A 72,089-nucleotide genomic window follows, 5' to 3' on the forward strand; every position below is an offset into this window, starting at 1 on the left:
TTGGGTTTAATTCGGGTACCAAAGATCTCCCAGACGCATCCTACTTAGGGGGGAAATGACAGTATTATGTACTTACAAGTCTCTATGCAGAGGATCATAATCAGTTTATCATGTCTCATCCTAACATGTTTCCGTAAGACCATGATTCTTCTTAGTCTCGTCTCACAGAAAGAGGCTGGCTCCAATTCTGGAATGCCTTGTTCTACTCACATCTTTATGACAGACCTCTTTAGGGGTAGAAGTGCTGACCTTGCATTTGGCAGCCAACCTGTAACCCACTCCCCCAACAGGGCTCCATCCTTATGTTCAGGTGTGTCCATTTTAAAGGCCTCTGTGCGATGACCTTTGTCTTCTCATGAACAAAGTTTGTCTTTTCACTTGCTTTGATGCACAGTTTTTATATCACTTTATTTCTAACATTTTTAATGTAAATTTGTTCACTTTTTCTGCTTTTTAAGCTTAATTTATTTTTCTCTTTTCTTCCCATTTGTTGAATGATTTGAGTTTCTTTATTTGATGTCCTATTCCCACTCATGTTTCACTTGCTAATTGGGAAATTACACCATTTTTTCCTCTAATATGTTAGCATTTACCTGACCCGCTTCCTGCCTCCAGAATATTTACCCTTTTTCTAAATGAGCAAAATATAAAGTTGATCGGGATTTTCCGTCCCCCCTCGAATAAAAAAGAAACCCCAAATGCTTTCTGTCTGATCTCTCCCCTCCTCGAAATCTCTTGTCGCCCAGGATCGCGGTTCTCTCTTAATTATTCCCACCTCACATATTAGTCACATTATTATTGCTGCAAAGAGTTACTATCTGTTTAGCTTGTCCAGCCCTTGACCATCCACCCCTCCACCCCACCCCCACTGCCCACTGCCCTGTCTTAAATCCCAGGCCTTGCCTCTGGGGCTATTTTTCCCTCCCACCACACAACCTTCAGAAGTTGCTTTAAAAAATGCCTGGAGACTCAAAGCCCAAAGGTAGCCAACTGAACACCCCTTGCTGAGGGGCGTGGGGAGGAGATGAAGCAGGCAGGGTGCAGGGTAGCAATGATGAAACCTATAACTTTCCTCTAGTTCTTAAATACTTCCTCACCCCCCCCCCCCACTATCATGATCCCAATACTACCTTGCAAATCTGGCTAGACCAGAGGATGTACATTGGTATAGATAGCAACTGGAAACACAGGGAATCCAGGACAGATGACTCCTCCAGAACCAGTGATGAGAGCGGTGATGCCTGGAGGGTGGAGAGAATGTGGGGTAGAAAGGGGGGATTGATTACAGGAATCTACAGATAGCCTCATCCCTGGGGAAGGGACAGCAGAAAAGAGGGCGGGAGGAGACGTCAGACAGCGTAATATATGACAAAATAATAAAAATATATGAATGATGAAGGGTTCATGAGGTAGGGGGAGTGGGGAGGCAGGGGAAAATGACCAGCAGATATTAAGGGCTCAAGTAGAAGGCAAATGTTTTGAGAATGATGGTGGCAACAAATGTACATATGTTTTTGACACAGTGGATGGATGTGATAAGAATTGTATGAGCCCCCCAATAAAATGATTTTTTAAATGCTTTGAGAATGATGATGGCAGCAAATGTACAAATGTGCGTGACACAATGGATGGATGGATGGATGGATTGTGATAAGAGTTGTACGAGCCCCCAGTAAGATGATTAAAAAAAAAAGTTGCTTTCACAAAAATGTGTCCGTATGTGTGCCCTCACCACCACATCATAACATTAGTGCATGCTCTTCCCAGACCGCCCTTAAAATACGCGTTTCAACATCACTCTGTCGGCGTTCTCCACGCCCCGAACCGTCCGGGTACTGTTTACTGGCTTCCACTCTCGCCGCAGCGCTAAGTGTGCGTCCTTTGTGGCAGACTAACTTCTCTGCCTCTGAGGCTAGCTTTCACTTCTGGGTAACTTTCTCTCGTCAGCTCGGTCATGCTTTAGAAATGCTCTGATAGAAAACTAACGTATCCAGATTTTTTCTCATTATTTTAACTAGGAGAAATTGCTCTGTGCAACTAGTCACTCATACTGCCAAAAATGAAAAGAAGTTCTCTTTGTTTCTTAGCCCACTGCCTCTGATTGGGTCCTTGTTTGCACCACTCCACCAGAAGGACTTGTGCGAAGCTCTCCTAATGACCAGATGCAATGGACTCAACCTACTTCTTGGGCAACCTCTGCCACCATTGGCCATGCCTGCTTCCTCTTCTCCGTTATCCTCTGAATTAACATTATCTTCTGGAGTTCCTTCAAGGCCTCTGGGCCCTCAATCTCATTGACTAGCAACCTTGTACTCGCTGCCCTCCATTTCTGGATATGCTTAATATCTTCCTTTGGAACTCCAAACCCTCTCCTTCTCCACTCTGCTCTAGGGACTAACCTGTACCTCTTGGGTCTCTAGGGACTAACCTGTACCTCAACTGGAAGCAACCATTGTTCATGACTGTGTTTACAGACCCAATCATCTAGCCCTTCATTCGTTGGGGTTAGTCAATAGGAAAAGCTATCAGGAAATTAGAGGCAGGAGGAACGGGAGGTCGGAACATGTATTTTCTGATCCTCCTCTCCCCAGATCTTATAGCAGACCTTCCATTCAGCTTCTGAATGTAGACCTTCCATTCAGCTTCTCTCTCTCTCTCTCTCTCTTCTGGAAAATACAACTACTACTAACTTGTCTCTCCAACCACATTGTCCTTTTACTTTATTTAGTCTCAGGTGACCATATTCAGTCATTAACTGGAGAAGTGTACATGGAAAAACCCAAAAGCTCATAAAATTTAGCTCATTAACTCCTCTCATCACTTCCCACTCCAACCCAATCAAACAAACTTGTAAGTCTCTGATCCCCTGATGGTGTTGAGTAACACCACCTCAGTGGCTCAACCTGGAAGTCACAGTGTTTATCCTCAATTTTTCTTCCTCACACCTCTCCCCCTTCCAAATGATAACCGAGTCTAATCTCATTCTACTGTGGAAATATCTCGACTCCATTCTTTTGACTCCGTCCTCTCCACCACTGCCTTAGGTGAAGGCCCTATCCCTTCCCTTCGAAATCATCTCTCAGCAAGTTTCCCTGCCTAATCCTGGGGTAAAGCCAGTCTTTGTCACACTCCCAGAATCAACTCATTACAATGAAAGTCTGACAGTTTCACTCACCTCTCCATGACACAAAGTCCTTTCTAACCTATTCCCTATCTTCTTTTCCACTCCCTTTTCTCATCACCACCCCCCAAAGGCCCTCCTCAACATCCTTTTGTCTGGAACTCCCCACCTCCAGCCCCCAACCCTTCATAACCCCACACCCTCCCCTTTATACCTTCTCCTTTAAGATTCAACTCACAAGACCGTTTCTTTGGAATGTATTTCCCAATGGTCTTTGATTCAATCATCTGACCCTCTTCCCCTTGGTCTCTTGCACATGCCTCCAGCAGCACATTTGTAGTACTTACCATAGGAATTAACTTGAGTGTCTGTCTCAACCAAAAAGCTGGGGAATCCTTGAGATTAGAGACCATGCCTTCCTCAGCCTCATCTTCTCAATGTTATCACTATGACCTTCACGTCATAGGCCCTAGACAGGCCCACTCTTTTGTTTAAGCGTTCCGTGCATTAAGCCAACCAGATTGTCCCCAGTCCAGCACCCACTGTAGCATGTGAATCCCCTCTCCTCAGCCCGGCCCTCACACTTTCCCTAGACTTCCCTTGACACCAGAAGTAAATATTACTTGTGTCCATCCCTGAACTAGTTCTAAGTCACTCAGGGGTTCCCAGCATTAAACAACCAAAGTATTTTGAAGAATCTGAATGTTTTGAAAAAAAACATTAGCCATACTTTTGTAATAAACCAACCCCATAAGTAACAGCCTCTCTCCCTCAAACATCGTTCTATCACATTAAATAAATCTAAGAGCCCTTCTAAAATATGGGAACATTTCCTTCTTCAAAAAGGTTAATTCTTTTTTTTAAATCATTTTAATTGGGGCTCATACAGCTCTTCTCATAATGCATACATGCATCCCCTGTGTCAAGCACATTTGTACATTTGTTGCCATCATCATTTTCAAAACATTTTCTTTCTACTTGAGCTCTTGGTATAGGTTCCTCATTTTTCCACTCCCTCCCGAACTCTCCCTCCCTCCCTCACAAACCCCTGATAACTTATGAATCATTATTTTTTTCATGCCTTACACTGACCGACGTCTCCCTTCACCTACTTTTCTGCTGCCCGTCCCCCAGGGAGGAGGTTATATATAGGTCATTGTGATCAGTTCCCCCACTCTCCCCAACCTTACCTTTACTCTCCTGGTATCGCTACTCTCATTAATTAGTCCTGGAGAGTTTATCTGTCCTGGATTCCGTGTGTTTCCAGCTCTTATCTGTACCAGTGTACATCTTCTGGTCTCTAACCCGATTTTTAAGGTAGAGATGGGGTTATGATAGTAGAGGGCTGGCAGGAAGGAAGCATTAAAGAACTAGAAGGAAGTTGTATGTTTCATCAGTGCTATACTGAACCCTGGCTGGCTCATCTCTTCCTTGTGACCCTTCTATAAGGTGATGTCCAATTGTCTACAGTTGGGCTTTGGGTCTCCACTCTGCACTCCCCTTCATTCACATTGATATGGTTTTTTAGTTCTTGGTTTTTGATGCCTGATACCTGATCCCATTAACACCTCATGATCACACAGGCTGATGTGCTGATCACACAGGCTGGTGTGCTTCTTCCATGTGGGCTCTGTTGCATCTCAGCTAGATGGTCCCTTGTTTGTCTTCAAACCTTTAAGACCCCAGATGCTATATCTTTTGATAGCCACCAGGCACCATCAACTTTCTTTACCACATTTGCTATGCACCCATTTTGTCTTCAGTGAGTGAGTGTATTGGGAAGGTGAGCTCACAGAATGCCAGGTTATTAGAACAAAGTGTGCTTGCATTGAGGGAGTACTTGAGTAGAGGCCCAAGTCTGTCTGCTACCTTGATACTTAACATATAAATATATGCACATAGATCTATTTTCCTATGGTTATATATAAATATATTTACATATGTACATGCCTATATTTAGACCTCTATAAATGCCCTTTGCCTCCCAATTCTTTCCTCTAATTCCTTTTACTTTCCTCTTGTCCCACTATCATGTTCAGCCTTCATTTGTATTTTAGTAATTCCACTCAGTTACTTGATCAAACCCTACCAGGAAATCTATGCCCTCCTCAACAATGATTTTAGATCACTTGTTGTTCCCTTGCCCCTGGGTTTGTTAACAGCCACTTCCTTTCTCCCACTACCCCCCTCTCCTGTGGCCACCCCCCGCCCAAATCATTGATCCCATCATTTTCTCCCCTGGATTGTTTATCCCACCTATCTTATCAGGCATGCAGAGACAATAAGAAGCACAAAAAAATTCTTCTTTAAGTCTGTTCACAAGGGGTGGAGTCAGTTAGACCAGCCCCCTGGTGGGTATGGTTTCTAACAGAGTAAAGATATTCTAGCAGAGAATATTTTGCCCTACCTTTAATCACCTGACTTAATTATTGGAATAAGCTAAGTTCATTATCTGGCTAGAAGGATAGACATTTTACTACATTGAGATTATATTGTCTTACTTTTAAATGACTTTATAAACAAGTGACTACACTCTGAAGAAGCCATTTTAAAATACATTTCTTATACCAAAGATTCATTTTAAAAGACATCTCCCAACATTCAATCATCCTCAGGTTAAATAAAATATCCACAATGGCAAATATTAGAGAAACACAAAACAGAATTCTTTGAAAAGTGCATAATAAGAATTTCTTCCTGTTGGAATCTGTGTCAACAAAATTCCTGGCCCACCGCTCTCTGTATGGGTGATCAATGAAGTCAACTCACGAGCAATCACTTCATGACACGACTCCACCTGACCATCATGAGTGCCACATTCTTACATTGCTCTGAAAGTGGAAGGTTCTGTCTTTGCCTCGTCCCTGCTCTTCTTCAGCACCCACAAGGGGTCATGCTCTTTTATAGGGAACAGCCCTGCCTTTGTTCTCCTCATCCCCTGGTTACAGAAGAAAAAAAATCAACAAACAAACAATTAAATAGGCCAAAAACCTATTAGGTGCCATAGCATTGGTTTCCAACCATAGCGAGCTTATGCACAACAGAACAAAACACTGCCCGGGCCTCTGCCATCCTCATGATTATTCTTATGCTTGAGCCCTTTGTTGCAGCCACTGGGTCGATCTATCTCACTGAGGGCCTTCCACTCTTTGGCTGCCCCTCTACTTTACCTAACATGGCATTCTTCCCCAGGAACTGGCACTCCTGACAACATGTCCAAGTGCATGACACCAAGTCTCACCCTCCTTGCCTCTAAAGGGCACTCCGAAGGTACTTCTTCCAATACAGATTGGTTTGTCCTTTTAGTGGTCCATGGTGCTTTCAATTGGTCTTCTACAACACCACAGTTCAAATGCATCCAGTCTTCTTTGGTCTTCTTTCTTCAATGTCCAACTTTTAAACGCATAGGAGGCAATGGAGAATACCATAGATTGGGTCAGGCACACCTTAATCCTTAAAGTAACATCCTTACTTTTCAAGACTTTAAAGAGGTCTTGTGCAGCATATTTACCTAATGCAAGTCATATTTTGATCTCTTGACTGCTGCTTCCATGAGCATTGATTGTAGATCCAAGCAAAACAAAGTCTTTGACAATTTCGATCTTTTCTCCATTTATCATGATGTTACCTTTTGGTCCAGTTGTGAGGATTTTGGTCTTCTTTACAGTGAGTCATTATCCACACTGGAGGCTGCAATCATTGATCTTCATCAGCAAGTGCTTCAAATCCTCCTCACTTTCAGCAGGTAAGATTCTGTCATCTGCATATCGCAAATTGTTAATAAGCCTTCCTCCAGTTCTGATGCCACATTTTTTCATATAAGCCAGCTTCTCTGATTTTTGCTCAGCATTCAAATTGAATAAATATGGTGAGAGGATTCAACCCTGCCACACACCTTTCGTGATTTTAAAGTGAAGTGTTCTGGAATTCTCATTCTTCTCAAAGCTATCCATACTTTGTTATGATCCACACAGTCGAATGCCTTGGCATAGCCAATAAAACACAAGTAAACATCTTTCTGGTAGTCTCTACCTTGAGCCAAGATCCATCTAACATCAGCAATGATATCTCTTATTCCATGTCCTCTTCTGTCCTGCTTCAACCTATATTGGATAATCTTAAGCATAATTATACTTGTATGTGGTAACAATCATATTGTTTCATAATCTGAGAAGTCTATTGGACCATCTTTCTTTGGAAAAAGTACAAATATGGATGTCTTCCAGAGATTTGACCAAGTAGCTGACCTCCAAATTCACTGGTATAGACAAGTAAGTGTTTCCAGTACTTCATCAGCTTGTTGAAATATTTTATTTGGTATTCCATTAATTCCTGGAATCTTGTTTCTGGCTAATGCTTTCAGTGCAACGTGAACTTCTTCCCTGAGCTCCATTGGTTCTTGTTCATAGGCTACCTCCTGACATGGTGGACTGTTGACTAGTTTTTTCAGTACAGTGACTGTGGATTCTTTCCCTCCTCTTTTGATGCTTCCTGCATCATTTCACATTTTTCCCAGGTTAAGTTATTCTAGGTGAATTCTTCCCTTTGGCTTTCTGATCCTAGGTCCTTGCACATTTCATTAAACTTACTCAGCTCTGTCTTCTTGAGCTGCTCTTTCAAATTTTTTATTCAGCTCTGTGACATCATTACTTCTTCGTTTGCTTTAGCTACTCTATGACTCAGAGCAATTGTCAGCGTCTCTCCTGACATCCACTTGGACCTCTTCTTTCTTTCCTGTCTTTTTAATGACCTTTTGTTGCTTCTTGACGGATGATCTGGATGTCCTCCCACAGCTGATCAGGTCTTCTGCCATCAGTGCTCAAAGAGTCCAATCTGTTCTTGAGAAGTTCTCAAGATTCAAGTGGGATAGACTCAAGGTCATATTTTGGCCCTCGTGAACTTGTTTTAATTGTCTTCAGCCCTATCCTGAACTTACATATGAGCAATGTGTCACTACTACACCCCAGGGTTCCTTCAATAAACAATGGAGAGATGAGTGAATGGGGGGGGGGAGGGAAACAGATGATGAGAACCAATCTAGATCTTAGAAAGAAGACTGTCATTAAAGAAATCCAATTCCTAATTTAGTTTCCTATGTCTGTAAACAATAGGTACTTGATGATCATCATTCTCAGAAAGGTATGAGCCTTATTCCATATTCAACTTTTCTAGGAAAATCCACATTTAAAATTTCTGGCCTCATGGTTCCCATATATGTTGTGTATTTGTCAGGACTCTTGTCATAATTTGAGCATACCCCAACTGATCATTGTAAATATGGCCATCGCTATCGATTTAAGGTGTCAGATGCCTACCTTACTAACAAGACCCTTGAGAATATGATTGCTGATCTCCATCCATCACAAGGTCTGACACCTGACTGTGGTGCAGCGGGTTATCTAATATGGCTCTTCTAGGCATAGTCCTTGTAATCCCACCAAAGACTTGTTACTAATGGGTCTGGGTAAAAGAAGGTGGGGGAAGTTATTCAGGGGATTATATGATCCGATTGTGAGTGACTGTTAACGGCACTCATTGTTACTGTTCTTCTGCTAGGTATAAAATGAGCCATCTCAGAATGAGGAATCAAGAGGGGGCATCTAACTACCAACAAGGAAAAACAGCCAGGAGTGGAGCATGCTATTTGGATTCTGAAACTGAGCCTCCTTGACCCAGGGGTCAGCTGTGACGGCAGAGGAGTGACAGAGGAGCAGCAGGAACCAAGCCAAGGGCCAGAGGATGACAGAGTGGTGGACTTCCCAGCTCACACAGTTGTGAGCCTTTGGTCAGGAGGCTGGCTTGTGGAGCAGGGTGCCTTAAATGGAGGAGCTAGAGTAAGGTAACCTCAGACTGGGCCTTATAATGGAGTGGTGTGCCTTTGGGCAACCTTAAAAGAGCTTGGTAGCATTGCCCAAGCAAGGCTGAGGTGAGGCCAAGATGTTGGCCAGAGAGAAGCCTCCTGATGGGCACAATGGGGAAATTGACTAAACAACTGTAGCCTAAACATTTCCCACCTAAATTGTAGCCTGCTAAGTTTTCTAATAAGCTCCATAGTTATGAGTGTTGTCTGTGAACTCTAGGTAGCCATTGCAATGACTATTTGAACCCAGATAAGAAGCAGAGAGTGCCTCAGGAGGGATAATTGGGATCAGAATTGGTAAAAAGGTGGAAGGCTGTCTGACCTTGGCCTCAGAGGAATTAGCCTTGGGTGATTTTCCTTCCCCCTTGTGTAAACGGAGGAAGTCAGATACCGTGTCCTTGTTGTTATTTTTAACACTGACCCATGAAGCCCACTACCACTGAATAGATTTTGACTCATTGTGATGCTGTATAGGATTTCCCAGACAGTCAATCTCTATGGGAGCTGATAGCCTCATCTTTCTCCCAAGGAGCAGCTATTGGGTTTGAACCACTGCCCTTTTGATGAGCAGCTCAACGCTTGCTGGACATCACCATCAGGGCTCCTTTTACAATGACTGATAAATAAAACCAGAAAACACCTGGGCAAGCAATGCCAAAACTCTGCATTTGAATCTCAGTGGCCTCCCGAAGAGGCAGCCGGTAAACTTCTTTAAATGACAGCAAGGAGTCTTGCTGAAGGTTCTCTAAGAATCTACTCTCTTGCGTTTGATTCATTTAGTCATGCTCCATGGACACACCCCAAACTTCTGTTTGTTCTTGTAACACCCAATAACCCTTTACAAAAAAGAACCTCCATGCACCATCCTGAGACCGCTTCAAAGTTGGGTATTCAAAAACAAAGCGCTAAGGGCTGACCATCAACCGCTTTTGTCAACTAATATACTCTGTGGGTAGACAAGTGAAGGTGGCTGTGTCTTTAGATGTACATGCGGAGTGTTTGAAGAAGAAAAGTATGTAAGCATAACTCCACCCAATCGTATCAGTTACATGTAACGCTTCCTGGTTGCATGGACAGCGCAATGAAGGCAGTTGAATAATGCTTGGAAGGTGGGGCGGGGCTCCAAGCAGGAGGTGGCTAGGGTGAACCAGCATTACAAAACAAGATCTGCTTCAGAGGCAGAGGCTAGAGAACCCTCTGGGAATACGATGAGGCACGCTGGGCAGGAATGTCCAGAGTTGTTTGGGACTGCTGTGTAGTTCAAGGGGCAAGCCTGGAGGTCATTCTTGGCCACCTCCTGACAAGCACAGGACTTTCGATCCGCTCCCTTGAGTTCTCCCAAAGAGTTTCCCGTTGTTACTGTGTTAGCAACCTATAAATTTACACATCAGATAAAATTGTGCCTGCACGGCTTTCAGAAACCATATAAAAGGCTCGACACTTCAGGAAGTCACCTAAAGCCTACGGTGCGGCAGCTACATGGTCCTACCACCTCCCTCCGCTCCATTTTTCACAGAAAAGATTTCCTACCTGTCTGAAGGTCCCTAACATAAACTCTCTGTCATTGACATTATGCCAATTCATAGCAACCCTATAGGACAGGAGAGAACTGTCTCTGTCAGTCCCCTAGACTATAATTCTTTATGAGAGTAGAAAGTCCTGTCTTTCACCCCCCAGAGCTGCTGATGGTCTCAAACTGATAACCAGCCTTGAGGTTAGATGTCCACCTTGTAACCACTAGAGTACCATTAACTCACAAGTCTTTTCTAAGGCCCCGCGCTTCCCCTCCTCTCCCATGACGCCCCACTCCCACCCTCTCCTTACCCTTCTGGAACTAAAGAGTGTGTAACACAGAGAAAGAGAAAAGATCAAGGACCCGCAATCCTCACAGTCCAGGCTTCTGGGAAGACCGAGGCGTTCCTGGGCAACACCTAACAAGCCCCAGTCTTTGCATGATGGGGCCACACCTGTCTCCCCTGGAAGATTTCCCACTACTCTTGTTCTTGCACCCTGTACCAGAACTAACCAGCCCCAGCATGCCTTCCCAACCCATTCCCACTACCCCAACACCACCACACCAGCCAGCCCCACCTTCCGACTTCAGGCAGTACATTTCTCCATCCTTCCTTCTTTACCGGTCACCACATGTTGCCTCCTATCCACTCTCCAAGTTCTAGCTCAAATGTCACATATTCCTTGAAAATGAAAAAAACTCTATTAATTATTAAAACACTTCATTCCAGAAACACACTAATCTCCTTTCGCTTTCACAGCAATCATGTGAAATGGGTGTTACTATAGCCATTTTGGGGGGGGGGGCAAGTTCCAAGAATGTGTATTGACACAGTAAGCCTGTGACTAAGCTGAAATTCAAGGGCATAGCTGTTCCCTAGCCACTGCCTTGTTTATCGTCCAATCCAAAGGCTCGCAGTCAGGACTGCACATTAGCATCACCTGATTCCCATGATCCAGATCATGTCAAAGACTCTCTTGGGATGGAACTTCAATCATAGTATATTTTAACATTCCCTAGGTAATTCGTATGTGCAGCCAGAATTGAGAAGTACTATCCTAATATAATCTAAACTTTAAATCTTCATTTCTTCGGAGGCATGTTTTCCTCCCTCTCAACTCCCATACTATTTTGTTAATACCTTCAACCATTCGTTCCTTCAACAGCTACTCACGGAGTCCCCCTATCACGCGCCAATCACTACACAGAGCTGTGAAATCAACATGAAGCAAGATGGATCCACCCAGCCCTTTTAGAGCTTGTTGCCTAGCAGAGGAACCAATCAATTTAGCCTATTAAAAACAGGGCTATAAAAGCAAAACGTTAAAAATTTCATAAATATATATGAATATCTTTGTGACTTTGGACAAGAAGTAATTTCTTGTGAAACCAAAAGTATAAACTATGAATTTAAAAACTGATCAATGTGGACTCACTTAGGTCATAAACGCTCCTCATTAAGTGACACTATTAAGTAAGGGATAGATGAAACACAAACTGGGGTGTAATATTTGCAATTTATACATCTCAGAAGGAAATCAGTGTTCAAAACAAGGAACACCTACAGATGAATAAGCAAAGTAAAACATAATCCAGCAGAAAAATAAAGTATATGCATTTCATGGAAACGTGATTATAAATACTAGTAAACATTATAAAAGATGCTCAATTTCATTAAAAGCTAGGAAAATGGGAATTAAAACCACACTAAGATATTAGAAAAGATTCTCAGCCTTATTAGAAGCTAGGGAAAAGGGGATTAAAACCACAATAAGTTATTACTTTCCACTAAATAGATCATCAAAACTTTGAAAACCTGACTACCACAAGAGCTTCCAAGATTGTGTGGAAATGAGGATGCTGAGATACTGCTCGTGGGTATATAAATTGGTACTGCAACCTGGTGCAATCAAGTGTAATATATCTATAAGATGCGGAGCAGAAAATGATATGGAACTCTATCGGAGGTGAGGTAGGAAAGTATTCAGGAAAGCCAGAATGTAAGAGTTGAATATTAATTCCTTAACTGGATAACTTAATTATTCCAGGTAGATGTATAAATATGATAATTGGAGGTCAAAAAGAAGAACTTGAAACAACAGCCGGATCCTGTGGACCTAGAAAGTGTGTGAAGGAACCTAGACTCCAAGAGTCATGGGAAACCATTGACGGGGCATCATTTTCATTCATTTGTTCATCCTTTAACATCACTGGTACTTGCCCTGAAGCCAGCCTTACAGCTGTTTTGAAAATACCATCCTGGTGGCAAGATGAAGAATTGGTTGGATGGCCACACAACTAGAAACAGAGGGACCACCGAGGAAGTATGTTCAGAGTTTGTTGTCTAAACTAAGGCAGCAGACATAAATACACAGAGATATGGTGTATTGAGGAAGTAGAAGCACTCTGTAGCATAGTGGGCTATTCATGGAGCTGTTAACCCCGAGGTTGGCAGTTCAATCCTCCTCAGGAGAAAGATGGGACTGTCTGCTTTTATAAAAATGTAAAGACTCAGAAACCCAAGAGGCACTTCTACTCAGTCCTATAGGGCACTAAAAATAAAAAACAACTTAATGACTATTGAGCGAGTGAGTGAGTTGGCTCCTTTGCTTGCTTACTTGTTTGTTTTGAAGACATGGTAACGAATTGGGCATGGGAATAGAGCAGTGAGTGAAAGACGCAATTGGCATTCCCAAATATCTGGATGGAGGGTGAGGACACGCCCTGACTAGGAATTGGAGAGGAGAGGGGGAAGTGGACAATACCTCCGCTGAGAATAGTTAAAGAGTAAATAGAAGAAGATTGTGTGTAAGATTGGGAAGGAGATGGTCAAAGAAAAGCCAGTGTGGTCCGTCAGAACCTAGTGTGCTAGAGTATAATCCAGGCAGGAAAGAAACTGATCCATAAAGTGTAATGTTGCTGAGTAGTCAAACATGTAAGATTATTTTAAGTATCCCACTGGTTGTAGGGACAAGGAGGTCAAGGGCAACATTATTAGGTAAGTTTCAGTGAGCTGGGAAAGGGGGGAAGCAAACTTGCTGAGGGGAGAGGGTCTGGGGAAAGTGAAGGTGTTCTTTTAACAGAAACAAAGGAGTAGGCGGGGGGACGTTGTCCTTAGTGTTGTGTTTTGTTTCAGATAAGCAAGACTGGAGAAATTCTAGTGAGGAATCAGTGAGACTCACTGTGATGCGTCTATTCTAACTCGTGGCGACCCTGTAGGACAGGGTGGAATTGCCCCCCGCCCCCCACCTGTGGGTTTCTGAGACTACACCTTTACGAGAGTCGAAAGCCTCATCTGTCTCCCATGGGGAAGCTAGTAGTTTCAAACTGCTGACCATGTGGTTAACACCCCAACATGTAGCCCACTATGGCACCAGGGCTCCCCGCCTGAGGCGTGAGTGGCGAGTAAAAGACTGAAGAAGAGAGAGAGCCATCTAAACAGCAAGGTTCTTGAGAAGGCGGTTTAGGAGAACCAAAGCTTGTGTGGAAGGAAGAGTTAGGTAGAATCCAGAGCCTCTTCCACTCCCAAAATAAGAGTAAGGACAGGGGTGTGGGGGTACAAGTGGGAAGAACAGTGGAAAATGCTGAGGAGTTCTCAAATGGTTGTGTCTAGATGCATGTTCAAAGAGATGGGGGTCAAGATCCGAGTTGAGTCAGGTATTTCAAAGTCATTGCTGTGGACAGCTGAGTAGGAAAGCTTCGTAGGACTGGTAGGCAGTGCACGAGCCCATGGATGCTGGGGAGCATGGTGCACCCACCCGCGAGGCTAGCTGATGTTCTCCCACCACCCCTAGCGGTCCCAATTGGGATGCAGAGGAAATTGACCTGGGCACATTTTGGCTAACACAGAAACCCAGCTGGATGGGTAAGGAAGGAAAGGCTGCTGGAGGAGGAGCCTGTCCATGGCCGGGAGGGGCTGATAAGGGCACGTAATTTGGTAATCTGAGAATATTGGGGTGACAATGCAGGAAGACTGGAGACTGTGGTTGGAAAAGAGGATGCCTGGGTGATGATTGCAGAAACGGAGTCATTTCAGGACGTGCCTGGCCACAAGAGAGGCAAAAGAGCGTGCTTCAATTCATTATATCAAGAATAGTAAGTCCTCTGAGGAGAGGGACCATGTTCTATTCATCTTCGTACTCCAAGCAGTACTGAACATATCACATGGATGGTAGCTACAGCGTTTGGGGCCTTGGGTGGTGCACATGATTAACCTGCTCAGCTGCTAGCCACGGGGTTGGTGGTTCAAGTCTATTACCCAGAGGCTCCTCAGAAGAAAGCTCTACGTTTCTACTTTGGAAGCATCAGCCATGAAAACGCTGTGGAGCGCAATGCTGTCCTAACCCACACGGAGCCGTCGTGATTTTGAAACGGATGATGTTAACCTGTCAAGGAGGCTAGAAAACTCGGGAGGTTCCTGTGGAGAGAAGTCAAAGGGAGAGCTCTCCTTGGACAAATATCTCAAGGAACCAATGAAACTAACTCCAACCAGATTCTCTACCCCACTGCAGTCCAAGGCTCTTCATGAGTAATTGCTGCCGGTGGAGACATTCCGGTCTTAACCTACACGTGCACACACCCAATGAGTGAGTCCTGTTGGGTGATCACAAAATCTGATTTGGCAGCAGGAGAAATGAGGTCATTCTCATCAGAAAGGGAGGAAAGGAGGAGGTAGCAAGAGAAACTCGCATCTCCTTCTCTGAACTAGCGCTTTCCCGTCCGTGACCTCGGTGGTTGTTGAAAACATCCCCAAATTGAAAGGACCTCTTTCCTCATTTACACATGAGGACATTGGGCCAGGAAGTTGAGCAACTTCCGAGAAATGGTGAAGAGAGCAGAACTGTGTTTGATTCCCATGTTGATCTGAGCTTCCCTTCACATGCCCTAGGCAGCCTTCATGCCGTGACAATTCAGCCTGTTTTTGAGTGCAGGGAGGCAAGAAGACATGGGAGAAATAAAGGTGGGCAGTTGGGGGGCTTCCCTCTAGGGGCTTACAGTCTGTAGGGAAGGATAAGAAACTCCTGCTAACCCGCAAGGAGGCTGTTGACTGGGGAAGAACTCAGTTGAAAGGTTTTTTATGAGATACTGAGGTGATGAATTTATTTTCTTGATTGTATGTTTAGAAGCATTTCTCTACTTTCCCGTCTTTTTAAATCATTTTATTAGTGGCTCTTACAACACTTATCAAAATCCATGCATCTATCCATTGTGTCAGGCACATTTGTACATTTGTTGCCATTATCATTTCAAAACATTTTCTTTCTACTTGAGCCCTTGGTATCAGCTCCTCATCCCCTCCCTCACCCTTGAGAATTTATAAATTATTATTTTTCATGTCTTGCATGGTCTGACGTCTCCCTTCACTCACTTTTCTGTTGTCCATCCCCCAGAGAGGGAGTTATATGTAGATCATTGTGATTGGTTCCCCCTTTCTCTTCCCACCTTTCCCTTACCCTCCTGGTATCACTACACTCATTATTGGTCCTGAGGGGGTTATCTGTCCTGGATTCCCTGTGTTTCCAGATCTTATCTGTACCAGTGTACATGCTCTGGTCTAGCCAGATTTGTAAGGTAAAATTGGGATCATGATAGTTGGAGGGAGGAAACATTAAAAAACAAGAGGAAAGTTGTATGTTTCATTGGTGCTATACTGCACCCTGACTGACTCATCTCCTCCCGGAGACCCTTCTTTAAGGGGATGTCCAATTGTCTACAGATGAGCTTTGGGTCTCCACACTGGACTCCCCCTCATTCACAATGATATGATTTTTTGTTGTACTTTGATTCCTGATACCTGATCCTATCGACACCTTGTGATCACACAGGGTGGTGCGATTCTTCCATGTAGGTTTTGTTGCTTCTCAGCTAGATGGCCGCTTGTTTATCTTCAAGCCTTTAAGACCCCAGATGCTGTATCTTTTTATAGCTGGGCATCATCAGCTTTCTTCACTACCTTTGCTTATACACTCTCTTGGTCTTCAGTGATCATGTCAGGAAGGTGAATCATGAATGCCAGTTTAATAGAACAAAGCATTCTTGCATTGCGGGAGTACTTGAGTAGAGGCCCAATGTCCATCTGCTACTTTAATACCAAACCTATAAATATATGTACATAAATCTATTTCCCCATTGTTATATATCATCAAATAAATATATTTACATATGTACATGCCTTTATTTAGACCTTTATAAATGCCTGAACAGGGCATTTCAGATGAAACTCCAATGTGGAAGTGAGAGAAGGTGAAAGAAGTCAGCAAAGCCAGCTCAGTCTGCTGAGCAGACCACAGGCTTTGACCCTGCCACCCAAAGGCTAAATGAACTAAATGATTCTCAAACACTTTCCAGGGTTTACGTTCTTTGGGGACAACGAATAAAACCTAATGCAGGAATCGGGACTGGCAAGGAGATGACTCATTTCATCAGGCTCCATCAACCTTTTGTAATCAACACCAGTGGTAGAAGTCAAGCCTTCCATGTTTCCCAAATAGATTCTTGGCCAGTGAGCATACACACACACACACACACACACACACACACAAACACCTCAAATTGGGTGTTGGCATGGTAAATGAATGAACAAGTGAATAATTGAAGGCAGTCCAAAAACTATTTCCCCTAACATGTCATAACCTGATGTATCTTTTCAAAAGCCCTCAAGAACTACCTGGGAGAAATTGGTGCACATCTCCCACACAGATGTACAATGAGACATAGAGCAGGGAATTCCCTCCTTTCTGGTTATAGTGTCATCTCCAATCACTTCCCGGAATACTTTATAAAAGGCTCACAAGCCCAGGAGAGCAGGTAGACATCAGCCAAGCCAGGGGAGCTGGGCCTTCGTGGCAGGGACCAGACTTCTCTTGCTGTTCTACAAGGGAACAACACCCCCTTTCAGGATCAGACCACTGTCTGGTTCTGGGAGTTTCTGGGGACCTTGTGCTGCCATCTCAGAAGCTGTACCCAATTTTGAGTACAGACAAGGTCTTCCACTGAGCTGGACATTGCACTTCTGGTGAGTCTCGGCTTTTTCTAAGGAAACCCTTTCCTCTCTGAGACTGCGAGTTTCAAGCAGAAGCCCTGAGCATGATCCCTCCTGGTTTCCTCTTGGTAGCACACCACAGTGCTGAAGGCTTCTTGTCCAGGCATTCTATCCTCAAATGCCAGCATGAGGAGCCAGTGGGGTAGGGTAATAAGGCAGACTAGCAAGTCAGAGGCACTGATGAGGGTTTGCATGGGTGGAGGGGAGGCTGTTTTTCATTTCTTTTTTTTTAATTTTGTTTTGTGAACTAAGTGAAGGCTTACAGAGACGATCATCGGTTTCATGTTCCACCATTCATACAGGTTTTGTTTCCATTCATCCATTGCCATCTGCTCATCCTACTTCCTCACTGGGCTTCCTACTTCCACCTCACCTTCTTTCATATCCCTCTGCATTTTGTTCTGGAGTAAATGCTGCCCTTTGGGTTGCTTCTTCGAATCTGGAGGTGAGTTTGGTTTCCAGGCCTGAAGGCTGACAAGGACCATTGCCTCGGGGGCTCCGCCAGGCTCTGTCCCACCAGTGAGCCTGGTCTCTTTCATGATCATCGGTGTTCTCTCAGTCGGTCCAATCCCTTCTGAATGTGATCCTTGCTGGGACCGTTGGTAGTGGGAGCAGGAGACAGTGGATGTCTTCTGTGGAGGTTGGTGTTTACGTGGTCCATTAGTCCATTAACTAAATGTCTCCCTGTGTCTCCTCATGTCATTCTTCTTTCCTTCTGAAGATGTGAGACCAATAATTGTGGTATAGAAGGGTGCTCCCAAGCTTTTTAAATCCCAGTTGTTACTCACCAAAGTAAGATTTGGAACACTGTCGTGCGAATTATTATTCTACTGGACCTCGGTGTCCTCCTGCCAAGATTATGGTCCTGGTGTCTATGGTGCCGAGTTATAGCTAAGAAATTCTTATAGCTTTTCTCTTGTGTGCTCACCACATTCATAGGTATATTTGCAGCGAAAGTAAGTACATATATTCAAATATACGCTGTCAAGTCTACATATATGTCTTCGTGGATATACGTTCACTCTCCCTCTCTCACTTGCTCAGCCTGTGTGTCTGTTGAAGCATCTACTTGTAGATCACCATTCCTGAAGGACTGGGAATATAGCAGAGTTTATCTCTGCTGCCCTTAACGCTCACACCCACCCAGCTTGTGGAGAGGGGATTGGCATGGAGGAGGTGCAGGGTAGCTGGGTCTCAAAGGATGGGAGTTGATCAGACGACAAAGAGCGGAAGAAAGCTCAGGCAGAAAGAACAGGTGTGCAAACAAGCACAGAAGTTGAAAGAAATTGCATTCAAGCCACTGAATACCATTTGGAAATGCCAATGTGTCAAATAGAGGGGGGAGCAGGGGTGCCAAGTGGGCCTTGTTTGCTGCCCTCAGGAGCTTGCCCATGTCCACAAAGGTAACCCAAGCCTAATGCCAGTGAGTCAAATCCAGCTCCTCGTGACCCTGTGTAATGTTTCCCAGAATGGAGATCGTTATAGGAGCAGGTAGCCCCATTGTTCTCTCACAGGGACACTGTGCACGTAAACCACCCGCCCTGTGGATAGCAGTCCAGCACTCACCAGACAGCGCAACCAGGAGATGGAGATGGACAGCATTAATAGGTTCTGATCCAGGTCTTCATGTCAGCAGTTTCGGTCGTTAGAGAGATCACTGTGACTATAGTGTGGAGAATGAATTCATAAAGGCTTACATTTTAGGAGACCATTTAAATGGCCAAGCGGGAAAGAGATAAAAGCTTGAATGCAGTAACTTTGGAGAAAAATCCAGAGATCCCAGGCATTGAGCTAACGTTCCAGTGTAACCTGTTGGAGAACTGCTGGTGGGTAATGAAGGAATGGGCGGAAGTGGCTGGAAGAAAGCTTGCTGATTCAAAGGCATCTCCAAACAGTTACTGCTTATTGAGCAACAGAGCAGGCTACTGAACGACGCTTGTTCTTTGCTTTAAATACCTTTGTACCATTTTAAACTGTGACAATGAGCTTGCATGGTCTCACAAAGCCTAAGATATACAACGATTCCTCGCTTATCCACTATCTCATGATTCCATTTTGCATTTACAATAGTAAAACGTCTACACTGTAATCATCTTGGTACATTGATGCTGGCAGGCAGTTCACAAACCTCTAAGTGCTAGGAGAAAGGAAGGTGACTATGACGATGAAGGTGGCATGTCATTTTCAGCCGTGATCCTCACTGGTTTGCCAGTTATGCAATGACACGCTTCGGAAGTTAGGAAACAATGCAACTTGGAAGCTCTTTAATTTTGTGATCTGATTTAGCTATCTGCCATTTTTGCATAACCACCTGGTCTGTAGAACCTAGCCATGACAATTGAGGAGTGGGTGTATCTTTCTTAAATCACTACTAAGTCTACCATAGAACTTTTTGCTTGCTAGCAACATCAGGCAGCTTTGATACATCCTTGCTGGGACTATCATACCACACATAACTCCTTGTGAAAACAGATTTTGAAAAACAATTCCTGTACATCACAGCCTCGTTCAGTTGGTATGTTTTCCAGGCCACTAACATCAAAGTGGTGTGAGTCAGAATAGATTCATCAGCAGATGACAGCAGCAATGTCGCGGGGAGGGGGGAGAGGCCAAGTCCAAGGCTGACACATTCTGGGAGGTCTTAACATCTTGATTGGAAAATTGTCTGATTTGTAGAGTACCTCTACACAACCAAACTCTTCTTTCTAAATAATTCTAAAGAGTTGGGTCCCAGGCCTGGTCCAGCACACCCAACCAATACTTCCTGGTCTTGCTGAGCACATCCTCTCCCAGAAGAAGGAAAACGAAGCCCTCTCCAGCCAGGAAGAAGCAGGTGAAGAAGTAAAATGAACAAAACCCTAACAGAGAACATTCAAATCACCTTTGATTATGTCACAACCGAGGAGCCGAATATAGATGCAATAGACATTTATCTTAGATTTTAAGACACAAATGTTTTGGGGGTTCACTCTTTTTTTGGGTTTTGGGGGGGTTACACTAATGATCATGATGTTTATTTGTAAAGGGTTTGTTTTTGTTTTCTTTTTCCTTTACATTGAGGTGTATTTTTTTAATTATAAATATTTTTACAAGGGGTCTTTTTTTTCAAGGGGTCTTATAGCTCTTATAACAATCTATATATCAATTGTATCAAGCACATTTGTAGTTTACTTTTGTTTAGTCTCATTTAAAATCAAACCCAGACCTGATGCCAGGGGCTTGGGTGGAGAGCAAATGTTTTGAGAATGATGAGGGAAAGGAATGTACAAATGTGCTTGACACAGTTGATGTATGTATGGATGGTGATGGGAGGTATATGAGTCCCTAATAAAACAATTCTTAAAAAAATTTAAAAACAAACCCCCAAAATCATGTGACTCTAAGGCTAGAACCCCAAGTGAGGGTTTGTTTGTTTGTGCAATACTAGAACAATGTCTTAGGAAAAATAGAAAGGACAAAGGAAACTTAGCAACATGGCTGCAAGTTATAATTGAGAGAAGAAGAGGAAGAAGAAAGAAACTGAGCAGCGGGGAAGAGAGATCACGAAAGCTCTGACTTGGAAAGTCCCAGTGGGATCCTAGAAGCAGAAGGATCCAGATTAATTCAAACAGCAGATCACAGCTAGGAGGGGAAGGGAGGACGGGCCAGGACAGTTTACCCAGCTGCTAAATGGACAATAAGCAAACCCTTTGGAGCACCGTGGTTAACCGATGCGAATCTGTCAATCACGGTAGTTAACAATCTACTTGAACCACGAAGAGAGTCCTCAGGGAGACCTCATAAAGAGGAAGAAAATGGTGCAATAAATGCTTGTCACAATGAACAGGGAGGGAAGGAAGTGCCCGATCTGCGTCCTACGAGCCCATGTTTTGAGTCCTGGTTCCAGGGTCTACTAACTCTGTGAACTTAGATAAGTGACTTCTCTCAGCCTTAGTTTTCCTCATCGGTGAAATGGACCCTTACTATCTACCTTAACAGTTTTTGTCAAAATGAAGTAAGAGCACAAGAAAGAAGGTGTCTGTCTCTTTACATGTCTCACTAAACAGCAACTTTTTTCTCTCTTTTTTCAGTATTGTTTTTAAATGTGTATTAAAGTGATTTAAGTGGGGGTGGGATGATATAAATGGCTTCTCGTGGTCTAAAACAGGGGTCATGTCGAGGTGGGAGAAGCTGCAACTTCGAACCTGCCCGCCAAGCCCGGCTGTGTCCATTTATTTGGGGACGGGCTGTGGCTGCGCTCCCACAAGGGATGGTCTGGGTATGACCCTCAAAGTCTAAAGCATTTGCTGTCTGGCCACTTGCAGAAAAGATTTCCAGACCCCTGGAATTAAGTGGCTCGCTCGCTCATCCCCTTTCTGTACGAGGAAACTATAGAGCAGGAAAGCCGTGGTAGCCACGTTGCCCAAACAGGGCCTCTTTCCGCTGGGTCCCAGGGAAAGTTCAAAGCATCTCTCAAAGATGGCACAATGGCTCAATCAGCAGGAAGAAGTCACCAGGTGCCATAGACTAGACCTTTTAGCCCCACCAGACCCACCCCACCTACTCATGGATCTCATTTTCTCCTGTCCTGGACCAGGGAGGTAGGTAGAATGTTCTCTGGAGTCAGCCTCTCTTTCCCCTCAATACCCGGGCCCCAGAGCGTAAGCACACGCAATGGAGATGACACTGTAAGAGGACAGATGGAGGTCTCAAAACTGGAAACTGGACAGCCAGATACCAAATAATCCCAGAGGCAAAAGAGAGACGTTGCACAGAGGGACAGGTAAGGCCACACCGGCATTGTACTTTCAGACCCAGGCACCCAAAGGAAATGGGGGAAGGCAAGGCAGGTCCTTAAGCACTGTGTTAAGAAGTCCAGATGAAAGAGAATGGGGGGGGGCGGCAGGGAAAGGAGGAGACAAAACGGTTGGAATGGTCATTGTTCCCTTCTGTTCTGAGCAAGAGAGTAAACAAGGAAAGAACATGCCCACTGCAGAAAGCAGTTACAGCTCCACTGATCCCCAATCATGAAAGAATGAATCCATGATTCTGCTGCTTGTTCCAAAGAACCATTGGAGTGAGGCCGGCCTGGAAAAGAGAGGCTGGAAGTCAAAGATCAGACATGAGATGCTACTAAGCCAATATGGGAGCACCTGCCGCAGAGGTTCAGAGGGACTCAAGAACTGGACTACACCTCAAAGGCTGGCACTTCCCACGACACCCTGGCATGGCCAGCTCCCCACTTCTGCTTGTTCCACTTCCTTGTGTCTACATCATGATCTCCTACATCATTCTTCCTCTCCCTCTACCACCATTTCACCGAGTTCTATAGGGAGCTGTAATGGAGGCTGGCTATCGGAAGGAAGCTGTGTGGCTTGTGCAGTCTCCTTGGGGAGCCAGGATCTGAAATATGCATTGTGCAACATGCCCGTTTGACGCAGCGGTTTCCCTTCCTGAAATGGATTGGTAGGGTGGCCAGGTTATGGGTCAGGGCTAGAGGGCCAGGATGAGACATGGCAGAACTCTAGACACTGTTACATCAAGGGGAATTTCCCCACAGCTCCAAAATCTCCCTTTCTCCATCCCACAGAAAGAATTAAGCCTCATACTATGTGCATACTAGCGTCACTTCAAGCACATGGGGACATTTAGAAAGTCACTGCACTGATCCTGGGCTTGATTGCTCCATCCACTAATTACATTGGAGTCATCGGTGTGTCTTCATGTATATGATGCAACTAAATCCAACCAGCCTGGCATTCGGACTCCTTCTAGCTAGAAGATTCTGGGCCCTGGCATGTCGACACTCAGAAGAGAGAAAAGAAGTCGCTCAACTTCCTGACCTATCCCAAGACCCAGGAACAGAAGGCAGCAACTCAGGATGGGCATTGATGTCCCTTGCATTCTTCCCTTCCCAACACTGTCCTCCATCCTCCTTCCCGGGAACCTATGACTAAAACAGCAGGGTTGGTCTTGTGGACGCAAAAAAAATAATCCCACCAGGGACCTGCATCCCTGCAGAGCCAGCTGTTCCCTGTCTCATCCGAGAGAGGTCACGCGTCTCCCCAGAGTCTCTCGTAGTTGGCCAGGAGCTACAGGCCTAGACAACAGTGCCCTGAATCCAGATTGAGAGTCTCCCTGTCTTCATTAGACCCACTGACTCCTTTCCAAGTCAAAGATTCCTAAACCAAAGTATACTTAGAGGATAGAAGTGAGGAGAGCGAGGGCGCTCATGAGAGTGTGTGCATTGGTGTCTCCTTCATTTTGTCCCAGAAATCCCAAATGAAAACATTTACCTAACCTAGGAAAATCTGGTATTTTCATAGTGACACATCTGCATAATGGCTGTCCAAAAAAGCATCGTGGATTTGCACATTTGGCAAATGCGTCATAATGTGCAAGCACCTGCCCTTCCATGTATTAGAAAATCATTGCAGCCCCTCCCCAAAAGTTTCCACCAATCTTGGATGATAACTTGGTTGTGAAATAAGTCGGCCAGAAAGGAAGTTTCTCACCGCTCCACTTCTGCTTTTGGAGGCAATAAAAATAGAGAGGAAGAAGTGGGCCGACAACGCAGCTCCTAAAGGCGCAGCAGGCTCCTCCGGGATTTCCTCCAGCCAGTCTTTACTATTGGGTATGATAAGTTTAACTTCCTCTTACTGATAACTAAGTTCTTAGGGGTTAGTGAGTGTCTCTCTGTCCCTCTCTCTCTCTGTGTCCTCTCTCTGGAGACACTCTGCACCCACCTGCCCTCGGGGGGCTGGTGTTTCGGCTGGGTATGCTGTGATGCTAGAACTCAACTCGGGAAACAATTGGGGCATGAATACTGCGTCTCTAGCTGCCGACTCCCAAACGAGAATGTCAGTGCCTCTGCGACCAGTGGCAGGCGACTTCTAGCAAACATGCTTCTGGCTTGAGCGGGGACTGACAAATGCTTTGCTCTAGATCCAGAGATAGCTCTCCCATGCACTCACTCACTGACTCCTTCGTTCTAGCATGCCTGACACATACTAGGTGTGAAGAAAAGCTCAAATATGGAAACAAGCCCCAGGAGGACTGACCACAGCAAAGACTCACTCTGGCTTTCCTCTTTACACAGGCTTCTGAAGCAGCCATGGCAGCAGTCCCTGAACTCGGTGATGGATTGAATTACTACAGGTCAGTGGGAAGACTGAGCATTCCCCCCTACCCCAACCCCACCCCAAGGGTGTATTGTTAGCCGTACTCTGAGACCAGGTTTTCCCCCAAAATTGCCTCTTTAAATGACAAGCAGAGTTCCAGGTTAGCCTGGTTTGAAGATTGATGCCCCACTGAAGTCCAGCTTGGGACCCCAGGCCTGCCAGATGTTATGCTGCAGGCACTTTCAACAGGCAGCAAACAGGAAGGAGAGAGTCTGTGTGACTGGGGCAGGCAGCGTCTTGGCAAAGGCTGGCTCCACAAAGAGGGCCAACTCAGGCTTTCATTGACTCCACGGAGCTGGAGGTTATAGCTCACTTTCTCTCCGGGAGCAAGACCCAGGGGTACGCATCCTAGCCCAGGCATCCCGTGCTGGCTCCATGGGGATATGCTAAACACAGTAGACTGTTCCCTGCCTATTACCATGGAACTTGCCAGAACCTCTCCGGTACCTTTGAGTTTCGTGTTGTTTGCGGTTTCCTTTTAACGGTGAATATTTTTACAGGGAATGAGAAATAAGCCAGTTGAGGCGCTTATCATTAACAAATGTCTCTGTCTTGTTACAGTAACAATGACAATGACCTATTCTTTGAGACGGATGGGCCCATGCAGATCAAGGTGAGACTTTGAACTTAGCTCCCAACCCATGGAGGGGCTCTTGAGTAGCAAATGTTCAAAGAACATCTACCTCCTGGGGCATTTTGTGATAGGATGATTCTCGTCCCTTCCAATGGGACAGATGCAGGCTGCAGTGCATGTTGGCGTGGCCATACAAAGTCCCCACACCACCGTAATCCTTCACACACCGACAGTGGCCATGATTGGGGGTGGAGTGGGGAACAGTGACAGCGGTAACCATATTTGTTGCCACATTTTTAGGAAGACAGCCAAGGGCCAGGGCTTTCAAGCACATTTGATTCTCCTTTTAAGAGGAGGGTTCAGCCTACATTAGTCTCTTGAGTCAAACTCCGTAACTTGGGGAGAATGGTCTTGGAAATTATCAGTGGAATAGCACTCTGTTTCCTGGGAAGTACCTTATGAAAATAAGAGCTAGATGACCTGTATAAGGAGATTATTGAGAGTCGAAAAAAATGCTAACATGCATTTGGACAAATCATTCCAACCTTTTGGGCCACATGTGAAAAAGAACATGAATTAGATTACTCTGGAAGCCTGACACCCTTCTTGTGTCATGTTAGGGCACTAGAGAAGCAGAATGATATAAAACATAAGAAAGTCTATGGTCATGTATAGCAAAGAGAATAGAGACATGAGATTTACTCTTCAAGAGCATCATACTCTGGCTTCGTGTCTGCCTCTTACTTGCCACAGGCCCTTGGATAGGCCAGTCACCCTCCCTGGGCTTTAGAGAGATATAAAAAAAAATCATCTTTTATTAGCAGGTTGATTATCTCAAAGATCCCTTGTACCTGTTTGATGTCAAAATGGAAATTCGCTTTCCTGGCCACCTTAATATGCTCACTCTCTTGCTTTCTTAACAGAGCTCTTTCCAAGACTTGGACCTCTGCTCTCCAGGAGATAAGGGCATCCAACTGCAGATCTCCCAGAAACACTACAGCAAGCATTTCAAGCACGTTGTATCGGTCATTGTGGCAGTGGAGAAGCTGAGGACAACCCTGGTGCCTGGCTCCCCAGGCTTCCTGGACACCTTCTTTTCCCTCCTCTTTGAAGAAGGTACGTAATGAATGCTGAAGAGAATACAACAGGTTTCTCGATTGTTCCTTTCTTGTAGTCAATAACCCAGTCGTCAACTCAACTAAAAGTTGAAGCCCTTAAAAGATGGAAGGCTCAGATAAAATGGGGATAGAGAAGCTTGGAAACCAAATTGATCATCTCTTTCATTGAAACTGGAGTCCTTCGGTGGGCGGAGGTGGGTGGTAGGTGGTGAATGCACTTGCTGCTCATTGGGGGTGGCAGTTCGAGATTTTTCTTTTAAAATGAGACCTTAATAACTACTCACATTTACATATCAGTCCATCATTCTCAGAGTGTTTTCCGTTGCATTATATTCTGCAAGCCTCACCCTCAGCATGCCACTGGATCCCTGTAACCATTTTTCATAAGTGGTTCTATTGCTAGTCGATCTAGTGAACCTACCTCGGGTGTTGCCAGATCCAGGGTTCATACCTCTTTCCACCCTCATCACTAAGGGTATCATGGAACTTTGGCCATGTCTGCCTAGATGTCATCCAAGAAGCCAACTGTTGTGACCTCGCGGGCTCAGCCTTGCCTGCTGACCTTCTGCTTAGGTGACATATGTACTCCACATTTCAGAACCCGTCCACCTGTGTGATGGTTATGAGTGTGACGCCGCTGTTCTAGCCCTCAACTGCACCCTCCGGGACATCAGCCAAAAATCGCTGGTGCTGTCCAGCCCACATGAACTGCAGGCTGTTCACCTCAATGGCTCAAATTTAAGCCAACAAGGTAACTTGAGACATCTTGCTTTTCCTTCCTGACCTCTTGGCAGCTTGTTAAGTCTGTGTGTTTTCCAAAAAGTGGACCATTCATTAAGGCAAATTCTCAACCTCTGTAAAAGTTCATTGACAGCAAAAGACCAAATAAACATTTTTGTTTCTGTCCGAGCAATCAAATCAGAACTGCCCATGGCACAATTTTTTTTTCAGTAAGAGGAGTGACTGAGAAGTGGAACTGCTTAAGCATCCCCAGTCCCAATGCTTAGTTGAGTCACTTGGAGAGGGAACGATATCAATGTGCCCATTGAATGGAGCCATTGATGGACATGCCCTAACTGCTGTGGGTTCTCTTTCCTGCTGTTGGGGTTGAAACAAGAATGGTGAAGAGATAAGATGCCCATCCCTATCCCAACCTGTCCCCTTGTCCTAACATCCTTCCCACCCAATGCCAGAAGGCTCCTTGTAAGGAACTTTTACTGACAAGCAAGAACTTGTCTCCCTGTGATAGCTGGGAAATCTTTCAAAGTCTGAAGAGCCACTAGTGTGGCAGGCACTGTGCCGTTTACCCCCTTCCTCACACCCTACCCCTTGAAAACTAGAGCCAGAGGGCAAGGGGTGAATCAGGTCATAGCTGAAAGAAGTAGCTTGTTCTCATCCAAATGTGTGTCCTGCTCACAGACAGAACAAGAGCCATTCTGCTTCTTTATCATTTAGTAGTACAGGTGGCCTCAGAGCCTCCCACTGAGATCGTTGTTACTAAGGAAGATATCAAAATGAATGTCTCTCTTTGGATCAATCTGTCCCCAGTAAGCCTCTCCTTTTCCAAGTTCTTCCCATGTGGTGTTCTATATTCCAAAAACAGATGTGCTACGTGGTTTCTTCCAGGATCCCAGCTTAACTTTTTCCCTTGTTTGAACAATAATCAAATAGTTCTGCTGTGCACCATCCTGACCAATAGCAAGATAGTTTCTGTCTTCCTTCAACATTTAATAATTAACCCTGTTTTAATCCTTCATTGTCATCCTCAGAAGGCTCTGAGATACCCTCAAGCCTTCTTTGAGGAAACCCTGAACCCACCAACTCACCTTACTAGCGTCTGTGAAAACCCCAGCGATCTTGTCTGGTGGACTGAAGAAACACCTTTGTGGGGCTCAATGAGAATTCCAACTGAACTCGTCTTGGAGATGGGGGTTGGGTTCACTACTAGAAGTACCTGACCCCCAAATCTCTTCCTTCTCCAGTGGTGTTCTCCATGGTCTTTGTACAAGGAGAAATAAGTCAAGAGAAGATGCCGGTGGCCTTGGGTCTCAAGGGAAAGAATGTGTACCTGTCCTGTGTGATGAGTAACGGGAAGCCCACCCTGCAGCTGGAGGTGAGTGAGTCCCTGGACCTGTCTCAAGCCTCCTCTGAAGGAATCCAAGACAAAAAGGATACTAGGAGCCAGTGTCCCATATAATTTATGCAAGTGCACACAAACTTAACGTAATTGCTAAGTACATGCAACCTTCTCTCACGCTACATACATTACATCATCTTGCTGATGTTGTTATGTCATGCCAGTGCGATACAACGGTACGATACAACGTTAGGGTTGGGTGGATTATACATTGTTAGGGTTGCTCTCAGGTACTTTGGGAAATTAATCAATTAAAAAGAGAAAGGACAGTGGTCATCTTCTCCACTCCACCCCTCAAAACACTTTCTTCAGGAAACTTTCCCAGCAAAAACTTTGTTTCCAAGTGGATTTCATGCCAGCAAGGGTATAAAAAAATATATATGAGCAAAGCCCTTGGACACTAGTTGGTCCTGAAAGTTTTCATCTACTTTTGATTTTTTTTAATTCTCACCCCTATTATGCGCCCCAGCACTGGGCACTAGGCTCGAGAAGAGAGTAAGGGTTCCCTTATTCATGTTGTTGATTTGACCCAGAATGACCCCTAGAGAGAGTCTTTAAGCAAATCGTAGGGTTTTTCTGACCTTTCAGAAATAGAATGCCAGTCCTGTCTTCTGAGGATCCTGCGGCTAAGAGTACTTACCCGTTTGCCCCACCCAGGAACTTCCCAACAGCCACGCTCAAAGTCAGGGTCAAAAATTAACACTGGTGTCTTGTTCCCACTCCTGTGGCTGCTCTGAGTTCCTCTTTAGCCAATCCAGATCCCCAAACCATCTTTCCCAGGCGTCTCTGTCCCCTCACAAACGTTCTTATTTCTCTTTTGCTGCAGACAGTAGACCCCAAATCTTACCCCAGAAAGAGGATGGAGTTGCGATTTGTCTTCAACAAGCTACAGGTCAAGGACACGTTGGAATTTGAGTCAGCTGCATATCCCAACTGGTACATCAGCACCTCCCAAATGGAACAGCAGTCAGTCTTCCTGGGAAATACCAGAGGCGGCCAGGATATAACTGACTTCATCATGGAAGAAACCTCCTCCTAGGGCCACATGTGCAAGTAATCCCTAAGGGCAGCAGAAAGGGAGTAGGAAGGATTTGGAGCTTGGACTTTACTGCAATCTAGAAGTGATGCCATTTGCCTTCTGAACAGCGGTGCTCTGGGCCTCTCCAGTCTACCCTCTAGGGATACTAGGAGCTGTCTGAGCAGTCCTAGTGCCCGCGGGCCAGGTCTGTGATGAGGAGCAGCTCTTCCCTGCAGGACCAATCCCAGATCCCCTTTGCTAAGCAGGCTTTACACACACACACACACACACACACACACACACACACACACACACCATCCCGTTGCTCAGAACCAGCTAACTAGAAGTCCTTGCATATTTGTCTTTTGCACCTAGCTTTTGGTAAGCAACCACTAGACTATTTATTTATTTATTTAATGGTAGGCTAATCTACTTAATTTAATTCAAGTAGGGGCAAGCAGCAACAGTCTGTGAATCACTCATGCTCAACAGCTGTGGAACCCATTTCATTTGAACCATGGTGTACTGTCTTTATATAAAGTTTTTTTTCACCGAGGCTGAGATTATAAACTCAGGGTTTTGTTAAATGGGAATATTTATGAATGTAAACATAATTGTGCTGCTTTATGGATTCTGAAATAAATTTCATAAAAAATAAATTTTTGCTGTGCCTAAGAATTCCTTTTTCTTGGATTAGACCGGGAAGGATAAACATAAATAGGACTGACAGACAACAGAAAAGTGGGTGAAGGGAGAAATCGGTCAGTGTAAGATATTGAAAAAAATTATAAATTATCAGGTGTTCATGAAGTAAGGGGGTAGGGGTAGGGGAAAATGAGCTGATACCAAGGACTCAAGTAAAAAAAAATGTTTTGAAAACATATATACAAATCTGCGTGACACAATGGATGGATGGATTGATAGATTGTTATAGGAGTTGTATAAGCCCCCAGTGAAATGATTTAAAAACAAACAAACATAAATAGGGCTTTGAGAGCTCTGCTTGGAGCCTAAAAAATCCGCTGCTCACAGCGGGACGCCACGGAGTATCTCGAAACATCCTTGACCATCAAAGACAAGCCTCCACTCCTCTCCTCCATTTCTGTTTTTCAACAAAACACTATTTCATACATAAGCTTCATCTGAAGGACTTCAATGATCAGCCAGCGCATTTTAGGGAGTAAGGGTTGATGATAACTGTGCTCATGATTTCACAATCAGTTGATGCAACCAGTATTGATTAAGCAAATGCCTGTGCTAGGGGCTGAGAGGACGGACACGAGAAAAGGTAAGGCGTGCCCATATGATATGAAGAGCAGACTGTCCGTGGGAAATAAAATGCGATTCGATCTCGGATATTGGAAAAGATGCTTCATGTTTCTCACGATAGGAAAGGCAAGTGAAAAGCCCTTTGAGATACTAATGTCCTTCTGCTGGGACAGCACAACCCCCAGAGTTGAACAGCACCCTGTTGGCAAGCCTGTGGGGAAACGGTCACTCTGAAATATTAGGGGCGGGAGTCTAAATCATTGTGACTGCTGTGGAGGAAAGGGTGATAACTGCGAATATTGCAAAGTCACTTCCCCGTTGGCCCAGCAGTTTGACTTCCGGGGATGTATCCTGCAGACAAATGGGCATACATCCACATGAAACAGATGGGTGGCCAGAAATATTCCCTGTCCCTCATTTGTAACAGTAAAATATAGGAAATAATCCCACTGTCAGTCAAGAGACTGGCTGAATGAACGTGAGATGTCCGTATAACGGGCAGCTAAAACGACAGAGGGGAAAGAACGGGAAAGCACGCTGCACTCCTGTGGACTGGTTTCCAAAATAGACTAATAATTTAAAAAGGCAGATGCTGAAAATTGCTTAACTTTTGTGCAACAAAGATCAGAGAAAACTGATATACATTCCAATTGTGTATGCATCAGACTTAAATTGTTTGGAAAGTACGTAAGACAAGAATCAGGTGATCCCAAGGGCTGGGCAGGAGAACTGATGGAGAGAGGGGAGAGAAGAAGGCAATTTTTCAGACACTTTTTGAAAGAGTTTGTTCTTTTTAATTTTTCTCAGAAATGCTAAAAATCTTTTAAAAACTCTTTTATCATTAAAAAAAATTAAGTATGGGATCTATTTGCGGAAAGCACCTGTTGCAGGACAAAGAAGGAAACCAGTCCGAACAACTCCACGTCATGACTCCCTTCTCTGTCCTCACAGCTCTCCACGCGGCAGCTGAGGGACCGAGACCCTGCCACCCAGCTGAGCACCAGTCAGCTCTCTGTCTGCTTCAGAACTGCAGTGCGAAGGATCACCTGTGACCCCCACTCTGCAGGATGAAGCAGACAGCTGGCCAGGGAAGAAAGCCCAGGGGCTCCTAGGAGTGCCTCTGAGATAGTGTCCCCTTTCTCAGTGGGAGGGACACATTTCCACCACTCCTTCCACATCTAAATGACAAGCCATGAAGGCATCTCACCTTTGGAGGAATCCAGATGTCAAGTCACCTGTAGGAGGGTAACTTCTGCCATTTTAGAGAACCATTGGATGCTACTAAAAATAAAATCAGCATTCCCTATGACCCAGAATTCCACTCCTTGGTGTCTTCCATAAATAACTGCTAGAAGATATGCCCAAGAAAGATAAATCCCAGGGTGTTTACTGATGCATTGTTTATAAACAAAAAAATTTTTAATAGTCTGGAAACAACTCTAATGACCATTGATAGGGAAAATCAAGCACACACACACACACACACTCACTCACTCACTCACTCACTCACTCACTCACTCACTCACTCACTCGCTGCCTTCAAATCAATGGAGACTCAGAACAACCCAGAGGGCAGGGTAGAACTGCCCTTGTGAGTTTCCAAGACTGTAATTCTTTTTTTTTTTTTTGGTCCTGTTCTATTTTTTTTAACATTTCATTAGGGACTCATACAACTCTTATCACAGTCCATACAAATGCATACATCAATTGTATAAAGCACATCTGTACATTCTCTGCCCTAATCATTTTCAAAGCATTTGCTCTCCACTTAAGCCCTTTGCATCAAGTCCTCTTTTTTTCCCTCCCTCCCTGCTCCCCTCTCCCTCATGAGCCCTTGATAATTTATAAATTATTATTTTGTCATATCTTGTTCTGTCCCACATCTCCCTTCACCCACATTTCTGTTGTCCATCCCCCAGGGAGGAGGTCACATGTAGATCCTTGTAATCGGTTCCCCCTTTCCAACCCACTCACCCTCTACCCTCCCAGTATCGCCCCTCACACCCCTGGTCCTGAAGGTATCATCCACCCTGGATTCCCTGTGCCTCCAGCTCCTATCTGCACCAGTGTACAACCTCTGCTCTATGCAGATTTGCAAGGTAGAATTCAGATCATGGTAGTCGGGGGGGGGGGGGGCGGAAGGGGAAGCATTTAGGAACTGGAGAAAAGCTGTATTCTTCATCGGTGCTACGTCGCACCCTGACTGACTCATCTCCTCCCCTAGACCTCTCTGGGAGGGAATCTCCAGAGGCCGACAAATGGACTTAGGTCTCCACTCTGCACTCCACCCCACCCCACCCCCCCGCCATTCACTATGATAATTTTTTTTTGTTCTGATGATGCCTGATACCTGATCCCTTCAACACCTCGTGCTCACACAGACTGGTGTGCTTCTTCCGTGTGGGCTTTGTTGCTTCTGAGCTAGATGGCCACTTGTTCACCTTCAAGCCTTTAAGACACCAGACACTATATCTTTTGATAGCCGGGCACCATCAGCTTTCTTCACATTTGCTTATTCACCTGCTTTGTCTTCAGCAATTGTGTCGGGAAGGTGAACATCATAGAATGCCAATTTAATAGAAGAAAATATTCTTGCATTGAGGGAGTACTTGGGTGGAGGCCCAATGTCCTTCTGCCACCTAAATACTAAACCTATAAATATATGCACATAGATCTATTTCCCCATCCTCATATATAAATATATTTACATATGTACATGCCTTTATTTAGTCTGCTATAAATGCCCTTTTCCTCCTCCTTCTTTTCTCTATTTCCTTTTACTTTCCTCTTGTCCCACTATCATGCTCAGCCTTCATTTAGGTTTCAGTAATTCCTCTCAGTTACATTACCCATGATCAAGCCCTACCAGGCTTCCTATACCCTCCTCACCACCAATTTGGATCACTTGTTGATCCCTTGTCCCTGGGTTTGTTAACACCACTTCCTTCCCCTCCCCACTCCCTCGCTCCCATTTCCCCCCAGAATTGTCAGTCCCAATGTTTTCTCCTCCAGATTGGTTATCCAGCCTATCTTATTTAGACTGACCTGTGGAGATAGTAACCTGCACAAAAATAAGCAAACCAAAGCAACAAAAGACGACAAAAAAACAATACCAAAAAGAATAAAAGAAAAGCCTGTACTTAGTTCAAGGACTGTTTGTTTATTGGCCTTTAGGAGTGTTTTCCAGTTGAGTCTAATGGGGTGCCATGCCCTGGCCCCAAAATCTATTTTTCTTATTCCCTGGGGACTTCGTTGCTCTGTTCCCCTTGCTGTTCTGCTGCACGCCCTTAGTGTTTTGCCTTGGTGTGGTGGGATCAAATCAGGCACCATTCCCACACTGTATCTTCAGTGGAGCCAAAGATTTTTAAAGGTCAATTATATTTCTAGCTTGGAACAAGGTTATCTCCCTGATAAGAGTCCCTCCTTTCTTGGCATTAAGCATCTTTGTTCCGAAATGACTTGCATCTAGGAGGAAAAGGTCAGATGATTTCAATACGGAGGAGCCAGAATCCTCCCCCATGGGTCCGAGAGCACAAAATGCAACCCAAGTCCCTGAGTACCAGGTGGCATTTCAATAGACTGGGAAATACGAGATTGCCTACTCATCAGCCACTGCAGGAGAAAGAGAGGAGGTCGGCTTTCATAAAGATATACAAAGCTTCAAGACCTTACAGAAGGTACTTGTGAGTCAGAATCAAGTGGATAGCAAAGGATTGCCCCTTCAGCAAGAATTCCTGGGTGAGATAAACGGTCAAGTGTTGAATGCTAACCAGACAAGTTGGCAGGTCAAACCCACCCAGAACACAGGCTTGGGGATGGACTTTTTTTTTTAATCAGTCACTGGAAACCAGTGGAGCACAGTTCTATCCTGACACACCTGGGAGCACTATGACTCAGTCAACTCAGCAGTATCTGGTAAGATTTATATCTGTCAACAGGTAACACACCACACTACCATGACTCCAAGGACATTTGTGGATCTCAGTTTCCAAGGACATTTGTGGATCTCAGAGTTGAAGGCAAGTGCTTAAGAATGTAATTTCACAATGGTATGATATTTTTGTTCTTTGATGTCTGATACCTGATCCCTTCGACACCTCATGATCACACAGGCTAGTGTGCTTTTTCCATGTGGGTTTTGTTGCTTCTGAGCTAAGTGGCTGCTTGTTTACCTTCAAGTCTTTTAGATAAAATCGCTAAAGACAAATGGGTGCATAAGCAAAAGTGGTGAAGAAAACTGATGGTGCCTGGCTATCAAAAGATATAGTGCCTGGGATCTTAAAGGCTTGAAGGTAAACAAGCAGCCATCTAGCTCAGAAGCACCAAAGCCCACAAAGCAACAAAGAAGCAAAAAAGCAAACCAGCCTGTGTGATCATGAGGTTTTGTGGGGATCAAGTATCGGGCATCAAAGAACAAAAATCAAATCATTGTGAATGAAGGGGAGTGTGGGGGGAAAGCCAGCCCCCCACAACTAATCACAGTTTCAGTAACTGCAATTGTATGGTTGAGATATCAAAGATTATAGTAAAGTCATAGAAAGCACAACAGATAGAAGAGAGATTGAAATAATGGAGTCAGACACAGTTGGTGGTAGCATGCTCACCTCAGCCCTGCTTGGTGGTCCATGTGGAGATGGGAGACCAGAGGGCAGGAGAGAGGGTGAGGGGAACGAGGACAAGGGGAAAGGGAACAGGGGAATGAGGACCAGGGGAGAGAGGACAGGAAAAGCCCCAGGGTGAAAGGGAGGCAAGGGAGAGAGGGAGAGAGGTCTCTTTATTGCTAACCAAGGCTGATATATCTTTAAGGGACATGCAAGTCCCCTAATTACAGGTAAAGACATATGTCACAGGAAGGGGTTACACTATGGCTAATACAGTAATGGGAGGGGGATAACCTAGGGGTACACATGCTATTGGAAGAGGAGGGACTAAGGGTACACATGAGACAAGATGGGCGGATCCTAGATTCAGGATGGCAGCCTAAGTTAGGATGTCACTGAGCAGGTTTGACCTGTTCTCTGGCTCTTCATGGAAAGCATGATCAGTAGGGTATCAACCCCACCTACAGTGAGCCAGTCTGATGGCCACAAGCCTTTAGGAAGAAGTAGCCCATTGTCCTTAATAGCAGGGAGTGAATGCATCTGATCTCCCACCATGTGCTGGCAAACAGCGTCTAATGTTTGGCATATGTTTGGGGGAGACAAAGCTGGGGGGAAAGTCTCTTTATAATTCCACAGGGGAGTTCAGATTGGGGACCCAAGACCCATCTGTAGGCAACTGGACACCACCTTAACAGAAGGGTTGCTGGGAGGAGGCAAGCCAGTCAGGGCGTAGTGTAGCAATGATGAAACATACAACTTTCCTCTTGTTCCTAAATGCTTCCTCCCCGACCCCCCTATCGTGATCCCAATTCTACCTTACAAATCCGGCTAGACCAGAGGATGTACATTGGTACAGATAGGAACTGGAAACACAGGAAATCCAGGACAGATGATCCCTTCAAGACCAGCGGTGAGAGTGGCGATACTGGGAGGGTAAAGAGAGGGTGGGATGGAAAGGGGGAATGGATTACAGGGAACGACATATAACCGCCTCCCTGGGGGATGGACAACAGAAAAGTGGGTGTATGGAGACGTTGGACAGTGTAAGATATGACAAAATAATAGTTGTTTATGAATTGTCAAGGTTTATGAATTATGAATTGTCATGGTTTATGAATTCATGAGGGAGGTGGGGTGGGGAAGAAAGGAAAAAATGGGGAGCTGATGCCAGGGGTTCAAGTGGAGGGCAGATGTTATTAGAATAAGGATGGCAACAAATGTGTACGTGTGCTTGATACAATGGATGGATGGATGGATGGATGGATGGATTGTGAAAAGAGTTGTACAAGCCCCCAATAAAATGATTAAATTTAAAAAAAGAAGTAGGATAAGTGATGGTACCTTGTGAGGATTGTAATGAATGAGGAAAAAAATGGATATAAATGGAATGGAAACTGGTGATCTGCTTTGTACACTTTCATCCCATTCACAATAAAAATGGGAAAATGGGGAGGGAAAAGAAAGATGAATTTTATTTCATGTCTCAGATTCCATGGGCCCAGGTTGTGGCTGAAAGAAGCTCGGGCTAGAGTACGTATGTACTTGATTGGGGTCAAGAGAACTGATCCAATGTATAGGAACATATTTCTTCTGAAAGGCAGACTCAGGGTAGGGGCAGCTAATACATGCTAGTCAAAAGTGGTGGGGTAAGTCAATGTGTCTTCATAGACATCATTTCTAATCCGCCCTCATTGTCTTGTTAAGCTACCCACAAATATCTTGTTCAACTGAAAGCCAAAGTAAGAATGTCCTAGAGAGCTGGCGTGATGCCAGCCCAGGGGTGTAGGCCCACAGCTAGAGTCTCCGCCCAGATCCTGTCATTCCTCACTCATATCCTACATCCTAAATTACTGTTGGGAAGCAAGGCCAATGAACTAACTATCTCTGTAAGAACTCCAGGAGAACTTTCTATTCCTATGTGGTAAAGCATGAAGACTGGCTTATACAAACAATCATAAGGGGAAAAAATCAGTTTCCTATGTGAAAGCCTGTCCTATAATCACGAAGTGCAGCACAATCATGGGAAAGTGATTAGAAACATGGAATGGAGGATGTTATGGGAAAACAACAACAATAATATATAATATATGAGGGTTCAGGGTGGGTGGGAGAAGGAGGGGAGAAAGGGAGCTGATACCGAGGGGTTCAAGAAGAAAGGAAAGTGTATTGAAAATGAGGGCAGTAATTGTGCAATTATGCTTGATCTAATGGAACTATGGATTGTAACATCATCTTTAAGAGCTCCTAGTAAATTGTTTTTTAAAAAAAATTTTTAATCACTGGGAAAGGTAGGGCTGCCAGAGGAAAAGATGGGATGGAGGAAGTAAAGACAGTGAGAGCCAGAGGCTTTGTCTCCCAAATCACTGGATGACTTCATCTTTTCTGAGAACATTCATCTTCTGACAGCTGGAAGCAGATCGCTTCCAGGGCCCCAACTCTTTCATTAGGTGTTGAAAGAGACAATACTGCTCATGGTCTCCAGCCTTTGGCCACCACCATCTGAATCCTAACCTCACCAGCCCTCAGAGATAAAAAGATATTAGATCTTCCATCTCTCTGCTGAATGGGAAGCAGGAATCAAGAACGGTGGGTCAAGGGGATTCCAACCATCCCTTGAGCATCTAGATGCTACAAATCAGCCTGAAGAACCTGGTCATCCAAGGAAGCCATGGAGTCCCTGTTCATGGGAATGTTGACTTCGCATGAGACCTTGGAACAAAGGAAGGACTATCAGGAATTCAGATACATATAGAAATATGTGAAGAGGCTGGGTGGCTCAAGTGGTCTGGGATTGGCTGATAACCTAAGAGTAGATAGTTCAAACCTACCCAGTAACTCTGGATAAAAGTTCCGGTAATGTGTTTCCATAAAAATTATAGCCAAACCCCATCAGACGCGTCCGGTAAACACTCCTAAAGGTCAACAAACAGACCTTGAACTATTTACAGGCTTTTCTCTCTTTTTTTGTCGTTGGTTTTTGTTGTTGTTTTGTTTTGTTTGTTATTGTGCATATTATTATCTCTGCAGGTCTATCTAGATAAGATAGGTGGCATAAACAATCTGGAGGAGAAAACAATGGGACCAACGGTTCCAGGGGGACATGGGAGAGGGGGAAGTGAGGGGAAAAGTAGTGGGTGTTAACAAACCCAGGGACAAGGGAAGAACGAGTGATCCAAAATGAATGGTGAGGAAGGTTTAAGAGGTCTGGTAGGGCTTGATCAAGGGCAGCAGAACAGAAAACAATTACTGAAATCCAAATGAAGGCTGAGCATGACAGTGGGACAAGAGGAAAGTCAAAGGGAACAGAGGGAAGAGCTAGGAAACAGGTCATTTATAGAGGTCTCCATACAGACATGCACATATGTAAATATATTTCTATATGACAAGGGGAAAATGATCTATGTGCATATATTTATAGGTTTAGTATTAAGGTAGCAGATGGACATTGGGACTCTATTCAAGTCCTCCCTCAATGCAAGAACATTTTGTTCTATCAAACTGGCATTCCGTGATGCTCACCTTCCCGACATGATCGCTGAAGAAAAAGCGGGTACATAAGCAAATGTGGTGAAGAAAACTGATGATGTCCGGCTATCAAAAGAGATAGTGCCTGGGATCTTAAAGACTTGAAGATAAACAAGGGGCTATCTAGCTCAGAAGCAAAAAAGCTCACATGGAAGAAGCACACCAGCCTGTATGATCATGAGGTGTTGATAGGATCAGGCATAAGGCATCAAAGAACAAAAAATCATATCATTGTGAATGAGAGGGAGTGTGGAGTAGAGATTCAAACTCCATCTGTAGGCAACTGGACATCCCCTTACAGAAGGGTCTCAGAGAGGAGAGGAGCCAGTCAGGGTGCAGTATACCAATGATGAAATATATAACTTCCCTCTAGTTCTTTAATGCTTCCCCACACCCTCCACTATCATGATCCCAATTGTACCTTACAAATCCGGCTAGACCAGAGTATATACACTGGTGCAGATAAGAGCTGGAAACACAGGCAATCCAGGACAGATAAACCCCTCAGGACCAATAAAGAGAATAGCAATAACAGGAAGGGAATGGAAAGGTGGGGGCAGAAAAGGGGGAACCAATCACAGGTATCTACATATAACCCCCTCCATGGGGGATGGATGACAGAAAAGTGGGTGAAAGGAGATGTCAGACAGTGTGAACATGACAAAATAATAATTTATAAATTATCAAGGGTTCCTGAGGGAGGGGTGGGGGGAGGGAGAGGAAAAAATGAGGAGCTGATACCAAAGACTCAAGTAGAAAGAAAATGTTTTGAATCTGATGATGGCAACAAATGTACAAATGTGCTTGACACAATAGATGGATGGATGGATTGTGCTGAGTTGTATGAGTTGCCAATAAAATGATTTTTTTTAAAAATAACCTCTGACATTCTTTCTAGAACTCATGTGACTGCTTCCCCTGGTGCTGTGTTTATAGAATTGGAATTAATCCCAAAGTGATTACAACTGATTTCAGGGTGTCAGGTGACAGTAGTGATAACACCCAATTGAGCTCTGCCAAACAAGTAAGAAGCTGGAATACAAGGGGGCTGAGGAGGAACTGATCATCAACTAAAGGATTCTCTGGTTTAGTTCCTGATCTGGGAGAGGAATAACTGGGTGAACACAGGTGCTCGGGGAAGCGCCTTCTCAGAAGGTGGCTTAAGCAGAGACTGAAAGGAAGAGAAGGTGCCAATCATGCAACAATCTGAGAAACAGCATGACAGGAAGAGGAAGTTTCTGGTGTGAAGCCCTGAGGTTGGAAGTGGGCTTGACACAAATGAGGCATAGCAAGAAGGTCAAAGTGGGAAAGAACATGGTAAAGAGGGTTGAAGAAAAGGTCCTATAGGCAAGCAAGGAGCAGGTCTCAGGGTGGAGTGGGTGGGGGTGGAGTGGCTTGGTTTGCAAGCGATTGGTCTAAAAAGCTTGGGCTTTATTCTAAGTGTGTCATGGAAAACCAGTGGAGTATCTTAAGCATGGAAGGATTAATCTGATAAATGGTTTTAAAATCTCCTATCACTGTGATGGCCGGAAGGGAGAATGTCAAAAGTGCAAGCAGAAAGACCAGATAAAAACTTGTTGCACAGATAACAAAATCCAAGATCAGAGGAGGGAAAGGTATTATAGCTTACATTCTGGGCACCTGGTTTCCACAAGGCTGTGGAAGACAGTGACAGCCCATAATCCATTTGCAGAGACCCCATGGGAAGTAGTAAGCATGAATCCACTAAGGTAAGTTTAAACAGCAGAACGTGCATAAGGGAAAATGTGCGCAACACACAATTTCCCGGCTGAGGAATAGATTTCCTGGCATGAGCCAGACCAAACCCAATGATTTATGTGTCATCAAAAACAGATGCAGATCGGACCTGTGCTAAAAGGCATCTTCTCAAACGCCCCCCCTTCCCATCCTTTTACGGCCCACAAAGGGGTGGGGGAAGAAAAGCGATGACAATGGTGGGGGGGGGGGGTGTCAGGGCACTAACCAACCCAAGGGGAAGGTATTGTTTATATCTCCACAGGAAAGAGAGACCGAGAGTAGACCTCATTCTGATGTGCCAATCCTTGAGGGCAATGTTCCTGCTCTGGGGTCTTAGAGGCTTGTAGTTAAACAAGTAGGAAAAGGTATCAGAAGTTCAAAACAAGCTACCAAATTGATGTGAAGGGGCGAGGATGTAGTTTTGGAGACCCCAAAACCACCTGTAAGATAATTGGACAGTCCCTCTCAGAAAGGCCACACAGACAGGATGATAAATCCAGAGTGTGGTATAGCACTGATGAACCACATAATGATCCTCTAGTTCTTTAATATTTCCCCCCCTTACTATGGTGGTTTTTATTTGTTTTACCTCATTAATCATGTTAGACCTCTCAGACAAACAAGCTGAGTTGCCTTGGTCCTGGAAATTTCTCTCAGAGCAATCCTCTGCGAAACTCCAAGTGTTACTGTGTTTTGCTTCCAACTCCCTTAAAGTCCTATTGAATTCTCCTAGAAAAGGCTCAGAGGCACCTCAGATGATGGAACATTATTAGGAAGATACTAGAAACTGTTTTAACAAGTAGGTTTCTGAGGATTAAATTTAATAATAACATCCGGGTTTGTAGCATTTGCCAACTTTCAAGATGTAAATCTTCTCATCATGTCTCCTTCACATTAGTGATGTTACTGAATGTGGAGTTGGAAAGTGATGCATGTAGTCAGCTACCTGAACAGTATGAGTAGCTGGCACATATCACTGAGGGAGGTTGGACTGAGAGCTGAGAGAAAAGGACCACCACCATGAGGGCTTTGTGAGCCATACTGCGAAGTTCAAGATTCATTCTAAGATCACTGGGAAACCACTAGATGGTTTTGAGTGGGGGGGGGGGGGAAGTGACTGTACCAGATGTATGCTTCTAAACATCCCCTCAAGTATGAGTGGAGAACAGAAAAGTCGAAGCAAAGAGAAACCACTGAGAAGGCTAGTGCATCTGTGGACTATTAGGTGTCCAAGCATCTATATGGTAAAGAAAGAGAGAGTGAAAAGAATTGGGATATTAATTAGAGTGTAGAACTGATGTACATAATCCTAGATTTAATCTGGCTATGAGGAAAATAGGTAAGATAACCTCTTAAATTTTTCCTAGGAACACCTGGGTCTGCTGAACAATATTGCCCTACAAGATGTCTATGCTCTAGTTCCCAGAATCTTAAAAGAGTTTGTAGCCATGATTAAGGATCTAGAGATGAGATTCCTCTGTTTTATCCAGGTGGGACTAAATGTTAACACAAATCTCCTTGTAAGAAGAAGGTAGGGGGTATTCTTATTCAGAAGAAGACAAGACCATTTGACCACAAAGACTGGGAGTAGAGGAATAGAGTGATGTGGCCACAAGCCAAAGAGTGCTTGCTGGCAGCCAACAGAAGCTGGAAGAGGTAAGGAACAGAGTTTATCCTAGAATCTCCAGATGCAGTGTGGCTTCACTGACACCTTAATTTTAACTCAATGATTTTGGACTTCAGACCTCTAAAACTGTGCAAGAATATATTCCTTTATTTTTTTATTTGGAATTACCTATTTTATGAGAGCAGTCTGATCACACGTGGTCCATGAACATTCAGTAGTGAACCAAATATCATCAGATGTTAAAGGCTGGCCTTCAAACAACGTAACCAATGATACCTCACTTGCCTTTGATCGTGCCGATATAAAACCACAGCCTTGCTTCAGTGGTCACCAAACCATTCAACAGAGCTTCCTTACCTGTGAGCTGTTTGCCTCAACAAGTATGGGCACTATTGACTACATTTCTCAGGCTCTAAATAGCTGCAGGGAGCTCAGCAGGAGGTGGAAAACCAGCTCCCCTGTGGCAGAGTGCCAAACTGTGGTCAATTGAGGCTTCAAATAAGTCACAGCAGTGTTTACCAGCACCGGAGCCTTCTCCACCAAGTTACAGATAAGTCGTGGTTCAAGGAGAGAAAGCCCATGGCCCACTATGGCCAGCTGAATGTCACGTTGACAGTGACATTATTTCTGTTTTCTAAGCCACAAAATTTGTGACATGTTACAACAATCCCACGAAACTAAATCCCTGAGTCAATCTTGGTGTCATTTTCTGGAGTAGGGAAGGCCAGGTGACGAACAGGATTAGAGGAGATGAAAGTTAAGAGATCTCTTTTGCACGTGTTCGCTTTTAGATGCCAATTAGCTATTCAAGTGAAGATGAAAGCAATCGGCTAAGTCCCACCTGAGCTCTGAAAAAGTGCTCAAACTGGAGCTATACACTTAGAAATGGTCCTGATACATGAAGCCAAGGCCAACCTTGAGAAGCGTGAGAGCGGAGGGCAATCCAGAAAAGGCCATTGGGTAGGGAAGCCACAGACAGAGGAAAGTAAAAAGTAAGCCAGAGAAGCGGGTTGTTACAGAAACCGAACTAAGGAAGCGTTTCAAAGAGCAGAAAGTAGTCATGTGTATCCAGGACTGCCGAGCAATGGATGGAGATGAGGACAGAGGAGTGGCCACTGAATTTGTCCAGCTGGAGGTCCACGTGGTCTTGGCATGAAAGTTTCAGAGCAACGGGGAATGCAGAACCATCCCCCCCCCACCCCGGATGAAATGAAGAATGGGTAATATAAACATGGAAGTGAGATAACTTTATATAAATGAGATAATGGGCTAGTTATAAGCAGCAAAATGCGATAACTTGCTGCAAGAGAACTCAGCAAAGTGCGGTGGGGCGGTGCCTGGAGAGGGGCGTGACTCAAGGCAGTTGCTCATCACCAGGGCAGACAGGCAAACATGTCTGCAGTTGCTGGCAGCGACCCAGGAGAGAGGGAGAGGTTGGCGGTGAGCACGAGAGAAGCGGCCTGGGCAGGCTCTGGGAGGTAAGATTCAGAAGAGGCGAGATTACCCTCAGAAACACTTTTTCCACCGTCCTAGAGTGAAAGACTACTAGGCTTGGCACTGAGGTGGAAAGAGCAGGGAGTTCTAGCTGACTACTTTTAATGATCATCACAGTGGGGGCGGCAAGAGGGAACATACAAGCAGCAGAGTCCCAAGTTGAACCCACTTGTTCGTCCTATCCAGTCTTGTCCCTTTTTCTCATGCATTCTCAGTGCATGCAGCATTCTCAGTGCCCTGCACTCCCCGCCGCCCCTTTACCATTCGGACTGCTTCCTCTGACCCTGCTCTGACTCACAATGCCACCTCCCCTAGGGACCATATCCACAATTTAAACCAAGTCTCAAAATCAGGTCCATGGGTGATTAAAAACCGTTTGGACTCAAGTACGGACCTAGTTAGTAGCTGACAATGTGAACTCATTCGTGGCACTGCGGAAGAAAAGTCTGGCAATCTACTGCCAAGAAGATAATTGTCCTAACAAGTCTCTGGAGCAGTTCTATTCGGTAACACATGGGCTACACGAATCCAAATCAAATCAACGGCAACAGGTTGGGATCTTGGTTATTGGGAAATCAACTATTAATCAAAATTAAAACGCTTCTTTGAAATGAAACTATCTCAGTATGACAGGAAAAGTTATTTCTTCTCGAGATGGTAGGAAAGCTCTGACTGTGGACCTGAGCCAGTGATGAATAAAGTGTGGGATTCCCACTTTTAAGTCCCCTGGACTCCGGTGCCGACGCACACCTCACTGGCAGGGCTTAAACCACTGGCCCTCCATCCATCAAAAAGAGCTTTGGATTGTTGCCCAAAGGGAAGAGCACAACTCCCCAGAGCCATTGCCTTCCTCAGCCATCCTTGGACAGGACAAGATCGGAGTAGAATAAAGCCTGTAGAATGTCTGCCTACTTGACATCCATCTGTTTAGCCTTATAAATGAATGCAGCTCAAGCACAGAATCGGCACGTGGGTTTCCCTGTCCAGAGAAGAGGATCAGAAGCATTTTCATCCGCCATCCCAGAGAAAGGTAAGAGAGACAACAGGCCTCTAAGCAAACCATGGGTGGAGCCATATGTCTGAAATATGAATTCTTTTCATCCATAGCTATGTTGAAAATGGAAATGCCTTGAGGCTGACTTAGCAAACGGGAGCTGGGAAATTCTGGTTCCTGCTCTTGCTACTGCTATTACCCGTGAGTAATCGCTCTGAATTCACTTTGTCACCACCAGAGCTCTGCCCTGGCTTCCTTGGGAATTCCCCAACGCTGGAGTTTGCAGTATCTTACTATCATGCTATTTCTAAGGCTGGAAATGGAATATTTGTGAAACTTCCTTTGCAAGAGGAAATGGTGACCTTTAAACATTCATCGAAAGAGGAGGAAGTGGATATTATTAACAAAGTTATAATCTCCCGTGATTGCGTGACCTCAGCGGAGTCCCTGAAAGACAGTAGGGCATGGCACCATAGGTGCCTGATCCTGAGTCCCAGCTACCTTTCTGCCTTACCTTCCATTCTTGGGAGGTCTTGGGTTCCTTTTTCTGAGACCCGAATGTTTAAAATCATTTCAACAAGAATTTAGTAGTCCCTACTCGAGCCTGCTTCCCAAACCTGACCCCAGTTCATTAGCTTCTTACCTCCCTGTGTGAGAAAGAACTTTCTAGCTCTTCACAGGATACGTCTTCCTGGGCCTTGGGCTGCTGCACATCATGGGCTGACGTCCTGTGGGCTCAGTTGTCCAAAAGATCTTCTCCTGACTCCACCCCCTGAACACCCCCACCTGCAGGCTCAGCACTGACTCTCTTCCCTGCCCCCTCCACTCTTCTCTCCTAGAAGGCCCCGCTGCCTGACTCCAAAGCACTTCACCCCATTCTGAAGTGACCTGTGGTATCCCCTGCATCCCTGCAGAATACAATTTCCCAAAGAGAAAGCAACGTCACCTAGAATCAGGCATTTGACGGCTGTCAAGCTTCTCAGCAGCAATGTTGACATCTAGGGGAGAGAAAAAAGAAGTGAAGCCATCTCTTCAGAAATGTGAAGGGAACTCATCGGAGGCTTGGTCGATGTGCACCCTGCAGATGGACTTGGGGCTTCCACTGTCATTGATGGCGTTCTGCAAACCAGGTGTTCACAATCTAATCTCTGATCCCATTCCCTCATTTGGGTTTGGACTATATATTTTTTAAATCCTTGGATCACACAGGCTGGAAGGCTTCTTTCACATGGATTTAATTGATGCCTCAGATGGCTGCTTGTTTGAAAACAAGCCTTTAAGATCACAGGTGATACTCTTTCTGATAGCCGGGACCCATCTAGTTTCTTCGCCACACGTTGCTAGAGCAACCGTATCTTCAGTGAACTCTTTATATGGTTGAGCATGAAGCAGGGCCATGTCGTAAGAACTAATTGTTGTTAGATTGGGGCTAGACTTAAGTGCAAGCCCAAATCCATTCATATATCTATGATTTATATATGTCTCTGGTTCACCTTAGAGACAACATTGTCGTTTTATGTTACAGAAAATTATCAATCATCTCCTGCTGAAGTTAACTCTATTAAAATAATAATAAAGTAATTAATTTAGCCAATGGTATAGAATTAAAAGCACTGCTGAGAAAATGAAATTCTACAAGTACAGGCCAGTTATAAACTGCAACATAGGAATTGTTGATTGGACAGATTAAATTCTTAAGTGACCGGATACTATTTACGCAAATAATGGGGGATGGTGATGGGTAAAACTTTCAATAATATTCATTGAAAGTGGCAGAACCATGCCCACCAGATTGATACGTGTCATAATAAAAGCAAGAAGAGCATTAAGATATTAAGTATATGACAGTCCCAGCCCACCATTCTTTGGGGTGCCCTCAAGGCAAGAGATTTGAACCAAAGTCCAGGGAGTGAGCACCTGTTCTGTACCTTGGAACAGACAGAGTCAAGGATGTGGATAGCCTGTTATCAAACAGAAAGCATGGTAAAGCCAACTATGCTAGATAGAGCTAGGCTACTGTGTAATAGCTTATCATTTGATTACCCTTTTGACACATTATAAAATTGCTTCAGTTTGGAAAAAAAATGAAGGGGAAATTCACATGGATTAAGCTTCCAGGAAATACCTTCTGACTATAGACCAGGGATGTGACAAGCCTATCATCATTCAGAGTGCATTGGAAAGTGGATTGTTGCAGATGTCCAAAAAAAAAAATCACAGTGAAAAAATAGTCACTGCCATGGATGACCCTATAGGACAGGATAGAACTGCCCCTGTGAATTTCAGAGACTGTAACTCTTTACAGGAGTAGAAAGGCAGCTGGTGGTATTGAACTGCTGACCTTGAAGATCACAGCCGAGCAGCACCACGACACCACCAGGGGTCCTGCAGATGTAGTTATATTAATGTAACACTTTATCACTTGATCCCTATTTTGACCTATTTTTAATTTTTTTCTAGTTTTTCAGTATTTTCTTTGCAACTGAGGATTTTCTTTGTTTTACTTTGTTGCTGTTGTTAGTTTTTTGTGAGTTCCTTTGGGTATTTTTTGTGTGTATATTTTTTCTGTTTATGAAATCCAAGATAGGTAAATCTATAGAGACCATCACTGGGTTAATGGTTTCTTGGGGGGGGGGGGGGGCGGTGTCAGGGAGGTAAGGGGGACTGGGGAACTAATAATGGTGAGTACAAGAAAGAAGAAAATGTTCTAAATTTGTGGGGATGGTTGTGCACCTCTTCTTGATATGATTGAACCATTTAATCATATGATATGTGAATGTTGTGCTAATAAAACTCTATAAATAAATAAATTAAGCGTGAAAGGGAATTATTCCCAACATAAAATTATATATTCAGACAAAATATCAATCAAGTGGCAGGGTAGAATTAAGGCATTTTCAGATAAGCCAGTTATTTAAAAATGTTCATCCATGTACATCTTTTCCCAATAAGCCACCGGTGAAACGAGAAACGTCGATGATGACAGAGAAGCATCCTGAGAAGCCAGCAGGGGAAGACCCAGGGCGGGAGTGAGGCGACAGGAGAGACCAACACGAGCTGTGCACGCCAGTCATGGAAGCCACTGAGACAAACTGGAGCAGTTCCGAAAACTATGAGAATTTTTTTGGTAATATTTTTTAATTGCTTCATGCATTCAAATATCCTGAGATTTGAAAATACAAGGAAATTCTATATTTGAATGAATGGCAATCAGAGGTAGATGTCCTGTGAAGCTAGTTAAGTTTAAAGTTCAGGACCCTTCACCTGCAAAGGCTCTTTGCGAGGTCCTGCTTCACTGTGGCTATGCACTGTGCTGCGGTCCCAGGGTCAGCAGTTCAAACCACCGGTCACACTCCTCTGAAGAAAGACAGGGTTTTTACTTCTGTAAAGAGTTATAGTCTCAGGAATCCATAGGTGCAATTCAACCGTGTCCTACAGGTTCTCCATAGGTCAGCATCAACGGGGTGTCGGTGAGTTTGGTTTGGGCTTGGTACCTATTTTATCCCAATTATGGCAGCACTGTTGAGTAAGCATTGGGCTGGTCGGTAGAATGCCAGATGCTCAAATCCACGAGCCCCTCAGAAGCAGGGAGGAGCTACCTGCTCCTACAGCCTCGCAAGCACTGTAGAGCTACGAGTCTGAACTGGCGAAAGAGGCAGTGTGGGTACCTATTTTGTATTTGTCATGTTTCAATCATTTTCTCTATGAGGCTTGCCAACAGAAGAGGTATCTATCCCTGGTGATAAGCATATAAAAAACTAAAAAGTGAAAGAGATGGGGGGAGATACTTATTAGCTCATGGGAAAATAAAACCTTTCCTGGAAAGGAAAGGTCCGTGGTTTGCCAAATAGTTCAGCTCTGAACAGCATCGATCATGCATCATTGCATAAACACTGATGACTGATTTAAGAAAATTATATCAGGAGGGCAGTCTCAGATGTTGCAAGCGGTTAAGCTACTAGCCCAAAGGTTGGCAGTTCAAGCCCACCCAGAGGCAACACCAAAGGAAGGCTGGCAACCAACAAGCTTCTGGAAGGCAAACTTGGGCCACCCTAGGAAGCAGTTCTCCGCAGACAAAGGAGGGATCCTGACGCGTCAGAGCCAACCGGACGGCGTGGAACAATCACAAAATGTATGTTCCTTAGGAGGAGGGTGCCACAGGGAAGTGGGGGGAGACTGGAATGAGGAATAAGAAAAACTAAACATTCTTATCTTCAACCTAGGAAGACAAGTGTTAACCCATAAAATGAACATCTCAAAGAGCAGCAAGGCCAGTCAATCATTAAGAAAAACAATAGATTATATACCAAACGGGGAGGAAGAGATGGGGAAAGAGGGTGGGAGCTGACTGATGGGGAAGGCAGAGGAGCTGAACACGGGTAGCAAAATGAATGGACTGTTGGCCTGACTTAATCATACAATGATAGACCTGTGAGATATATATATATAGATATAGATATATATGTTTAATCAAATTTGAAAAGAAAAGAAAAGCAGTCGCATTTTTTGTAATTAAAATACATTTCAAAGAAATAAATACATTTCCAGGTGAGGCTACCGATTCCAAAACAAAACTTGAAACTTATATCAAAATTAAAACTTCAACCCCACAGGTATGCATACTCAGGAAAATGGCGATTCAAGAGCAAGGCTGCACCATTCGCCCATGTGGGGGTGGGGGGTGGAAGGAAGCGCAGCAAAATCCAAGGGTTATTGGTTTAGGGAAATGGTTTCACTGTGCAGTGCTTTCAATGGATCCGGATGTTTGGGGAGGGAAAAAAACCTTGAGGATTAAGGCGAGGGGTGAGGAGGAAAATCAACAATCTCGCACACCATTCCAAGTTTCTCCCCTTGCCCTAGCCAAGCCTGGCCTACTGCTCTGGGGTGGAGACCATATGGTATCTGTTCCCTCTCTCGCCTCTCGCCTCTGCCCCCTCCGTTGCTGTCTCATGTGGATGCTAGGAAGAAGAACTGGGAAATGGCCAATGCCCAGGCTCCCCTGTGGGATGGGAGTGCCCGCTGAAGCTGGACCATGTCCACGATCTGGGTACAGCCCGTTCAGGCATGTCTGATGATTTGGTGGGACAAGCAGCAGGAAGTCATTCATTGGCATGAGCTGATCTGTAAGCGGGGGTGGGGAGAGTGTGCAGAGCTTGGATCAGGAGGTGACACAACGGTGTGGCATGTCTCCTTAGTGGTCTTTCTGTTGCAGCACACAAAGGCCAGGAGGAAGGGGGCAGAGGCCATCCTGCCATCCGATTCTGTGAGGCAGGCTGCCCAGGACAAAGCGGAGGTCTACATGTGAACGTTTTCTCCTGCACTGACAGGAAGCTGTGGCGCCTTTTACATGAATACAGAGAGAGATGGGGGGAGGGAGGTCCACTTGCCTTCCACTTCCTACGTCAGCAGAGCCAGCCCTCTGGCATAAGCATCAATATCTCCTTTTGGTCAATGGCAGCAGAGCCAGTGCTGGTGGCCTCCCACCAGCTTCGGGGGCGGCTCCCCGCAACAGGAGGAGCGGTGCCAGGTGGGGACTCTGGTTCTGGGTCCATGTGAGCTACCTTCCAAGGACTCTAAGACATGCAGGAAGCTTGGTCAAAGGTCACAGGAGCCAAAGAAACAGAAATATTCCTGTTACTCAGATTCCCTTCTACCCACACAAGTATGAGGTCCAGAAAGTCTGCATTCTTCTATCTCTTTTTGTTTTTCTATTTATAACTTTGAAAGCAAGTGTATTGATAGATGGTGATAATGAACGATGCGTACATATAATACAACACAATGCAATACATCATACAATATGAGAACTTGGGCATGTAGATACACCAGAGAAACGACTGATCTAATCAAGATCACGAACGGGTCCAATGCTGCCAAAGGTGTCCTGCCCCAATCCCAGACAACTACTGGGGGTTCTTGTCCCTTTAGATTCACTTGCACGTTCTAGAATTTTGTATAAGTGAAACAATATGGTGTGTTCTTTTTGTGTACACACTTTTGGGGGGAAATTAAGACTTGCCTGTGTTTTTGTGTGTAGCAAGAGGCAACTCTTTTCTTCTTGCTGAGCACTCTCCCATTGTAGGGTCTACCATGGCTTGTTTTGGCGTTCACTTGTTGGTACCATTTGGGTGGTTTCAGTTTGCAGCAACTAACCCAATTGCGCGTTCCTGTACTGCTTTTTGTATACATATATGCTTTTAGTTCTCTTGGGTAAATAAATAAATGGGAATAGAATAGAATGACTGGGTCAACTTTTTAAGAAATTGCCCAGTTGTTTCCTAAAGTGGTTATACTATTTTATGTTGCCAGAAGTAGTCCTGCATATGAAAGCTCTAGTTCTTCCAATCTCCCCAACGCTCGGTGTGGGCTGTCTTCTTTCTGGGACATTGGAATGGGTGTTTCAAAAGGTTCGCAGAGTGTCGGGTTACATTTGTATCCTCGTTGGCTCCCACAGCAATGTTATGCATACAGGAAATACTTGTTTCTTGATAGGTCAGTGCTTACAGTAAATGGAATTAGATACAAATTGGAAATTCCACCGGGCAAACTGCCTAATCAAAGATCAAGTACACAGCAACAGGGAAGCACAGAAGACGAAAAGGATTGTTGTGCCGAGCTAATTTGGGCCCTTGCTGTGGCCTGTCACCTACTCAAACCTGAACTTGTAACCATGGGCAGCTCACATAACTTCCTAGGGGCTAAATTTTCGTATTTTGAAATGAGAACATTGTAATAGCCAACTTTCAAAGGTTTGTGGAAGATCAAAATTTTGTCAGTGAAGAGAATCTCGCTTTACTACATTACAAAAATCACATTTTATGAGAGAAGCAAATTCCCAAATAGTTTAAGTACACCAGATGCAGAGGAAGGACATGTCATTCTTTTTTAGTCCTATGTATTTGTCAGGAAATTCACATTGCATTTGATGTTTACATCTATTTTGTGAGGAAATTATAGTTACTCCCAAACAAATAAACGGGAAACTTCAATTCTGATCCCAAAGCCCAGGTTCATTTTACTACAGTAAGAAATGATGGAACTAGTTCCCTACAGATGCATTAACCGCTCAAGGCCCCACATCTGTGTACTTCTCTCCCCCAAACCACACAGGTGTACAGTAGAAGTTACTGCGTATTGCCAACACGAGGGAGCATTTGAACTCAGCGATCAGCTCCTAAGTGCTACAGGGAAGCAGCGACAAGTACGTATTACCGTGACCAACCCCAGTTGCCGCCAAGTTAACTCCTATTCCTGGTGACCCCGTGTGGGCAGAATAAAACAGGGTTCCACAGGGTTTCAGCGGTAGGTTTACACGTAATGGGAGTGCTTAATTTTTGTTTGTTTGTTTCATGAGATCACTGGAGCAAGAAGTGTCAAATTACGCTTAAGAGAGATTTATATTAAGATAAAGTCAATGTGGTGGCATGCTAGTTAAAGCACTCAGCTGCCAACCCGAAGTCTGGTGCTTCAAACCCACCAGTTACTCGACTGGGAAAGATGTAACCCTCTGCTTCGTAAAGAACCCAGCCTTGGGTGAAGGGAGACGTCGGACAGTGTAAGATATGACATAATAATTCATAAATTATCAAGGGTTCATGAGGGAAGGGGAGCGGGGAGGGAGGGGAATGAGGAACTGATATCAAGGCCTCAAGTAGAAAGCCAATGGTTTGAGAATGATGATGGAAACAGATGTACAAATGTACTTGACACAATGGATGGATGGATTGTGATAAGAGTTGTACGAACTCCCAACAAAATGATTTTTTTTTATTTACAAATTTTAAAAAAAGAACCCAGCCTTGAAATCTCTATATGGGGCCATTCAAGCCAGTCCTTCAGGATGGCCATGAGTTACAGCTGACTCAACGGCACACAGCAGGCGCAACTCAAGTACACCATAACGGAGTCACAGGAACTTTGGTCTGTCTCGGCTATCATTGTGAGGGCTGGGCAGGAAGAGTTCCCAAACTAATAAGTAATGCTGAATACTTATTATGAAAACTATTTCCTTTTTTTAAAATCATTTTATTGGAGGCTCATACAACTCATCACAATCCATACGTACATCCACTGTGTCAAGTACATTTGTACATTTGTTGCCATCATCATTCTTAAAAACATTTGCCTTCTATCTGAGCCCTTGTTATCAGCTCCTCATTTTCCCCTCCCTCCCCCACCTTCCTTCCCCCACAAACCCTTGATAATTTATAAATTATTATTTTTTTGTGTGTCTTACACTGTCTGATGTCTTATGGGAATTTTTTAAAATAAAGAAAACCACAGAGAAGAAAACAAAAAACATCCGTAATCCCATGCTGCAATATTATCCCTGGTGACATATTGGGATACATTTTTAGAAAATGACATATGTAAATTAAAGTGGCAAAGAACCTTTTTGCTTTTTCTGTGTCTATGAATTTATATTATTATTTTATGAACAGTTCTTAAAAGTATAAGAAACAGTTGAATATCCTTCATTTTTAAAAAGTATAAATCATTCACAAGACATTAAGAACATTTGTAGTTTTCTTTTTAACTTTTTACGATGGCTTGAGTGAGTGTTAACAGAGCCATTTGGGTTACTGGTTTTCCATTCAACAATGTGTACACATTTTGTGTTGTGACATTGATTGCAATCAATCAGTGCAACAGCACCCTGCCCTCTCCATTACTGAATCCCTGGTTTTGGTTTGTCTGTCTTGCCTGCCTCTTTCTGCTTTCTGACCTTTTGTTTTTAGATCTCGCATGGTTGACTGTCCTGAGAAATGCCTTCCTCCTTGGTACAGTTATTCATTTCATGGGCCTGCCTATTGGTGACTGAGGAGTGTTTTCTTCAGTTATCGCGGCTGGAGAAACTCTGAGCGTGTCCTCCCCTTTTGGTTTTCCAACTCCCAGTCTTTGCACATTCCGTTTAAAGTCCTCGTCTTCTCGAGCTGGCCACTGAGATGTGCTCGGCTTTCCGAGGTCGCCATTCCCTTCTTTGACTAGCTGCTCTACATTCAAGAGCCATCTCCAGCGCCCCGCCGACATCCATTCTGAGCTTCTCTCTCCTTCCTGTACTTTTATTTATTTTTTTTCTTCCTCTTTCTTTTTTTTTTAATCTTTTTATTGGGGCTCATAAGGCTCTTATCACAATCTGTACATACATCAAATGAGCAAAGCACCCTTATACATTCGTTGCACTCGTCACTCTCATAATTCACCTTCCACTTGGGTTCCTGGAATCAGCTCGGTTTCCCTTTTTTTCCCCCCATCCCCCTCCCTCCCCGATCCCACCCCTGGTCCCTTGATAGTTTATAAATAATTATTATATCTTATCTTACACTCCCCGGCGTCTCCCCTCACCCGCCTCCCCCTTGCCAATCTCCCAGAGAGGAGGTTACACATAGATCTCCGAGATCGGTTCTCCCTTTCTACATGCCCTTCCCTCCTGGTGTCGCCACTCCCACCGCTGGTGTTGAAGGGTTCGTCTGTCCTAGATTCCCTGTGCCTCCAGATCCCCACTGCACCGCTGTACATCCTCTGGTACAACCAGGTCCGCAAGGCAAGGTAGGATTGGGGTCATGATGATTGGAGGGGGGAGGAAGCGTTCAGGAACTAGAGGAAGGTTTTGAGTTTCGGGGGCAATAGATTTATATGCATATATTTATAGGTTCAGTAGTAGGGTAGCAGATGGACATTGGGCCTCCTCATGCATAATCCCCTAATACAATAGCACCTCGCCCTGCTAAGCAGCCATTGCAGGATACCCATCTTCCCGACATGATCACTGAAGACAGCCGTGTGTGTAAGCAAATGTGGTGAAGAAAGCTGATGGTGCCCGGCTATCAAAAAAAGATATAGCGTCTGGGGTCTTAAAGGCTTGAAGGCAAATAAGCGGCCATCTAGCTCAGAAGCAACAAAGCCCACAAAGAAGCACACAGCCTAAGCGAATACAAGGTGTTGAATGGACCATGTAGCAGATACAAAAGAACAAAAACAATCATTGTGTGATCACCTTCCTCACATAATGGCTGAAGACGAAAGTGTGCATAAGCAAGTGTGGTGAAGAAGGCTGATGGTGCCCGGCTACTGAGAGATATAGCGTCTGGGGACTTAAAGGCTTGAAAGCAAACAAGCGGCCATCTAGCCCAGAAGCAACCGAGCCCACACGGAAGCAGCACACCAACATAGGTGACCATGAAGGACATAGGAGACCAGGTCTCCAACAACAAAGGTGGGGTGGGGGTGAGAATCACATCACCGTGAAAGAGGGGGAGTGCATGATGGGGACCCAATGCCCACCTGTAGAGAGCTGAACACCCCTTCCAGAGGGGTAGTGAGGAGGAGATGGGCCACTCAGGGTTCAGTGTAACAACAATGAAACTCAAAACCTTCTTCCTGTCCTTTTAATCTGCTTTTGCTTCCTTTAAGGGGAGCCCTGGTGGCGTAATGGTTAGGAGTTGGGCTGCTGCAAGGTCAGCAGTTCAAAACTCCCAGCCAGCTCCTAGGGAGAAACACGAGGTTCTCTACTCCCATAAAGAGTCCCAGACTTGGAAATCCATGGGGCAGGTCCTATAGGCTTGCTATGAATCCGAATTGGTTTGATGGCAGTGAGTTTTTCTTTCTTTTTTGAAAGGCTGTCATATTTTATTGAGGGACTCGGCTGCTTATTCTATCCTCGTGATTACGCTTCCCCATGTCGAACAAGACTCCAAAGGCCACCGGCCATACAATTACACAATTGCTTTTGCATATCCAGGAACATAAAAATAAAATACAGAGATTGTTCAACTGAATATGAAAATTGCGCGTTAGCTTATTTGTGGACATTTTTTTTGGCTCTATCTTCCAAAAGTGGCCATTAAGGATCAGGAAGTACTGTGGTGTGGAGGACGAGAGAAAGCAGGACATGTTAAAAAGCAAAAGCAAAGCGTTTCTAGATGTTATTTTCAAAGTTTCAAATCTTTCTCTTCATCCCACTCTTGTCGACTTTAGCCAAAGCCTTCCGTGCCGCAGTCAGTTTGCTATTTTTCTTTTCTGTCTTCAAATCTTTAGTTTTAAACTTAGTATAATCTTCTTTTGCTTCTACAGGCTCATCAGACAATTTTATTTTCTTTGATGGAGGGCTGGACAATAAAGCCGAAGGTTCTGGAAGCTTTAAATATTTAGATAAGTCATCACTTAATTCTTTAGGAATGTAGTCAGATATCAAACCATGGGCATAACGAATACAATCCTCTTCCTTATCACTGGATACTTGGTCACCTGAGAAACATGCAGACTGGACTCGGGCACCGACATTTATGTTATGGGTTTTTAAGGCTGCTGAAGTATTGCTTCAGCTTTTTTTCTAGCCACTTCAATGTCTTCTCTTTATTGTACTTGTAATATTTTCTGCTGTTTATTTCTTTTTCCTCTGTCACATGGTGAAGTGACTTCTCAAGTTCAGGAAGTTTCAGCAACAAGATGCAATTTGGAAATATATCATCCACCACAACTTGATCCAGTGGCTGGGAATTTACCCTCTTTATCAGCTTTTATAAGATAGTGGAGAACCAGAAATAAAGGATCCACTGCTGTGGCAAAATGTAGATGGCCTTCTGACTGAACTGACTGGTTTATGAACCAAGAATGGCATTTCTCCTTGAAGACTTTTATTTCAAACAGCTTCTGTAGATCTAGATCAAACAAGTACATGGCTCCTTCCCCTGAACACGGATTAACCAGTTTCACAAAGAGAAGGCCACATTTCATCTTCTCTGAAGTATCTTTCAAATATTCTGGCAGCAGGAACACGTGCTGGCGGGCGCGCGGCGCGGCGGCCCGGGCGGCGGCAACGGTCATGCTGCCCGCGGGCTCCCGGCACTCTGCAGCGCGAGCTCGGCCCGCGGGCTCCCGGCACTCTGCAGCGCGAGCTCGGCCCGCGGGCTCCGGACGCGCTCCGCCAACCCGGCTCCCGGCGGCGGGAAAGGGCGCGGGCGGGGGCTGTTCCGGCGGCGCGCGCGCCAAGGGCCGGGGAGCGGCGGGGGCGGCCCGAGCCCCGATTTCGCTCCGTCCTCGGGGCCAGCCAGCCGCGGGTCTGCACGACGTCCCTGCTGAACATTTTAAATGCAGCCGCCGGGCTCCCCTCCGCGCCGCGGCCGCGAGTTTTGCTTTCTTCATGCAGAATGGCCTTGATGTCATCCCAGAGCTCATCTGGCCTCCTGTCATCATTAGTGTTCAGTGCATCAAATCTATTCTGGAGATGAACTCTAAATTAAGGTGCATACTCAAAATCATTATTTTGACGCTCACAGACTTATTTTAATTTTCTACAACTTCAGTTTTCACTTGCAATGTGAGCAATGGGTGGTCTGTTCTATCGTGGCCCCCTGGCCTTGTTCTGACTGGTGATATTGAGCTTCTCCACTTTCTTTGTCCACAGAGATCATTAATTTGATTCCCGTGTATTCTGTCTTGTTAGGTCCATGCATGTAGTCGCTTTCTGTGCTGTTTTTAAAAATGTATCTGTAAGGAATAAGCAGTCTTGCAAAATTCTATCCTGTGAATACCAGCTTCATGTCTACCACCCAGGCCATATGTTCCAGTCACTCTTCCTTCCTCTCCCAACTTTTTCATTCCAATTGTCAGTAATTATCAACACATCTTGATTGCATATTTGATCAATTTCAAACTGCAGAAATTGGTAAACATTCCTATTTCTTCATCTTTGGCAATGGTCATGAGCATAATTTTGATTCATCTAGACCCTCTGTAGGGTGTCCGAGGCTGTAAACCTTTACAGGAGCAGATAGCCTGCACTGTCTCCCATGGAGAAACTGGTGGGTTTGAAGCACCAACCTTGTGGTTGGTAGTCCAATACTTACCAGCAGTGCCACCAAGGCTCTGTATTTCAATAATAGCTTTGTGGGCATATGAATATTCTTCTATCACTGGTAGTGTTCTACTTCAGGATAGATCTTGAGATGTTCTTTTTTTACAATGAATGTAACACCATTTCCCCCCTCAGTTTTTCATCTCCAGAATAGTTGGCCATCTGGATGTTCTGTTCAAAATCTCCAATACCGGTTTATTTCAGCTCACTAATGCCTAGATTGTGCATTTTTTCATGCATTCCATTTCCTTTCTGATGACTTCCAATTGTCCTAGTCTTACGTAGCAAATTTCGCATTCCAATTGTTCATGGAAATTTGCAGCTGTTCTTATTTTAAGTCACGCGACGTCAGCAAACATAGGTGTTCAATGACACAAGATTCATTGAGAACTGATGGTAGGAACACGCAACTCATTGTGCCACAAAGATAGGTCTATGGCCAACCACCTCAGTGGGAGCATATGAGTAAAACCAGTGGTCTTGAAGGAAGAATCCAGGCTGCACTGAAAGCAGGCTTAACAAACAAGCTTCTGGACTTGAGGGAATATCTATTGAGATGTTTCAGCAAACAGGCAGTCCTGGAGAGGCACACACAGGGGTGGCAAGAAATTTAGAAGCGAGCTGCTTGACCATCGGACTGGAAGAGATCTATATTTATACCCTTTCCCCTAAAAAGATAATCCAACAAACTATGGAAATCATCATAATATCACTAATATCACAGGAGCACTTTGATGTTGTGTGTTAGACTGGAGTCATTAACCACAGGGTCAGTGGTTCAAACCCACTCCACAGAAGAAAAATAAGCTGTCTGCTCCCATAAAGATTTAATCTCAGACATGACTGCTGGGTGCTAGCCCTCCTGAAGAGATTCCTGAAGGTCTCAGTAGTCTAGCAAACTGTGGTGAAGAAAGCAGATGGTGCCCAGCTACCTGAATAGCATCTGGGGTCTTAGAGACTTGTCTTCAGACAAACAGCTATCTAAGTGACATGTCAACTAAGCCCACATGGAAGAAGCACACCAACTTGTGTGAGCCAAAGATTGTAAATAATACAATTCAAATTTGAAGGAGGGAATAGTATCAGAGCTTAGATTCTGATCACTCAGTTTTCAGAAGGCTACGGATGACAGTGGAAGCCCAAATCCATTTGCAGGGTTCTCACAAGGATTAAACCTCCGGTGAATCCCCTCTAACATAAAGCAGGGAGATGAATAGCATTGCTATCATACGGACGGGTCACTGTGAAGCTAACTATGACAAGTCCAAGTGGGTTAAAATGTAATGCCTTATCACTTGATCTCTGATTGACCCATTCTAAAGTTTCCAACTTTTAATATTTTTTGCTTCTTTTTCTTTACTAAAGTTATCTATGTTTTGTCTAATCACTGTTGTTGGGTTTTGTTTTGGTTGGATTTTTGTTTGCTTCCTGTCTGTGTTTTATATGATTTTCTGTGTATAAAATCCAACATAGGGAGATCTATAGAGACAGTAACCCGATTGGTAACTGCCTAGGGGCATGGCAGGGGAAGACAGAAGGAAATGGGAAGCTAACAAAGAAAACAAGAAGACCACTCATCACAATGAAGGGCACAGAACCACACACCCACCCAAGGGGAAGAACAACAGACACCAGAGGGGAAGGGAGACAGTGGTTGGGGTGAGATTTGAAAATAATTAACTATCTGCAATCTATCAAGGGGCTATGAGGGTTGAGAGGGGGTAGGGGGAAAAAAGAGGAGCTGATCCAAGGGCTCAATGGAAGCTGTCCAGAAAAGAACAATGGAATATGTGTATGAATATGCTGGATATAATTAATGTATGGATTGTAACAAGAGTTGTAAGAGCCTCCAATAAAATGATTTTTTAAGAATTTTACATTTAAAGACAAAAAAGAATACAAGAAGATGATGTTCTGAAATTGATGACGGGGATGATGGCTCAAATCTTTCTAATGTGATTGAGTGATTAAATTGTATTATATGTGAAATGCATGCCAATAAATCCATTTTTAATTTGATCTCAGAAACCATATATAGGGTCACTGTGAGTCAAATTCATTACAATCACAGGCAAGTAAAATTTTTGCTGATAATTCAAAAGTGGTTGCAGCAGTACATCAAGTCTAGTCTCTTTTTTTACCAGAAATTCAATCTCGAGTCACAAGAGGTGTAGAATGCGAGAGATCGCATGCTATTGGCTAGACAAAAGCGTTTGATTATGTGAGTCATAACAAGCTTGGCTTGCGAGAAGTACAGCTCCTGTGCTGCTGAGACGGTCAGCCTGTGTCTCACACACGTGGGCACATTCCAGGGTCCTCTCGGCACTGGTCCTGGAGAAGAGTGCCTGCTTAGTAATCGCGGCTCGGCAAGGAGGAGCTCGACCCCCAGGAAGCGTAGTGAAGGGCGGCCGCAGACAAGGCTGGAGGCTAACAGCGGACCGGGGTGGGTTTGGTTCTGTTGGGTCACGATGAGTCAGATCTGACTGGGGGCACCTAACAACTACAACCGCGTTGTCGCTAAATAGAGTAGCAGAAATCTTACAAATCTTGTTGAGGGTCTTCAACCGAGTAGTATAAACCTTACCAGTGAAAAGACCTTTGGGCCCTGAATTCCACTTTTAAGAATTTCTTCTGAAGATAACTTTTGACAGATGATGTCAGTGTTTCTACTTGTGGCGTCATGCTCAGATGACCTTGGCCATCTCAAATATGTGCCTTTATTTTCTTCAGGTAATGGTTTTGGGAGAGAGGGTTGTTTTGGGGTTTTTTTTTTTAGGTTTATGTCTTTATTTCATTTGGAATCTAACATGGCTCAAAGGGAGAAAACATGTAAACTTGGCTTCTTTCTTTTTACAAATGACTATCTGGTTCTCGGACCCCACTCTTTCCCTTCTGGTTTTAAAGGGTAGAATATTTGCGTTGGCATGGATGCCACTTCCTTGCCAACTCCACTCAAAGAAACCCGGAGCCGAGAGTCACAAGAGCCCACTGGCTTTATCGCTCCTACTTTGAGACAGTGGACACAGCACTGGCCCTGACTCCACTCGGGCTTCCCTGACCTTCTGACCCTCTGCAGAGTCCAGTTCTATAAGACCTTCAAACAAAGCAGAACTAACTAGTGAAGAATCTGGGAAATGTGTATCTATTCCGGTAAGCTCATCTCCTATAATAACTGAACTAATCGACGATATGTATCATCTGTTTTCTCCCCAGTACACTTCCTCTTCCAGAGTTCCCTTTCCGTCCTCCCACAAACCCAGACCACCAGCACGTCAGTTCTCTCTTCCTCACCCTGCCTCTCCAACTCGGTCCTTCACAGCTTCCTTCAGCCGAAACCCTTCACTGAGAGAAGGGACCGGACCTTCCTGCCTTCACGCATTTCCTGTACTGACCTGTGAGGTCAGCATCAGGACTCTCGGTGTCCCGTGGTCACTCTTCTCAGAACCCCACAGCCGATCCTTGTTGCTCACACGGGAAAGTTCGGATGGTACACCTAGCGAGACTCAACACAATGTGTCCCGATCTGAAGTGCTAGAGGCACCTCCGGAGAAAGGCCTGGGGGTGTCTTCTGAAAACTCGGCCACCAAAACTCCTCTGATGCACAGTGTTGCTCTGACATCAGAATCCGCAACTAGTTCAATCATCAAACTATTTCCCTCTCAGTCGGGGGTAGGGGACCTTGTTTCTGCCGAGGGCCATTTGGATAGTTATGGCAGGTCAAACGTTGAATTAGCTCACCCTCATGCAATGGCCGCACCGGCTTCTCTTTGAGAGGGTGTGCGAGGCCACGTGGGCAGGACATTCCCACCCCCGCCCACCCCTGCTCTAAGTCAAGAAAGAGACGGGAAAGAAGGTCCTGGGACCAGGTCAGAGAATACTAGAAAGAGCAACAGAGAAACAAAAGCTGAGCCAGCAATGATTCCAGTCCCATTGGGATGGGTCCAGCAAGCCCATTGCATCTCCCGCATGGATAGGCTGCAGCTGTCGACTCTCTTGCCTTCCAGGAAACCACACTCTCCACCCCCCACACCCCTACCTCCCTAAAATTTGCATCTTGCTTTCCTTTACCAGCCCTCCTCTTGGGTACACACCCTCCCCTGACCATCGCACCCACTTTCAAATCCGTACCCCGTCCATCTCTTCTGAATTCCAAACTCCTGTCGGTAACTCCCATTTTCTGCCTCACAGGCTGCTCACAGACAATGTCCTTTTCTCCAAGTCTCCAAGTCGGCTGCTTGGCCAGGATTTCTTTTAGAATATGGTGCTTTCACTGGGGCAAAACACACAGGGGGCGCAACCGAACAACAAGGGGAGCAAAGCAATGAAGTCCCCAAGGAATCCCGAAAATAGACTTCTGACTTGGGGGCAGGGCTTGGCACCTCACCAGACCCAATTGGAAAACATTCATAAGGGTCAGCAGACAGATCTGGAACTCTTTATAGGTTTTTTTTTGTCTTGCATTTTTCTCATGTCTATCTATATATGATAGGCAGAATAAACAATCCCGAGGAGAAAACCATGGGGCAGATGGTTTGGGGCAGGGGGCCGCAAATGGGAGAAGGGATGGGGAAAAGGGAGGGGGGAGCCAACAAACCCAGGGAGAAAGGAACAACAAGAGATCTAAAATCGATGGTGAGTAGGGTGTAGAATGCCTGGTGGGGATTCCATCAAGTGCAATGTAACACAGAGGAATTACTTAGAGCCAAATGAAGATTCACACGATGTGGTACAGGAGTAAAGTAAAAGGAAATAGAGGAAAAATAATGAGGGGGCAAAAGACATTTATAGAGGTATAAACATAGGCATGTACATATGTAAATATATTCATATATAATGATAGGGATATAGGTCTATGTACATATATTTCTAGGTTAAGTAGTAAGGTAGCAGACAGACATTGGGCCTCTACTCAAGTACTCCCTCAAAGCAAGAACTCTTTGTTCTAATAACCTGGCATTTTGTGGCGCTCACCTTCCCTACGTGATCCCTGAAGACAAAATGGTGCGTAAGCAAATGTGGTGAAGGAAGCTGATGGTGCCCACTGTCAAAATATAAAGCATCTGGGGTCTTAACGGCTTGAAGTTAAACAAGTCACCATCTAGTAGGGAAGCAACAAAGTCCACATGGAAGAAGCACACCAGCCTATGTGATCATGAAGTGTCGATGGGATCAGGTATCAGACCTCCGAAGACCTAAAACAATCATATAGATGTGAAGGAGGGGGGTCACAGTGGAGATCCAAAGCCCATCTGTAGACAATTGGACATCCCCTCACAGAAGTGCCACAAGGAAGGGATGAGTCAGCCAGGGTGCAGTACAGCACTGACCAAACACACAACATTCCTCTAGTTCTTTAATGCTTCTTATCCCCCACCCCACCCCACTATCATGACCCCAGTTCTACATTCCAAATCCGGCTAGACCAGAGCATGTACACTGGTACAGATAAGAGCTCTCGACACACAGAATCCAGGACAGATAAACCCCTCAGGAACAATAAGGGAAGTAGCAATATCAAAATGGGGGGAGATGGAGGAGAAAGGGGGAACCGATCACAGCAATTGACATATAAGTGCCTCCAAGGGGGAAGAGCAACAGAAACGTGGGTGGAGGGAGACAGCGGAAGGTGTAAGATATAAAAATAATAATCATTTATGATTTACCAAGGGGCCAGGAGGTAGAAAAAAAGAGGAGCTGCTACCAAGGACTCAAGTAAAAAGAAAGTGTTTTGAGAATGATGATGGCAACATATGTACAAATGCACTTGATACACTTGATGTTTGGATTGTTGTAAGATCTGTAACAGCCCCCAATAAAATGAATAATTATTATTATTTATTATTATTAGAAGAAGAATATGGTGCTTTGGAATATGGAGCTCACTGCTCCTTCCAGAGTATGTACAACTCAATTACTTCTTCCACCCAGTAGGTCTCTTTCTTAAAGTCATCGATCTGTCTCACTCTCTGCATCTCATTAATTGCATCATCATGCTCCCCACTCCTAAACAATCGAGTCATCCACTTATCTCCATTCCAGTACCACCACTCAAGCCCAGGTCACCCTCCTCTCTCATCGGGACGACTGCGGTGACCTTCTCCCTACAGTTGCTCTCTCTCCTTTAGAATCTATAAGTCCAGAGGGATGTTTATGAAACACACCTGATTTAAAACACCTCAAAACTACCCTCAGGATAAAGTCAATGTCCTGGACATGGTTAGACTTTCCTGTGACACAGCCCTTGCCTACCTTTTCCCGCTCCTCCCACGTCACTTTCCTCGTGACTCTCGGGGTTTCTGATAGGCCAACCCTCTCTCCACTGCTCCAATACATCGTCGTCCTTCTGGCCCGTGCAAGTGTCTCCCCTTCCTTCGAGCTATACTTTCTTCTCGTTAATCCTACCCACCCTGGCCATTACGTTGCTTTCTCGGGGAGACTCTGCTCAGCTTCTGGAGTAAATCAGATCCATCCCTTACATAAGGGACTTCAAAGAGGTCAAGGGAAAAATCCATAGCCTTTCAATTCTAGATTTCCATAAGCTTCCTCAAGTCCTCTCCTGTATCCACCTAACACCCGATTAATACCTACCAAGAGGTGAGAATCACATCACCGTGAAAGAGGGGGAGTGCATGATGGGGACCCAATGCCCATCTGCAGACAGCTGGACATCCCTTCCAGAGGGGTAGTGGGGAGATGAGTCACTCAGGGTTCAGTGTAGCAACAATGAAACTCAAAACCTTCCTCTAGTTCCTGAACACTTCCTCCCCTCCCAATTATCATGACCCCAATTCTACCTTGCGGACCTGGTTATACCAGAGGATGCACAGCGGTGCAGTAGGGATCTGGAAACACGGGGAATCTAGGGCGGACGAACCCCTCAACACCAGCAGTGGGAGTGGCGACACCAGGAGGGAAGGGGGTGTAGAAAGGGAGAACCGAACTTGGAGATCTATGTGTAACCTCCTCTCTGGGAGATGGGCAATGCGGAGGCGGGTGAGGGGAGACGCCGGGGAGTGTAAGATAAGATATAATAATTATGTATAAACTATCAAGGGACCAGGGGTGGGATCGGGGAGGGAGGGGGACGGGGGTAAAAAGGGAAACCGAGCTGATTCCAGGAACCCAAGTGGAAGGTGAATTATGAGGTGACGAGTGCAAAGAATGTATAAGGGTGCTTTGCTCAATTGATGTATGTACAGACTGTGATAAGAGCTTTATGAGCCCCAATAAAAAGATTTAAAAAAAATACCTACCAAGAGTAATGGTCCCTTTATTAATACCTACCAAGAGTAATGGTCCCTTTGTTAATGCCTACCAAGAGTGAATGGTACAGGAGCCATGTCTGACCTCTGACTACACAAGAGAGGAGGCAAATCCATCTCCACACCAGCCCAAGGCCGACTGCCATGGGCAGAGGTTAGACATGTCTCCATCCTCTGATACTGGCATCAGCTGTTCCTCCCATGACACTCTACTTCTCTGCTGGGTTTGCTCATCTGTTGAAAAAAAAAAAAAAGACCACATAGAACTCCGCAACAATACTCACAATCATGGGGGTTTCTTAGAAAAGTTAACAGGTTGCCACAAGCCAGGATCATAAAACAATAAGGATGCTGTCATTGTCAACTGCAGGTCCTCTGCTTAGCCAGCAACCAAGTCTCTCTCCCTGGTCCCTTGACATCTGCCTCCATGGACCAGGAAGCCCGCCTGCTGCTCTGCCTCACCGTCTCATGGCACTGCTCTTCTGCTCGGTCTCCTGGTCTCCTCGTCTCAGCCTCTGGTCTCAGCGTAGCAGGGATTTTAAATGTCCTCTGCAAGTGACTCCTCCCCCTTGATGGTCCCAAGACTTCTCTCTCTCCGCTTCTGAGCAGACTCTCTTATGCACAGAGGAATGGCAACCAAACGGACCAGTACCCTCTATCAGTATTTTACACGCCCTATTTGCATAGGCACTTCCCATCATTTGGTGGGAGTTCAGAGACATAGCTAGAAGAGTCATACTGAGAACTTTCACTTCACACACACCATCACTGTGATAATGTGTATAAGGCGTGGTTTTCCTGCTGGCATAAAAGTGTCGTGAAGTTAAGAACCACACTGTCGTAATAACCACCAGTTCTCAACTCTAAAAAGGCTGCTGGACCACAGATGCTCAGCTTCTATGAATCAATGAACAAATTGGTGAATAAACAGATCAACCTGAATAATGATTCCAGTCTCGTCCATCCATCATGATAAATGGATAAAATACTAAAGTTGTCAAGAGTCCATCTTACTTAGCTAGACCCACGACCGAGGCTCATGGAAGCAACCAAGAAATCACTTGATGCGCTCGAATAGGCAAATCTTCTGCACAAGACCTCCTTAAAGGGTTAAAGAGTAAAGATGCCACACACTGGGGAACAACCTATGCCTCATCCAAACCATGGGCTTCCAACCACCTCACACACATGTGAAATCGAGACATTAAACAAGGACGACCACAGCAGCATCGTTGTCTTTGAAGTGTGGTGCTGGCGACGATGCCTGAAGGCACCGTGGGCTTCCAGAAGAGCAAACCAGTGTGTCTCGGAGAAGTACAGTCAGAATGTTCCTTCGAAGTGCACTTGGCTCTACTTTGTCTCATGTGCTTTGGACATAAAATCAGGAGAAGCCAATCCCTAGGAAAAGACATCACGCTTGGTAAAGGCAATGGGCAGTGAAAAACAGGAAGAATGTCCACAAGATGGATGGACACAGTGGCTGAAACAAGGGGGTCAAAGATAACAATTGTGAGGAGGGTACGGGGCTCTGAAGTGTTTTGCTCTGCTGTCTATAGAGTTGCTGGGAGTCAAAGCCAACTCAATGGCACCTAACAACAACAGCGCTAGCCATAGAGGGGAAGCCCGTCTGTCTTACTTCTTTTGACTACAACTTGCTTTTTGCTTAGCCACATTTGACAATCCCTATGGTAAACCTATACTTTCCGTCCTTCACCAAGCAGAAGCCTAGACTAGCAGAGTGACTAACAGGTCTGAAGTCCGTGGATGGATAAGACTAGGGAGTAGATCCCCACAGGAGGAATAGTGTGAGCACACGTGCACCAAAACCAAATCAAACCCACTGCCAGGGAGTCCATCTCAGTCCGTGGGATTTGACACCCTGCTGAGAATTTACAAGGAGCACCTAGCCTCATCTTTTCCCCAAGGAGTGGCTAGAGAGATTGAACCGCTGACCTTGTTAGCAGACCCACCCTTAATCAGACTACCGCCAGTGCTCCTTGAGTAAAGGCTTAGAAATGAGAAAATGTCAGATATTTGAGGAAAAGGGAAGGAAACTATTACAACCAGGGCTTTGAACTGGTTCATCCCATTGCAAACTGCTACTGGGAATTTGCTTTCCTACCCCAGAGTGACTGAATCAGACTCCTCATTTTGACAAGATTCCCAGGTAAGCCTTACAAATCCCCTTGTGATTTTTAGGCATACACCTATAGGGCTTGCTGAAGTGTACATTCCAACTCGGTGTATCAGGATAAAAATTCTCAGCAAGTGGGGGCAGGGTGGTGGTCCTCAAACCAGAATGAATGGCTCAAAGTAAAACTACAACACAATCTCATTTAATCCTTCCCAAACCCCTATGAGATCAGGATTATTCTCATAATCTTGAAATGAGGCAACCAAAATCCTGAAAGTGAAGAAACTTACCCAAAGCCACAAAGTAGGAAACACAGGCATGAAACGTCATGCCTTACGCCTTACGCCTTACTCACCCAATTTCCTCATCTTGGAATTCCATTCTGCACTATCCAAAAAAAGATATCTTTAAACTTTATATTGTGAACTGAGTGAAGGTTGGCAGAGCAAATCAATTTTCCATTCTGCACTTCATACAGATTTTGTTTCACATCATTGCTGGTCTCCCTTCGGTGTCACAGTGATGAGCCCACTCTCTTCCCTGGGTTTCCCATCGCCGTTTCTCCTTCTTTCTCAACCCCGCTGAACTTGGTTCTTGGGTAAATGCTGTCCTTTTGATCTCAAACAGTTGATGATTCTAGTGTGTTTATACTATTCCCTATGGACCTACCTATTATTTGACTACGGAACCATGGTGGCATAATGGGTTACAAATTGGGATGCTCACTGCAGGGCCAGTGATTCAAATCTATCAGCTACTCTGTGCTGGAAAAGTGAGCCCTTCTGCCCCCTAAAGATTGCACATCTCAGCAATCCAAAGGGCCACGTCTACGCTGCCAGAGAGTATGGTCACTAGGAGTCCAAATCGACTCAACGACAATGAGTTTGGTTTGATTGTTATTGTTTGGCTGAATACTGGGCCATGGGCAGAAGTTCATTTCCAGCCTTCAAGGTGACTAAAGGCCACAGCCCAGGTGGTCGGCTGTTTAAATGTAACTCTTCAAGACACCGCTCCCATGCATCTTCCCAGAAGGTTTCCCTAAAGCGCTGTGTGTGCTGCAGTCCCCGTTACCCGTTCTCTGTATCTGTCCCCAGCATAGCATTTGTCTCTCTTTTAAAAATAATATATTTTATTGAACGCATTGGATTCAAAATATAAGGAACCCTCCCCCCCGCACACACAACCCCCGAGGCTGCCTCCATAGCCTTCAAGAATGATTTTTTTTTCTGTCTCCCTTCCCCTCCCTCCCTGCCCATCTCCCAAACACACACCAAATCAAGTGAGTCAGGCAAGCAGCTGAGCTTTCCAAGAGATAACTTCACCAAGATGACCAGTGATAGGCAGTAGCCAAGTGAAGGGGTCGCAGGTGGGCAGTGACAGTGCAGACGCAGACCAGGGAGAACCAGCCACTCCAGAGTCTGAGGAGCAAAGACAAAGAGATTGCTCTGCCACCAGTGCGAAGAGAATGCAGAAGCAGCTGGCTGAAGTAACCCTCGATCGTCCTTCTAGCTGCAGTGCTGGGCCTACGGGACATAAACACCTGTGAATGGAGATCAACTCTACTTGGTTCACCAGGTGCTATGTGTAAAGGTGGCGTGTTTGTTTTTTTTTCTGGATATCCGTGTTTAAGCCACAAAGGTTACTTTCTGCACCAGAATCTGCCACATCAAACATCAAAGCGTCATCTGTTGGGCTATCCTGAAAAAAAACAACAGAGTCCTCCTTTGACGATCTCAAAGGTCGATCTGTTTCCTTTTGACACACTGTAACCCTTTGGGTCCTTGAGTTGGAAGCATAGTCACTCTGTATTTGATCAGCAGAGCAGAAAGTGACAGGAGACCAAGAGATACACCACATAATTCTCATACTTTGTACGCAGTATGAAGGGGCTGAAGGCATTTTCTCATTGTACTGCCGATGTGTGTCACCTTCACAAAACAGACTTCTCTGTGTATGTTCTACCAACTCTTGTCTTGGCTTTTACACCTTGGCGACTGGGAGACGCCCATAAAACAGTAAATGCTATCGAGGGTCGGACCTTGTAACTGTAGATTAGTTATATTTAAAACACCTACCTGTAAGTCTGCTTCCTGGAGATACCAAAAGGTATTTTGAGATATTACTAAAGATACTTTGGCTGAAGATCATCTAACAACAGTTGCAGCAGTTCACTGACAGGACGCTGCCAGAAGTTCAGGCCAGTCTCAGAAGAGGACGTGGATCAAGAGACGCTATTGCTGAAGTCAGATGGACCTTGGCTGAAAGGAGAAAGATGCTTACCTGTGTTTTATTGCCTGTGGTCAGGCATTTGACTGAGTGGACGATAACAAACTATGGAGAGCCTTGAGAAGAATGGGAACTCCAAAACACTTCATTGTGCTCTTGGGGAAATCCATACATGGATCAAGAGGCAGCTGTGTGAACAAAACAAGGAAATCCTGCATCATTTAAAACTGGGAGTGCTGGGCATCACGGTCATATTCTCTCACCATGTCTACCCAATCTCTATGCTGAGCAGATAGGAAGAGAGGCTGTATTATATGAAGAATAATGTGGCGTTGGGATTGGAGGAAGGCATGTCAACAACCTGTGATCCACAAATGTTTGCTTCCTGAGAGGGAGGAAGACTTGATGATGAAGATCGAGGATCGCAGCCTTCGATATAGATTGCAACTCAACGTAAAGAAAACCAAAATCCTCGCAACTGGACCAGGTTAGCATCACGATACATGGAGAAGAGATTGAAGTTATCAAAATGTCACCTTGCTTGGATCCACAAAGTTCATGGAAGCAGCAGTTAAGAGATCTAACGGCATAGTGCATCGGGTAAATCGGCAGCACAAGACCTCTTTAATGTGTTGAAAAGCCTGAGTGTCACTCTGAGGACTAAGGTGTGCCTGAGCCGAGCCTTGGTATTTTCAATTGCCTTCTATGCGTGTGAAAGTTGGTCGCCTTAAGACTGAAGAAGAATCGATGCCTTTGAATGATGATAAAAAAGATTGAAAATCTCATGGACTGATGAAAGAACAAACAAATAAGTCTTGGAGGAAGTACAGTCAGAATGCTTCTTGGGGGCTTAGGGTGAAAAATGATGAGGCTTTAGCTCATACACTTTGCACGAGTTGCCAGGAAAGAACAGTCCCTGGAGAAGGACACTCTGTGGGATAAGAGTGGGGGGCAGCGAAAAAGAGGAAGCCCTTCGATAAGATGGTTGATGCAGTGATAGCATCTATGGGCTCAAACCTAAGAACAATTTTCAGGATGACACAGGACTGGGTGGTGCTTCAGTATGCTGTGCATAGGATAACTATGGGCCAGAACTGACTTGACAGCACATGACAACAAGGATACTGCGGTCTTCATATCGACCAAATATTATAGAGCATTAAGTAGCTGTAGATGACTAGGAATTGTGTCATTTGTAATCAACTCAGATCTATTTCTGAGGGTGTGGTACCTGCTGTTGTGAAAATGTTTTACCTTTTTCCTTTGTCGATACATGGATCAAGTGGCAGTTGTGTAAACAGAACAAAGGAATTCCACATGCAATAAGAGGATTTCCTTTTTCCCTTTGTAGCTCAGAGAGTACTTGGCGGATCATCTCAAACACAATAAATATGCTCCTGAAAATGATACACATGTGCATATACACACATACATGGAACCCTAATGGCACAATGGTTAAGCATTCACCACTGATCAGAAGGTCAGCAGTTCAGTTCAAGCCCACCATCTGCTCCATGGAAGACAAGAGCTAGCAAGCAGTCTCCTCCCATAAAGACGACAACGCAGGACGCCCTCCGAGGCCATTCGACTCTGATGTACAGGATTGCTACAAGTTGAAATCAACTTGGGGGCACACAGCAATAACAACATCCAAAATATTTTTATTCCAACATCTAACTAACATATATAAATTACGAATGAGAAAATTTACTTTTTTGTATTAGGATGGGGGGCGGGTTAGGTTAGTGTCGGGTGATAGAAGGGACTACCGGACAAGAGACCGAGTAAAACTAGCCTCACTTTGGAATTTTGCCCACTCTTAACATTGCTTTTATTCTGCTTGCATTAGCGGTATATCTTTGCATGTCTCACCCACACGTTTCCCTTTAGTAGAGAACCAGTGGAGTTCTTCGCCATCTCTTCACTATGGCCTCCCACCTCAAAGAACTGTGAAGCAGATTTCTCAGCCAACTACTCCCAGGCAGGTTCACCCCCAACTGTGCGCTACAGAAATGCCTGGTCTTCTGTGGGCCCTGGTCCTGGTCCTGAGACCAGCCTCTCTCGCCCTGCTCCTTTCTCTCCCAGCAGAGCCACAATCTCTTTGGGCAATGCTGCAATGGACAGAGGAGCCTAGTTGGACAGCACTAAGATCACACAGAGAGAAGAATGCAAACTAGAGGCAAAGTTAAGATCACCATTTTTCCTTGAGCATTCACTTTCCGATCAAAAGTCTTCAATACTTGTTTCGCCTTTTAGACTCAGGAATCTAAACTTGTTTTTTCTTGAGAGTAACCAGGGGGCCCGATGGTCCTTCATTTATACCAAGCTTTCTGGAAAACAAGGCTGAGTCATACACTCAACAGAGAAGGTGAAAAATGGCCAGGATCTTCTGATGTGTTAGCTCCTGCTGTGCATCTCTATACTAGAAAGGGAACGTATTTGTACTGTGAAGGACATGTGGGATTTTCCACTAAGCAAGGAAGGAGAAAAGCAGAAAGGGTTGGGCATGTATCCATTTGTGACTCCGTTGTGACTGACAGAGAGATTCTATAAACGGATAGTAGGGGCTAACTCTAGTTTGAACTGTGTGGAACTCAGCAGGACATTTCAAGAGCATAGTAATGGGCCAGGTCATCCTGAAATCAGGAGTATTGGACACACAATGATGAAGGCCCCCTTTAGTTATCCTTTACATATAAGGGAACCCAGAGATGTAGGGAACTGCCCAACGTCACACAGCTGGCTAAGAGTCAGGCCAGGATGAGAATCCAAGTCTCTTGCCTCACGAGCTAAAATACTT

At 44.8% G+C, this 72,089-nt stretch overlaps 1 protein-coding gene and 1 pseudogene across 1 annotated transcript; one reads left to right on the plus strand and one right to left on the minus strand.

Moving 5' to 3' along the window:
- Positions 1 to 24,100: 24,100 nt before the first annotated feature.
- IL1B (interleukin 1 beta) lies at positions 24,101 to 30,136 on the plus strand. Its single transcript, XM_075562546.1, has 7 exons — positions 24,101 to 24,149; positions 24,615 to 24,673; positions 25,258 to 25,309; positions 26,194 to 26,386; positions 26,987 to 27,139; positions 28,371 to 28,501; positions 29,352 to 30,136. Exons 2-7 carry the CDS (start codon positions 24,630 to 24,632, stop codon positions 29,562 to 29,564), a joined length of 786 nt encoding a protein of 261 aa, XP_075418661.1. The 5' UTR covers positions 24,101 to 24,149; positions 24,615 to 24,629; the 3' UTR covers positions 29,565 to 30,136.
- Positions 30,137 to 55,750: 25,614 nt separating this feature from the next.
- LOC142460959 (ribonuclease H2 subunit B pseudogene) lies at positions 55,751 to 56,687 on the minus strand (annotated as a pseudogene).
- Between the last annotated feature and the right edge of the window lie 15,402 nt (positions 56,688 to 72,089).

The sequence above is a fragment of the Tenrec ecaudatus genome, chromosome 11, assembly GCF_050624435.1.
Source record: "Tenrec ecaudatus isolate mTenEca1 chromosome 11, mTenEca1.hap1, whole genome shotgun sequence".
In the NCBI taxonomy this organism is placed as follows: Eukaryota; Metazoa; Chordata; class Mammalia; order Afrosoricida; family Tenrecidae; genus Tenrec; species Tenrec ecaudatus.

Bases quoted from the DNA above. Each gene is read 5' to 3' on its own strand.
- IL1B (XM_075562546.1), top strand. From the start codon at position 24,630: ATGGCAGCAGTCCCTGAACTCGGTGATGGATTGAATTACTACAG. The intron at 24,674-25,257 runs GTCAGTGGGAAG...GTCTTGTTACAG, and splicing joins GATGGATTGAATTACTACAG to TAACAATGACAATGACCTAT. The intron at 28,502-29,351 runs GTGAGTGAGTCC...CTTTTGCTGCAG, and splicing joins AGCCCACCCTGCAGCTGGAG to ACAGTAGACCCCAAATCTTA.